This window comes from Sturnira hondurensis, unplaced genomic scaffold (assembly GCF_014824575.4).
Source record: "Sturnira hondurensis isolate 20B ecotype Veracruz unplaced genomic scaffold, ASM1482457v3 Scaffold0016960, whole genome shotgun sequence".
Taxonomy (NCBI): domain Eukaryota; kingdom Metazoa; phylum Chordata; class Mammalia; order Chiroptera; family Phyllostomidae; genus Sturnira; species Sturnira hondurensis.
The window spans coordinates 15,874-87,962 of NW_028089591.1; the positions used below are offsets into that span (position 1 = coordinate 15,874).

At 37.2% G+C, this 72,089-nt stretch overlaps 1 protein-coding gene across 1 annotated transcript; it reads left to right on the forward strand.

The window, feature by feature from the left end:
* Positions 1-6,109: 6,109 nt before the first annotated feature.
* On the forward strand, positions 6,110-33,096 carry LOC119001601 (cohesin subunit SA-2-like). The gene is made up of 7 exons (XM_037067013.1): positions 6,110-6,273; positions 9,827-9,905; positions 15,567-15,731; positions 21,433-21,529; positions 26,609-26,685; positions 28,636-28,840; positions 33,092-33,096. The coding sequence occupies exons 1-7, from the start codon at positions 6,230-6,232 to the stop codon at positions 33,094-33,096; spliced, it is 672 nt and encodes a 223-aa protein (XP_036922908.1). The 5' UTR covers positions 6,110-6,229.
* Positions 33,097-72,089: the final 38,993 nt, after the last annotated feature.

Genomic DNA, 72,089 nt, shown 5'->3' on the forward strand with positions numbered 1-72,089 from the left:
GTGGTTTTTTTTTCGGTTATTAAATTAGTTTAACTTGGAATCTTTGAGTATCAGGTTATGAACATATATTCATTATAGATAACTTGAAAAGTTATGGTGATGAAGTTTCAGCTTTTAGATCTCTATTCAAAAGCAGTACTTTTGAGAATGTTTGCTCAAATTTAATGTATAGAATTAATCTATTATGACTTATTACTTTTTAATCCAGTAATTATATATGAATTTATTTAACAAAACTTGAATGGCTTACACAGCCTAAGGAAGTGGTTTTACAGTATATTATGCAATTTATCTACAAATGTGTTCCTTTAGTTTTCAGTAAGGAGAAACAGAAGTTAGTTTTTATTGGATATATTTTTTCCCCAAAAGGAAAACAGTGATTGAGAGTTAAAGCAAATTCCATTTCTTTGCTTTATCATGCAAAGCTGTTGGAATGTTAACTCTTTTTATAGTAGTTATAGAGAATTGGTACATGTGATAAAAACCTCAGAAGTTTTTCCTTGACACTAGGTGAGAGCTCCACCTTGTGATCTTTTAGCATATTTAAAAAATATATTAATAACCTGCAGTAGGCCAGAAATGGTATGATAAGTTTGCTTATTTAACTCAGTTTTATTGAACATTACATATTCTTCCAGTTTTGAGTTACCCAACTTAGGTCAAATGGTCTGATCATTTAAAGATCTTACTTGTGAAATTTGTTTTTTAAATAAAGAGACTTTCTTTTTAAAAAGATTTTACTTGTTTATTTGTTCTTAGAGAGAGGGGAAGGGAGGGAGATACAGAGGGGAAAAAACATTGATGTTTGAGAGAAACACTTATTGCTGGGGACCAGCCTACAGTCCAGGCCTGTGCCCTGTTTGTGGGATGACACCCAACCAACTGAGCCATGCCTTGTGAAATTTTTCAAAATATTTATTTATTTATTTTTAGAGAGGGGGGAAGGTAGGGAGAAATAGGGAGAGAGAAACATCAATGTGTGATCATCTCTTGTGTGCCCCCCAAAGGGGACCTGGCCAGCAACGAAGGCATGTGCCCTGACTGGGAATCAAACTGACAACCCTTTGGTTCACAGCTGGTGCTTAATTCACTGAGCCACACCAGCCATGGCTACTTGTGAAATTTTTTAATGTAAGTTTTTGGAAGAAGCAAACTGTGTTTATATACAGATGTAGCCATTTAAAGTAAAAAGGGAAAAAATTTCAGCCTTTCCCTGCAGATGAAGTTTACATTGTTTTAAAAAAGCAAAAACCAAAAAACCACTAACTTACACATTATCCAAGGTCTTTAAGTTACAAAGCAACTTTAATGTATAATTTCTGAGCAGTGAAGAACTGTTTTTGGTGACTAATTGGTTACTTAGAGAATGATTAAAATATCAAAAATTCAGATCCATGGAATTTAGTATTCTTATGTTTAGCATTAGGTGGCTGTAGAGGTAGGTGCCTTGTAGAAATAAATATATTTTCACATTTATTATTGCAAGTGGTTCCATCAGGACACAGATGGTTGCTGTCCTCTTCCTCCAGTGTATGCCCAGTGTCTTGCACTGCCTTTGGCACAGGGTAGATGGTTTTAGTAGGTAGGATGGATTTTTTTAATGGTTAGACACTTTTAAAACAAGAATTTGACTGGGATAGGGAGTTGAGCAATATAATATTTTTTTCTAAGCCTGTCAGGTGGTATTCTTTTTCAAATATAGGCACCTTGTCTGGGAGACTTAAATCTTTATAAATTCCTTTTTTCTTTTGTTTGCTGTGGTTTCTAGTTTCCAGATATGTGTTGGTATAACCCTATATTGAGCAAAATAGTTTCACCTGATAGGACTTCTTGTACACAACAAATTAAATTTGTGGTATGCAGATGAAGGTAGTTTGTCACACTCTGTTTATTTAGTGTTCTCTGCTTTTCAGAGTTGGTACATTCTTTTTGTCCCTTAGGAGGTTTTTTTTTTTTTTTTTAGCTTCCCAAACTTATTTTATTTTACTTACTTTTAATATATTTTATTGATTATGCTATTACAGTTGTCCCAGTATTCCCCCCCTGCTCCTCCCCTCCTGGTATCCCCCATTCCCTTTAGCAACCCCCACACCACTGTTCATGTCCATGGGTTATAGTTATAAATACTTTGGCTACTCCATTTCTTATACTATACTTTATATCCCCATGGCTATTCAGTATCTACTAATTTGTTCTTAATCCCTGAACCTTTTCCCTCATTTTTCTCCTTCCCCTCCCAGTTGATAACTCTCTAAATGATCTCCATATCTATGATTCTGTTTCAGTTCTGCTTGTTTGCTTAATTTGTTTAGATTGAATCGTTGATGGTTGTGAATGTATTGCCATTTTAATGTTCATAGTTTTGATCTTTTTTTCTTAGATAAGTCCCTTTAACATTTCATCTAATAGTGGCTTGGTGATGATGAATTCTTAGCTTTACCTTGTCTAGGAAGCACTTTATCTGCCCTTTGATTCTAGATGATAGCTTTGCTGGATGGAGTAATCTATGTTGTAGGTTCTTGCTTTTCATGACTTTGAATATTTTTTGCCAGTCCCTTCTAACCTATGAAGTTTCTTTTGAGAAATCAGCTGACAGTCTTATGGGAACTCCCTTGTAGGTAATCAACTGCTTTTATCTTGCTGCTTTTATTATTCTCTCTTTATCTTCAACCTTTGGCATTTTAGTTATGATGTGCTTGGTGTGGTCCAATTTGTTTCCATCTTCTTTGGGACTCCCTGTGCTTCCTGAACTTGTATGTCTATTTCTTTCACTAAATTAGGGAAGTTTTCTTTCATTATTTTTTCAAATAAGTTTTCAATTTCTTGCTCTTTCTCTTCTCCTTCTGGCCCTTCTATGATTCTAATGTTGGTACATTTGAAGTTGTCCCAAAGGCTCCTTAGCCTATCTTTGGTTTGGGGTCTTTTTTATTTTTATGTTTATTCTTTTTTCTTTTTGCAGTTCTGATTGAATGCTGTTTTTTTTTTCCTTGTGTTTCAAATCATTTATTTGATTCTCGACTTCATCCACTCCACTGTTGTTTTGCTGTAAATTTTTCTTTACTTCACTGGCTCTTTTTTTATGCTGTTGCAGGACCCAACAAGTCCCTTGAACATCCTAATAACTAGTGTTTTGAACTCTGCATCTAATAGATTGCTTATCTCCATTTTTTTAATGTTCTTTTTCTGGAGTTTTGTTCTGTTCTTTCATTTTGGCTAATTTTTTTATCTCTTCATTTTGGCAGCCTCCCTGTGTTTGTTTCTGTGTATTAGGTAGAGCTGCTTTGACTCCCTGTCTTAGTGGTGTGGCCTGTTATAGAAAAGTGCAATGTTAAGTTGAATGCAGTAGAGCCTTAGGCAGTCACCAGGGCAGGAAACCTGTGTGAACCAGGTTGATGGCATCTCAGATATGGTATTGCTGCTCTCTGACTCTGTGTGGAGGAGGGCTCAAGAAAGGGCACAATGCCACTTTCTGGCATCTTGTTTTGTCTGGGAGGAAGCTGTCCCCTGGCACTTGCCTTGATGCCAGATGCTTCAGTTTTCCTCCATATGTCACTGGTGCCCTTCTAGCTACTGCCCTGGTGCTGGAGCTCAGAGGGAGTGAGTCTGTGTAAGTTCAAAGTTCATTTCAGGCCCTTTAAGAGGAAACTTTTGAGAATCCCAAGGTTTCTTCTACCACTCCAAACCCCACAGCTTTTTACAGCCAGAAGTTAATGGGGACTTAATGTATCTTACTGGCACTGGAACTCCGGCCTGGGTAGTCTGGTGTTGGCCTGGAATCCCTTGCTCCCCAAGGTATCCCACCTGTTTTTTTCCCCACCACACCTTGGTGTGGAACCACCCACCTAGTCTGGATCTCTGCCCTTCCTACCTGTCTGGACGAATAGGACTTCTTTAATTCCTTGGTAGTTGGACTTACATACAGCTCAATTTTCTGACAATTCTGGGTGATAGTACTCTTGTAGTCTAGTTGTAATTTTTGCTGTGGTTGTACAAGGAGGCAAGCTGTATTTACCTACACCTCTATCTTGACCAGACGTGCCCCAAACTTGTATTTGTATACACTAAACTTGAACATCCCAGGCAAAGCATTGGCTCCCAGTGGTGGTTGGCCTGGCAAAATTCCTATGCCTTAGGAGAATATATTTATAAACTCTTCAAAGCCTGTTTAAAAACTGTATACTTAAGGAATGCAGCAAGTTTGGTTTTATAAAGTGGTTGTAGAGAGTTGGGGGCAGTTATGCACAGTTAAAGCAAGCACTTGATTTCCATCTTGCCATCTAGATGACCTCATTGGGTAGAACTTACTTAGCTCTATACCTCTCCAGCTCTCTTTAAAAAACAATTTTTTTCTTAAAAAATACTTTCTTTTTTAAAATAAATTTCTTTTTAGGGGGTAGGTGCATCCTACATTAATGGCAAGCCTCAGAATTCTCGTGTACTATTTAGATAACTCCTTGGGTCACTGTAACAATACAACGAGATTAGCCCTGGCTGGTGTGGCTCCATGGATTCAGTGCCATCCTGCACACCAAAGGGTGTCAGGCTCAAATTCCAGTCAGGACACAAAACCTGGCTTGCGGCCTGATACCCAGTGGGGTGGCGGGTATGTATGAGAGGCAACCACACATAGATGTTTCTCTTTCTGTCTTTCTTCTTCCCTTCCCCACTGTCTAAAAACAAACAAACAAATAAAATCAATCTTTAATAAAAAAATACAACCAGATTAACAATTAGTGGTCTTGGAACAATCCTGTGATCATGCTAACAGTCATGTCTAAAGATTGTACAGTGTGAATATTCTTTAGGACTAAAAGGTTAAATTTAAAGTGGTCATGCAGACAACCCTTGATAATTCAGGACTTAATTTGCAGAATACCCACTCTTGTTTCTCTTAATGCCCCATTATTTTGCTTACTCATAGTAGCTTAGTTAGAGTGAGCTAGAAAATGCTGTGTTTTGACTATCCATTTATGATGTTTTTAAAGATTTAGAATTAATGGGAAACCTGAACTATCATTTTCTTTTCTACTCTATTGGGAAATATCATTAACAGTTTATCAGTGTGTGATATTTGAACATTTATTATTAATTGGGCATGTGTAGTCTTACCTGTTTTTCCTTTAAGTGGCCACCAAATACTAGATTCACTTGGAAATAAAAGAAAAACAAGAAAATTATTTTTAAAAAGTAACACAAAAGATTAAGTACTCTAGTTAGTCTCTCTATCACACAGACTTGTTATTTGCTTTTAGGTCATTCTTTCATTTGGAACTGCATCTTTGCTCTTAAAAGCTAGAAATGATACCTTCCTATGGCCAAACTTAGACTGTCGACCATATGACATTATTGGTATTTAAATTGATTATAAGTTTCTTTGGAGTAAGAGACTAGATCAGTGCCAGCATTTTTTCCCCTTCCCTATTCAACACAAGGCGGTATTATCATGAAGTGGTTATTTATTAATCAGCCATGCTTTGGACTGTGTTCTTCTACAGTAGAAGAACTTAACTTTTACAGTGTTTTAAAATTTTATCATAGCTTTTTTATTTGTTCCTTTTAACTGTACCATACACTATCAGCAAAAAGTCATAATGTAGAATTTTCAGACATGTGTTATGGTTTAAGCTTGTCGTAAGGATTTCAGGACCAGTAAAGAGTCACATCACCTTCCTAGTTAGGGTATATGTTTTTTTGAAATCAGGCTAGAGAATCAACACATTTTTAAATGTAATACGAGCTTTCTTCTTTGTGTCTGTTGTTACTGTTGTGGGGCTACAATAGTTGTAAGAAATCCTTATTTAATGAAATGCATTAGCAGGCACAGGGAAGTTAGTTTTTGAGTGTCGATACCCTTCCCAATGTTTTATTTTTAATTTTAATTAAAATATTTATTTATTTTTAGAGAGAGGTAAAGGAAGGGAGAAAGAAGTATTGGATGTGGGAGAGAGACATAGATTGGTTGCCTCTTGCACACCCTCCATTGGGGATCTGGCCTGCAGCTTAGGCATGTGCCCTGTCTCAGGAAATGGGTTCCCAGGCCAGTGCTCAATCTACTGAGCCACACCAGCTAAGGCTTTCCCAATGTTTTTGGTGTATTTATAATAGATATGGCATTCCTCCCCTTTAAAGGAATTGTCTGTCTTAGAAGAAAGAAGCAAACCATCGGTTTACCCACGTAAATATATGAATATATTTCTGACATTGGGGCGTTCCAGAAGATGATAAAGAAATGATAGCAGCTCCAGAAATACCAACTGATTTTAATCTACTTCAGTAAGTATATTACAATGATTTTAGATACTTGTTTTTTCCACAAAATAGAAAACATTAAAATTACTTCTGCTTGAGAAGATCGAATGCATAATACATAGCATAGTACGTACAGTTTGAAGCAGTTTATATTAGTGCTCATTGAACTCTGTATGTAGCAGTAATTATTTCATGCTTTTTTGTGCTGTTTTAAATTTATTTTTTAATTTAGATACTGCATAATTTATTATTTATGCTGTGTAGTTGAGTCCATACTTGGTTTTGTAATAGCAACTACTTTGAGGGAATGTAATGAAATTCTTAAAAAGTGTTCTTGTTAATAAGGAATATATATCATGCAGTGGTACTTAGGACGTAATGTCAGCTTTCTGTTATAAAATCAAATGATGATGTGCTAAAAAAAATTTGGTAAAAGGCGAAAAGATTTATGTGATCTGAAGAGAAACCAGAGTATTAAAAAAACAAAATTGGGAGAGTAGGACATGCTCTTCATATTTTTACAGGAATAATTATACACTTGTTGATCCATAAAGTGACTTAAGCATAGACATTTTGTTATCCTTAAAAGCTCCCTATATTCCTTATTCAGCTTTTATTCTATGTACTCCTTGGTGATGTTGGGAAGAATTTGAATTACTATATGTAATAGTTCTTTTCATAGTATATCCCAGTTTCATGAGGTGTCTCAGTAAAAAGCGAACCTTTAAACTGCCTGTGGATTTCTTTAACTTTACATACATATGTACCACACCGTATTTGCTACAAGGGTCTTTATAAGACTTGATTTGAAAACAGTCTGGTTGCTAAAAATTTTGAAAACAACATATATATCTTTGTACATAATGGTAGTCAGCCTTCTTTTGATGGTGTGTGGATTTTCATTTTTAACTAATTTTCAGTGGACACAAAGGATCTAGTAGGATATTGCCAACATTTCAAAGTATGATTTTTTTAAAGATTTTATTTATTTATTTTTAGACAGAGGTTAAGAGAGGGAGAAAAACATCAATATGTGGTTGCCTCTCATGCACCCCCCACTGGGGACCTGGCCTGAAACTCAGGCACGTGCCCTGACTGGAAATTGAACCAGTGACCCTTTGGTTTGCAGGGTGGTGCTCAATCTACTGAGCTACACCAGCCAGGGCTAATTTTTAATGTAATTTTAATCCCAGTATTTATTGATGTATATTGATTCCATTTTAGAGATTTTTGAGGAAAATTTTGTTTTTCTTTTGGTTTGAAGGAGGCTATGGGCTAGTCTGAGAAAATAATTTTTGTTTGACTATTGTAAAATTGTCTTACCAAATTTTTACGTATTAAGGGTTAGAGGTGATTAAAAAGGTTTGTATTATAAACTAGACCATTGAGCATTAGAATATTTTGAGTAAGTAGGGCCTGAAAAAGAAGATAATGTATGAGATAAAATTGACTCGTGGAGGTAAATAGTATTTGTGTGGGGGGGGGCAGGGTAAAGAGATAAGAGTGGAAGATTCAGTCATGTGGTAGCTAACTCATGAAGTTTCAAGCCACTCAAAGGTTAAGCCGGTATGCTCCTTAAACACATCTATTGTGTCTAGGATAGGTTGTTGTTGTTTTGATCTTGAAAGCATAGGAAAGCACTGGAGAAAGAGACTCAAGCGAATATTTCTTTGACTGAGGATATTTTAGACTCCCATACTGGTTACTCACTTCAGCTGTCTCAGAAGGTTTTCTGAGTTAGTAATCAAACCTCTAATGGCTTGTTCTTTTAGTTAGGTAGCTCGGAGATGTCGATTAAGAGTGTGATTTAGGCCCTGGCTGGTGTGGCTCAGTGGATTGAGTGCCAGACTGCGAACCAAAGGGTCACCAGTTCGATTCCTAGTCAGGGCATATGCGTGGGTTGCAGGCCAGGTCCCTGATGGTGGGCACATGAGAGGTAACCACAAATGGATGTTTCTCTCCCTCTCTGTCTCCTTCTCCCCTGTCTAAAAATAAATAAATAAAATCTTTAAAAAATAAAAAAGTATAATTTAGCTTTTGATTACTCTGGGGCCATTGGAATATTGTGAAGGCTAATGTTCGTTTACAGACTTATAATAGTTATTGAGCTAAAAGAGTTGGTGTCCCACAAATGTCTTGGGGAGAAAGAAGTATTACTCCAAGATACTTAAACACATTTTCAGTTTTTTTTTGCAAGGTCACATAGCTGTGTGAGAAGAATACTGATGACAGCAATCTTCTTAAGATGTTAACAGGCATGAGTTTCAGGGTTCATATTATAGTAGTCATTCAGTTTTTGGTGCGTTAACTCTTGGAAATGGTGTTTATTACAGGCCCTTTCCTCACAAACATTATAGGACGTAGTTAGGATTGCCACTATCTTCAATATATTGTTTAAATTACTGGTAAGTAAGTGCTATAAATAGTACATCTCCCCCAGGATCTTAACCATCACTTTAGATTTATAAAGTATTTCTCCTACCTTGCAGCCTCTGGACAACTGGTTATTGTAGCAATAAAAATGGAAATAGAAGAAATCTAGTTAGCGAAGACTAGCTTTAGAAAGATAGCCTTTCACTTTGATCCATATATTTTAAGCAAATCTGGTACTAGGTTTACACATTTATCTTTTATGGGTGTGGCTCCATTCTAAAATACATTGTGACCCAAATACCAAGTATACCGTGCCTTACAGCATTTAAATGATGGTATGTTACTATTATTTAGATAGGTGCTTGTTAACATATAGGAAGCATGACACATATTTATTTAAATTAGTCTGTTTCTGTATGTGGAAGAATATCCAGATTATACAAAACATTCCTCCTACTCCAACGTAAGGCACAGTTCATAGAACTATAGATTTATATTATGGAGATTGAAGAGACTTTAGAGATTTCATTCCTTCCTACATACACATTATTTATAGATGAGAAGATTGAAAGATTATCACTTGTCCAGGATCACGTACTTTCTTAGTACTAGAACCAGTCTCTGACTATTGCTCACCATCTCTTTAGTTTATAAAGGATTTTGGTCAATTTACATACTTTTCTGCTGTGTTTCATATGATTTACTTTGTAATAAGGTTTTATATATCCTTTCAGAAATACATGTTACACCTAGATTTATAAATGTTTTTGAGTGAGGTAGTAGAGGACAGAGGAAACTTAGTATTGCTAAATTTCTTTAGTAAAATTAATCTAGTGCCTGGTGTTTAAACACAGTTTCCCCTGAGCTCTGTGGTCTTGGAGTCAGAAAATGAAACCAGCTATTAGAGCAGAATACTTAGTTCCTATGGTTTTGCTTTTGTTTGGTCAAAAATTAACAAAGTATAGAAATGTTTAGACATTAGTGTTTCAGATTATTGTTTCTGTAATTGGTTATGTAATTTTATATGTTTGGTAATGAGCTATGGTATGATTTGGAAAATCACCTTAATTACATGTAATGCTAATAGGGAATTTTGTAATGACTTAACCAAACCTTTTTTCTTAAAGAAAACATGGCAAAAATTAGAAACTCCATCTACATTTCTAAGTGAGGTTTTAAATAATTGCTTATCTTTCTGTTACAGGGAGTCAGAAACACATTTTTCTTCTGACACAGATTTTGAAGACATTGAAGGAAAAACCCAAAAGCAAGGCAAAGGAAAAGTATGTATAGAATATGTGACTTTATTTTGATTTGTAAGGTCATTCATATACATATGTGCACATACATAATTATGTATATAATATATATAGTTGTTTTAGTTATAGGTCAGATGTTGTTATCTTTTAAAATGCCCTTTTTTCTGATTGGTATGGGAAGCCTTCTAAACACATGTGCTTTCTGGGATTCCAGGTCAAGTACCTTTTGATTATCTATTTCTACTACTATAAAGTTGAAATTAATAACACATCGTTGTTTCTAGTAGTTTATTTTGTAAAGCACAGTATGCTAAGCAAAATGTGATAATTCTGTTGGCGTTTTTATTTACATGTCAGTAGTCAAATACAAAGCAAAACAGTAAATACAATTAGCTATTCTTAAAACACCCTACACACATAACCTGCAACCTGTTTATGTCTAATGGCTTACTATGGACAATAGTTTTCCTCATTCTAAATAATGTCAAGTGAAGCTCTGAGTCAATAGAATCCAAGTTTAAAATATGAGTGGGTACCCTGAGGACTCTGAATAACTTGGCTAATGGTTAAATCATTTTGCTGTTTTCAGTACATTTAACTCTGTGCATGTGTGTAATATAGTGGGCAAAATATGACATGCTACTGTTCAGCATTTTGGATTTGTATTTCCTCATGACACATTTATTTTTAAAAAGTTTAATACAGAAATGTATAATGAACAAAGCAAAATTTTCCCATGAATCTAGCACCCAGAGGTAATGTATCCTTTAAACATTTTGGTGAACATACTTTCATACACACAGCTGTGTATAAACCCAAACATAGAATTTTACTTAAATGGAATCCTACTATACAAACTTGCTTTTAAAACTCAATCGTATGGTGTCAGCAGCTTTCCTATAGTGAATTTTTTCTGTGTGTAATTTTTAATGGTGTGGTAGGATCCCATTTTGTGTATGGAACATAATTTATTTAGCTCATGTAACACTATTTTAGAGTGCACATAATCCATGTTTATAATTTCATATGCATAATCCCTTAAAAAGTAGTTTTGAGAGAGAACAAGTGTGAATGAATAAAAATAATAACTCATGACTCTCCAAAGACATCCATAAGTTCTAGTGGATAGTGTGTTTATTCATTAGATAATAATTTTTCTTGTTTTGTAACCATCTTGCAAAACTGAAATTCTACTTTTGACTTTGAGTTTTGTCCCAGTTTGTAAATTAAATCACAGCGGCATCAGCATAGAGGACTCCCCAAAGTTTTTGTGCTACAGTTTGGTTAACTTCCTATAGCCACTGCTGTGAGTTGTTTGTAGGGAAGACCATGGATTATAATAACAATAACTGCCATGTTTGACACTATACTATGTATATTCCATGCACTGTGGCATGTTATCTAATTTAATATTTGAATAGCCTTATGGAATAGAAGTCTTCCTGGTTTTATAGATAGGAAACTTGAGGTCCACAGAACTCAGTGGTTAAAGAATTTCTGACAGTAACCAGCGGGGAGGGGAGACAGGGATCGCAGGGGAAAGAAGGGTCATCAGTGAATCTTTGTCCGTGTATAAAGGACACATGGACAAAGCCAAAGGGGGAAAGGATTGAGGGTGGAAGGTGGGCATGGGAAAGTGGTGATGGGAAAATGGAGACAACTGTACTTGAACAGCAATAAATTTTTTTTTTAAAAAGGAATTTGAGCCCACATCTGTTGAAAGATGGTGCTTTTAATCCACTATTGCAGCAATTTTCAACTGGTACGCCACAGCAATTTTTAAAACATGCAATACCTGACTTTATACTCAGGGTCTCTGATCTCTTTTCCCTTAGACTGTCAAATAAGATGACTGTCTCAACAATAACTTTTCAATGTCAATGCCCTGTCTTATACCATAAATATATAGATCTTATAATACTTGCATCACATCACGTAATAAAACTGTGTCTGATTGGTTAATTTTTGGTCCCAGAAATCCTTATATACACATATAGACACCTGATTTTTTAAAAAGTTACTGTGGAGCAAAAAGGATAGGTAATTACTATTTTTTTTAATCATTTAAAGTTATACCTATTATTTGTCAGATTGGCAGAAAATGTAATAGTTTTTGTTGTGCTGCGAAATTTTAGTAATTAGTTTTATGTGTGCCATGACATGGAAGAGGTTTAAACAACACTGCATTGTGTAGTATATTACCTCATAGGTTTTGTTTTCAGATTTTTGCCTCTACATGATTGAACTCAGGTTAGCATGTTTTCTTCTTGTACTTTTCTGTATTATCATAACTCTGCACATTGTATTTTTTATAGCACATCATATCCACTGAGCGATTTTAATTGTACTAATTAGTTTTTCATACCAACAGGGAATATTGAGGCATATGATAGATAGATTGCAAACATATAGCTCCATTTTTAATTAAATCATTTTATTGTTACTCTATTAAAGTTGTCCCAATTTTTCCCCCTTTGCCCTCTTCTGCCCATGCCCCCTCCTCACTCGCACAGTTAGTTCCTACACTGCTGTCCATGTCTGTGGGTCTTTCATACATGGTCTTTGTCTCATCCAGGGTGACCAACCCTTTGGAGTCTCTGGGCCACACTGGAACACTGGAAGAAGAGTTGTATTGGGCCACACATTAAATGCATTACAACATGTAATCGCAAAAATATCTCAGTGTTTTAAGTAAATTTACGATTTTGTGTTGGGCTGCATTCATAGCCATCCTGAGCCACATGCGGCCCAGAAGCCGCAGGTTGGACACCCCTGGTAGTACCTTCCCCCTTCTTTCCACCATTATCAACCTCCCCCCTCCCTTCTGGTTACTTTAAGTGTTTTCCATGTCTCCATGCCTTTGGTTCTATTTTGTTCATTCGTTTATTTTGTTCATTAGATTCCTCTTATAGGTGAAATCATATGGTATTTGTCTTTCACTGACTGGCTTATTTCACTTAGCAAAATATTCACAGTTCCATCCATGTTGTTGTGAAGGGTAGGAGTTCTTTCTTTCTGCTGTGTAGTATTCCATTGTGTAAATGTACCATAGTTTTTTGATTCACTCAATTACTGATTGGCACTTAAGTGGTTTCCAGCAATTGGCTATTGTAAATAGTGTCCCTATGAACGTGGGTGTGCATAAGTTCTTTTGAATTTGTGTTTCAGATCTTTTCTTTCACTGTTGTCTCTGAAAATCCTTTTATTCGGGACAAAAGCCTTTTCATTCTACAATGAAGAATTAATGGCTTAGCCCCCAGTGGTTTGGTTTAGTGGGTTGGGTCCTGCAAACTGAAGGTGGCAGGTTGAATTCCTGGTCAGGGCACATGCCTGGGATGCAGGCTGGGTCTGAGGGTATGTTCCCAGCAGTGGAATCACTGGGTCAAAAGGCAGTTCCGTTTTTATGTTTTTGAGGAAATTCCGTGCCAGTTTCCACAGTGGCTACACCAGTCTGCATTCCCACCCATAGTACACTAAGGTTCCCTTTTCTCCATATCCTCTCCAGCACTTGTTGTTTGTTGATTTATCAATGATGGCCATTCTAACATGTTTGAAATGATATCTCAGTGTGGTTTTAATTTGCATCTCTAATGGCTAGTGATGTTGAGAGCATCTTTTCGTATGTCTATGGGCCCTCTGTATGTATGTCCTCCTTGGAGAGGTATGTATTCAGATCCTTTGCCCATTTTTTAATTTGATTGTTTGTCTTCTTGGTGTTGAGTTGTATGAGTTCTTTATATATTTCAGAGATCAAACCCTTGTCTGATGCATCATTGGCAAATATGTTTTCCCATACAGTTAGTTCCCTTTTCATTTTGATGATGGTTTTTTTAGCCATACAGAAGCTTTTTAGTTTGATGTAGTCCCATTTTTCCCTTTATTTCCCTTACCCTGGGAGATATATTGGCAAAACTATAGCTCCATTTTAATTAACATTTCACACTTCTCTAGTGTACTCTTTGTAGTTGATCTTTTCTTTCACTGTTGTCTCTGAAAATCCTTTTATTCGGGACAAAAGCCTTTTCATTCTACAATGAAGAATTAATGGCTTAGCCCCCAGTGGTTTGGTTTAGTGGGTTGGGTCCTGCAAACTGAAGGTGGCAGGTTGAATTCCTGGTCAGGGCACATGCCTGGGATGCAGGCTGGGTCTCCAGTCGGGGGGTGTGCGAGAGGCAACTGACTGATGTTTCTTTCTCTTTCACACATTGATGTTTTTCTCCCCCCTCTCCTTCTTCCTTTCTCCTCTCTTTGCAAGTAAATAAATAAAATCTTTTTGAAAAGAATTAATGACTTAGCTTCACAAAGACTGAATATCATTAACAAAACAATGTAAATTAACACTAATATTTTTCAGTTGTTAGGAAGGGATTTGACATAGTTAAGAGTAGGATTGTTTTGGAGGAGGAAGAACCCCTTATGGGACAAAGTATAGAAGCATACAGGGTGTCAGTGGAAATAAATTTGTAGACCTAGCTATAGATAGGGGTCTGCAAACAAACTATGGTCTGTTTTTGTGTACTGCCCATGAGCTAAGAATTGTTTTTACACTCTTAAGGGTTTGTAAAAATAAACAAAGAATATGACAGAGCAGTTACATGGCCTGCAAAACCTAATTTTCTATCTGTACAGAAAGTTTGCCAACCTTTGCTCTAGGTCATAGAAATGTGTTGGTCTGAAGGAGACCACAGAAAATGATGTATTCTAATCTGTAAAGATTTTAGTACAAATCTGGCATTGTAGAAATGAGAACTCCGAGTTTAGGGAATGACTTATTTTTCTGTAACAAGGTATAAAAGCTGTGAGAGGTATTTTATAACTCAGACATACAGGTAACCGTTTCACTAATTTATGAATCTCCCCCTACCCCCAATATTGGCAACTTTCTTATAAAGGGGTTATATTTCCATAGTGTTCACATAAATTGAATTTTCATGATAAATAAGTATTGGAGGGAGGGCCCAGACAAGAATGAGGTCGATATACCTATTTGTATTATTGAGAATTCCTTTGTCAGTGCACTGCAATGATTTATAAGGCTAACAATAGGTATCAAGCTAAAATGTTAAACTAAGTATGACTTACCTATTTGATAAAGCAGCAGTCCTATAAAGTAGACAGAGTTTTATTTGTCCTTTATGGATTAGAAATCTCTCTGAAGCATAGCTTGGTTAAGTAACTTGCCTAAGATCACTCAGTTCATGGAAGCAGAAGTTTGGCCCCATGGAGTCTGTCAGTAGGCGGAGGCTGTGCTACCTAATCACAATGTTATGTGGTATACATGGTAGTATAAATGAAACAATACCACAAACAGCCTGTCACAACAGGCTGAAACAATACCACAAACAGACTGTCACAACAGCCTCTTTTTGCCATATCATTTTACCATATTTTGCTGTGTATAATAAGCACTTGTCCAAATTTTTAAGGGAAAAATAAGGATGCATATTATACATGGGTAGAACGATTACCTGATGTAAGCATAATAATCTCATGTATACTGTGCACAAAAAATTGGGGTTTCTATACATGGGAATGTATTATACATGGCAAACTACAGTATATGACATGTATAGCACTCCTCTTTAGGTTTGGGCATGATTATGTAACCAGTTCTTTGGTTTGTAGTTTTAATTTGAACTCTTCAAAGGTAATGATATAACCTAACCAACTTATGTTTTTATGCAGACTTGTAAAAAAGGCAAAAAGGGCCCAGGAGAAAAGGGCAAAGGTGGAAATGGAGGAGGAAAACCTCCTTCTGGTCCAAACCGAATGAATGGTCATCACCAACAGAATGGCGTGGAAAACATGATGTTGTTTGAAGTTGTTAAAATGGGCAAGAGTGCTATGCAGGTAATGTTTATCATGTTCTTCCCAGTTCATTTGTATATGCTAAACTTCAGTTGTAGAAAATATATCCCCAGTTTTTCTAATTGTTTTTACAATTTTTCTAATATTGCTTATTAGAAAAAAAAACAAGCAACTAGTCAGAAAACTAGGGGTATGTCTGTTTAGACATAAGACCTTTAAGCTGTGTGTGGAATCATTTTCTGCATTATTTTCTTTTAATGATATATAATAAAAATTATTTGATCAAAAATATACTGATGTGAACCCTGACTATGAGTTTTCAATTTCCTCTGAATTTATATAGACACCATTAAAATATGAAGTCCTTTGCCCATGTAGAATTCTTGGTTGACCTAATATTATCACTTTCCACTTTAGCAAATTGAATTATTTTGATTACTGTTGTTGATTACACATTTTATTATTTGTGTTTTTTCTTAGCAGAAGAGCAAAAGGTTATATATCCATGTCAGATCATCCTAATTTTGTTTCTTCTGTGTAATCAATTATATGACAATAGCATTTAGGTTTTATAATGGGGGCTTAAACCCATATGGTTTTAAAATATTGAATAAACACTATACTCAAAGAATAATGCTTCATAAAATTATTTAATTTATAAAATCTATAAACAGTGGTTTCTTTCCTTCGTAGAATCAAATTTAATCAATAAAAGGCACACATAGATGGGTTAGGGAGAACTAGCCATTTAAGCTTTCTGTTAATAAGTGAAAGGCAGGTCTTGTTTATAAATAATGGATTTATCTGAGTACATGGTGGTTTTGTAAATAAATTTTAAAATTATCAATTGGAACTAATAAAGATCATTTTTTACATGTAAGACAAAAAAGAATTGTTTGTTTTTGAGCTATCACCAGTTGTGCAGAACATTATATTTTCCTAAGTTTGAATTTGCCTTTGTTTATTCATACATGGTTTGCTTTCATATATTTGTGACTAAAGTGTGGTTTTATTTCTTGTTTAATGTTTTAAATGATTATGTTGTGGGTACATTAGATTAAAAAATAATATCTATGTTACTATGCTATAGTTTATTTAGTCATTCCTTAATTTAAAAAATTATTTTTCTTGTTCCCATTTTGGGTTAATTTTATCAAAGGGATAAATTGTCTTATTTTTATCATTTTAGATATTTTTATTTTTATATTATGCTTTTCTCTGTAATATTTGTTATATATAGTTAAATGTAATAATCTTTTTCCTGGTATCTTTCATTTTTGTTAATATAAGAAACCTTAATGTATATCCATGCTAATTAGGCTATTCTATTCTTGTCTAGTCTGTAGGGTTTTGTTTAGCTTTTTGGCTCATCAGAAATTTTTAGTATAAAATATGACGTTTTAGCCTTTTATATTTATTTTTTGTTAATGTTATTATCTCAGTATTTAAAGAATGAACATTTTTCTTATTTTTGTGTTACTTATGGTTTGTCATATATTAAGATTATACCTTTAAGCCATTTGTTTTTCAGTTTCTGAATGTGATTTCCCCCTTGAAAGTTGAATGCCCATAGTATCTCTGCATTCATTTTGGTAAATCCTCTGTCCACCTCCAGTTTATTTTGTGTACCTCTGCTTGCATTATCTAACACCAAATTTGATTAAGGAAGTCTTTTGTTTACAAACTTTAAGAGTTTTTCCTTATCTAAGCATTTCAGCTCAGATTTTGGGGGGGATACTCGCTATTCTCCACCACAGTTTGTATTCTGCCCCAGACCTGTTTTTCTCTGTCTGCAATAGCCTTTTTTCATCCTTTCTATATTACAAAGGCTTGACTGAATCAAACGTCACTCTTCTTTTGAGAAGCATTCTTGGGCTGTTTCCTTCTCCTATTGAATGTATTTCTTATTCTTGTCTTTCCATTATAGCACTCAGTGTAGTGTATTACAGTTATGCATATGTCTGAATTTGCTTTTAGGTTGTTAATTTCCTTGATCAGGTACTGTGTATTATTCATTTTTTCCGTCCCTGGGATCGATCTATTTCAGTAATTATAAGTGAGTGAATAAGTACAAGACTGGTTTTTCATTTTTAAATAGTTCTTACATTTTAAGAAAGGAAAAAGCATGCGTATGTCCCTACTTCTGTTGAGTTTTATTTATAGATACCGAATTTTATTGAGTAAGTTCTTAGCATACTATTTGATGATTAAAAATTTAAAATACATTTCAGTGGGATAGCTTGTACTTCGGTTATGGCAGGCTTGTATTCCTAGTATAAACCCTATTTGATCCTCATTAATAATTTTTAATGTGCTGTAATGACCTTTTTTGTTAGATTTCATTAAATATTTTTGTGTCTTTATTGATGAGAATAGCCCTCGTTCCATTTATTTATTGATGCCTAACAACTACCCCAAACTTAGTGTTATAAAAAAAACAACCATTTTATTATGTTTAATGATTCTGTGGGCCTAGAATGCCAGAACTAAATAGGGATGGCTATGTGTGCTCTCATCCATGATGGCTGGATCTTTAGCTGAGATAGCTTGATTGCATGTAGGTGACATAAACAGGAACTATAATCATCTGCAGGCTTCTTTATTCATGTTTGGTGCCTAGTTTGCAGTGATTTGAAGGCTAGGCTCAGCTGGAACTCTGTCTGGAAGACCTGCCTCAGGTCCTTCCATGTGGCATCTGGGTTTGGAGAGAGTATTCCTGGGCAGTAAGAAGTATCTAGTTCTCTAGTGCTTCCATAGCCCAATGCAGTTCAATGGCTGCCTGTGACCTAATCTTGAAAGCATCATTTCTACTACATTGTTTTGGAGAAGGGGACATAGACCCCACTTCTTGGGAAACGTCAGATGATTTGGATTCATGCTTTAAAACTCCCATAGTTGCATAATGCAGTCTCTTTATTTTCCCTGTCATATTTGGAATAATCTTAAACACACTTCTTTTATAAATTCACTTAGTTAACATACACAAGCTATTGTAAAATACAGTAAAGGATTGAAATTTAGAAACTAAGTCTAGTTTTATAGAATATCTTCAGTCAGTCTCTCTGAGTCAGATAAGTCTTAGATAATATTTTCTTCTTTTCTATATTGCATAATCACTTGTTTTGTACATCAAATTGTATGTATTTTATTTAATCATTTTGTACCCAGTTTTCATATGTATTGGCATATAACTGTAAAAATATTTTTTAAAGATTTCAGAGAGAGGGGAAGGGAGGGAAAAAGAGAGGGAGAGAAACATGGATGTGTTGCCTCTCGTACACCCCCAATTGGGGATCTGGCCTGCAACCCAGGCATGTGCCCTGACTGGGAATCAAACTAGTGACCCTTTGGTTCACAGGCCAGCACTCAATCCACTGAGCCATGCCAGCCAGGGCTGGTATATACTTTAAACATTTTCTGACTTTTTGTTCTTTATACCATCTTTATCATTCTAGTTTTTAAAATTTGTTTTATTTAAATTTTTTGTCTGTTTTGTGGTTTCCTTTTCTGTTCCCAAAGGAATAAAGTACTTTTTATTTTTTAGTTCTGCCCTAATGTTAAAAAATACTATATTGAGATATACTCATATACCATAAAACTCACCCTTGAAAGTATAAATTCAGTTGTTTTTAGTATATTCAGAGTTGTTCTGCTGTCACCACAATCTAATTTTAGAGTATTTTTTAATACTCCAGAAAGAAACCTTGCCCATTAGGTTTCTCCTCATCTTCCCCAGGTCTAAGCAACTCCTAGCCTCCTTTCAAATTTGCCTATTCTGGACAGTTCATGTAAATGAGATCATACAATATGTGGTCCTTTTTGATACTTACTTTGACTTAGCATAATGTTTTCAAGGTTCATCCATGTTGTGGCATGTATTATAAATTTGCCCTTTTTTTAATCATCAAATAATATTCCATTGTGTGAATATGTCTAACGTGTTGTCTATCCATTCATTGCTTGATGCATATTTGGTTTGTTTCCACTTTTTGGCTATTAAGACTGAATAATGCTCTTAAGAGTATTCTTGTACAGGTTTTTCTTTGGATATATATTTTCATTTTTCTTGGGTAATGTATACTCTAGGATGTGAGTTGCAGGGTAAATATGTTAGGTAGTTCATTAATTTTTTGAGGAGCTGCCAAACTGTTTTCCCAAAGTGGCAGCAGCATTTTATGTTTTTATCAGCTGTGCTTTAGTGTTCCATTTCTTCACATCCTTGTCAACATTTGTTACTGTCTTTATTTTCAAAATTTATTTATTAATTTTTAGAGCACAAAATATTAATTATGAAGAAGGTAGATTCACCTTTTCTTTGTTTCTTGTGCTGCTGGTGTAATATCTAAGAAGACTTTGCTTAATGCGCAGTTATGAAGATTTACTTATGTTTTAGCTCTTACAAATTATATCTTTGATCCATTTTGAGTTGTGTTGTATACAGTGTGAAAACAGGGTTGAGGTTCATTCTTTTGCCTACGTATATCCAGTTACACCAGCACCATTGTTAAAAAGACTAGGCTTTCTCCATTGATTTGTCTTGGTATCTTTGTCAAAAATCAAATGACCATCAATGTAAGGGTTTATTTCTGAACTCTCAATTTTACTGCATTGGATCTGCATGTTTATCCTTACATTAATACTGTACTGTCATTTTAAAAAAAAATTATTTATTTATCTTTAGAGGGGAAGGGAAGGAGAGAGGGAGAGAAATATCAATGTATGGTTGCCTCTGGTGTGTCCCCTGCTGGGAACTGGCCTGCAACCCAGGCATGTGCCCTGACTGGGAATTGAACCGTCATTCTCTGGTTCACAGGCCCGCACTCAGTCCACTGAGCCACACCATCCAGGGCAGTAATATACTGTTTTGATTAATGTAGCTTTGTAGTAAGTATTCAAGTCATGAAGTTGAGTTTTCTAATTTTGTTCTTCTTTTTCCAAAATTGTTTTGGCTGTTCTGGATCCTTTGCATTACCTTGAGAATTTTAGGGTCAGCTTTCCATTTGCTACTAAGAAACCAGCTGAGATTTTGATAGGGATTACATTGAGTCTTTAGATCAATTTGGAGAGTATTCTTATCTAGCAATATTAAGTCTGGATCCATGAAATGTCTGTCCTTCAGTCTGTTGCTTAGTCAGTCTTCAGTTTGCCTTTCTATTAATGTAGGGTTATCAGGGTTCATTGTTGAAAAACATTGTTATGCATCCACTTCTTTAAAATATTTTTATTCTGTTGTAGTGTTAATATTTAAACATCTAGTCTAGTATTTTAGTCAAAAAGAAATGTGTGTTACTTAATATTTTCTAGGATATTTTTAATAATATGAAATAAAAAGTGACTATGCTTTATCAGGTAATAATTTTACTGAATTTGAGCCTACTTTATGATTAAAATTTAAATTTTTTAAAAGATTTTATTTATTTATCTTTAGAGGGGAAGGGAAGGAGAGAGGGAGAGAAATATCAATGTATGGTTGCCTCTCTGAGTCCCCTGCTGGGAACTGGCCTGCAACCCAGGCTTGTGCCCTGACTGGGAATCAAACCGCAATCATCTGGTTCGCAGGCCCACGCTCAATCCACTCAGCTACACCAGCCAGGGCTAAAATTTAAATTTTTGTGTACAAGTATGTATATATTAATTTGAAGTAATGTGATACCATTTAATATTGAACTGTAGTGACTTTAATCAAATTTAATTTTTAGAACATTAGAAAAAGCTAACGAGTTTTTTTCTCCCTTTACTGTAGTCGGTGGTAGATGATTGGATAGAGTCATACAAGCATGACCGAGACATAGCACTTCTTGACCTCATCAACTTTTTTATTCAGTGTTCAGGCTGTAAAGGTAAGATATATTTATTTTGGGAGCAGGATGTTCTCAAATGGTCTGTTTTTCCTTGCACGTAAATAAATAAATAAATAAATATATACTTTACATGGAAAGTAATGCCAACATATTGAATTGTTTGCATTATAACCATGCAAAATGCATAAGGGAAAAGGAGCAAAGAACAAAGTGAGAAACTCTTTTGAGAGTTACATTCCTATGTGAAGTTAACTAAAAATTAGGCAATTTATAGTTATGTTACTTTTATTAGCTATATTTTCACTTTCAGCATCTGGTTTTAGGAACAAAGAAAGGGGTTAAGAAGGGAGGCAAAAGATAATTAAGAGATACCGGTTCAAATGGCAGGGAATTGTATAGTGTAGGGAATTAAAAGGTACCCTGAATGTAAGTGAGTAAGTAAGTTAAATAAGGTATTGGTGAAATTTAGTTTTTCTTCTCCAAGTTAGAGAAACTGGATTGGCGAGTGGGGTCTTGTTTAAAAATGTTTTTACTTTACTGTTTTTGGTCTATGTTTAGTGTTTCTGCAGTAGAAGTGTATAGGTACCCGTTTGTAGTGTTATGTAATCAAGAATGATGTCTTTTTTATTGTATTCTTTGAAAATGTAAGGTTGATTGCAGAACATCTGAACAGATGCCAGAAAGAATTTGATGAATTGCAATTCTTATTTTTTACCTTCAATCTTCCCTATAACACCACAGTATGGCCAGTCTTAGTTTCCTAAATAGGCTTCTGAATTGCAGGGTTTTTTTAAAAATTAATTTATTTAATTGTTGTTCAAGTACACTTTTCTGTCTTTTACTCCCATCCCAGTCCACCCCCCACTGCTCCCCACCTCCCTCCCATTTCCATCCCCATCCCCATTAGTTTTTGTCCATGTGTCCTTAATACTAGTTCCTGTAAACCCTTCCCTTTTCCCCCTGAAATTCCCTCCCCTCTCTTCTCTGGTCACTGTCAGCCTGTTCTCTATTTCAGTGTCTTTGGTTATATTTTGCTTGCTTGTTTGTGTTGTTGTTTAGCTTCCTGTTAAAGGTGAGATCATATGGTATTTGTCTTTCACTGCCTGGCTTATTTCACTCAAGAAGGCCACAGCCCATGCATGTTCCCTTTATCAGATTCATTTCTTTCCTGGCATCAGTGTAGTTATAAATAAAGAGCTTGCCAACTCAACATTTGGATATACTTTGTCACAAACCAGGTTGTCAAGATTTGTAAAAATTTAAAGTGTTGAAAACTTAAAATTATTGGGTAGATTTAAAATACTGCTATAATGTTTTTTTAGCATCAGCAAAGCTCCACTCAATGAAATTTACCATATAATCAAAGTTAAGGTTATTAAGTACTTTCAAAACACATTAAAATTAATTTGATAGACTTCTTTTATAAATGAATTAGGAACTGCTCTAAGTGTATACAATATACTTGTATCTTTTCCTGTGGCTTTGGGATTGTCATTATGAGCACCGGTTATTTTACTATAGTAGTGCCTTCTGTTACTGTTGAGGTTTGGAGGGAATTTGGCACTACTGAATGGCTCTAGACTGCTCTCTGTTTGATGATTCTGCCGTCGTTGTTGTTTCATCCCTCCCTTCCACCCCTTCTTCCCTCCCTTTCTCCTTTCTTTCTCTATCGTCAGCTGTCACTTTTCAATTTACCAGTTCCTAGCAGTCTCACTTCATGTCCCCCTCACTTTTGTGGCAGTGGGGTCTGACCTGATGTCCTAATTCACACCTGCCTCTGGAGTTAAATGCATGGGGTTTGTGATACCTATTATTTCCTTTTCTGCTTAATTTTGAGCTTTGGCCATCATATGGGCCTGTGAGATAAGAAGAGCTTTGGAAATGGACATTTGTCAAAATGTATGCAATATGTTTGCTTTGAGATTTATTTATATGTAACCCTTTATTTCATAGAAATTCTTTCAGAGATTGAGTTACTTGTGCTCTCTGTTTACAGCACCTGGGCATAAGTTATAGAAGGGGTCTGAAGACATATCCGTGACTCTAGATTAAAATTTTAGAAAAGCCTCCAAAAGATTTTTTAGAATGTTCTTTAGCCAAGGAAATGGTGGTATCTTCCAAATAAGTTAATATGTTTAAACAGTCATCGATGGTTCTTTGATGTTGTAGAAGCTCTTTCATAGCATCATTAGAAATTGATTTCATCTGTGGGAGTGCATCATGATGTAAATGGATAATGTCAGACAAATTGTTCAACCTCTTTTTTGCCTTAGCCTTATTTTCCTCATCCTTAAAGCCAGGATTATATAGTGCCTGCCTCATAGGCATGTTACCAGGCCTAATCCATATGTGAAGTGGCTGGTGCATAGTAAACTCAATGCGTGTTAGTTACTGGTCTACCCCTGCTGGTTCCTTTATTCTACTGGAAAGTTTAAAATGTGTGCCCATAGACAAGGAGTTCAAGTATCAATTGTTCTTTTCAGGTTTTGGGTTGAGAAGAGAGTATGATGTTTAATGGGTTTTATTTTTTAATATATATTTTATTGGTTATGCTATTATAGTTGTCCCATTTTTTTCTACCCTTTATTCCCTCTCTTCCCTGCACCATCCCTCCCTTCAGCATTTCTCCCTCTTAGTTCATGCCCATGGGTTGTACATACAAGTTCTTTGACTTCTACAATTCCTATACTATTCTTAACCTCCCCCTGTCTATTGTGGACCTACTATTTATGCTTCTTATTCCCTGTACCTTTTCCCTCACTCTTCCCCCTCCTCCTCGCTGCTGATAACTCTCCATGTGATGTCCATACCTATGATTCTGTTCCTGTTCTAGTTATTTGCTTAGTTTGTTTTTGTTTTAGGTTCTGTTGTTGATAGTTGTGAGTTTGTTGTCATTTTACTGTTCGTATTTTTTATCTTTTTCTAAGTCCCGTTATCATATCATATGATAAGGGCTTGGTGAAGATGAACTCTTTCAACTTGACTTTATCTGGGAAGCACTTTATCTGCCCTTCCATTCTAAATGATAGCTCTGCTGGATAGAGTCATTTTGGATGTAGGTCCTTGCCTTCCATGCCTTGGAATGCTTCTTTCCAGCCCCTTCTTACCTGTAGGTCTCTTTTGAGAGATCAGCTCATAGTCTTATGGGAACTCCTTTGTAGGTCATTGTCTCCTTTTGTCTTGCTGCTTTTAAGATTCTCTCCTTATCTTTAATCTTGGATAATGCAATTATGATGTACCTTGGTGTGTGTGCTTCCTTGTCCAACTTCTTTGGGGTCACCCTCTGAGCTTCCTGGACTTCCTGGAAGTCTATTTCCTTTGCCAGTTGGGAAAGTTCTCCTTTATTATTTTTTCAAATAAATTTTCAATTTCTTGCTGCTGTTGTTCTCCTTCTGGCCCCCTATGATTAGGAAGTTGGAACATTTAAAGATGTCCTTGAGGTTCCTAAAGCCTCTCTCTCTCCTTTTTTTTTTTTTTTGAATTCTTGTTTTTTCTTTCTGTTCTGGTCGGATGTTTATTTCTTCCTTCTGCTCTAAACTGTTCATTTGCGTCCTGGTTTCCTTCCTGTCACTGTTGGTTCCTTGTACATTTTCCTTTATTTCACTTTTCATAGCCTTCCCTTTTCCTCTATTTTGTGACCATATTTAACCACTTCTGTGAGCATCCTGAGTATCAGTGCCTTGAAATCTGCATGTGATAGGTTAGCTGTCTCTTCATCGCTTAGTTCTGTTTTTGGAGTTTTGGTCTGTTATTTCATTTGGGCCATATATTTTTGTCTCGGTGTACCTGTTACTACATTGTAGGGGGTGGGGTCTTAGATATTCACCAGGGTGAGGCAACCCATATCACTGCGTTGTGATGGTATATGTGGGGGAGGGGTCCAAGATGGAACAGTGCTACTTGCTGGGCTCTTGGCTGGCTTTAAGTCACTTCCCCCACTACCCACAAGCAAGGTGAGCCCTTCTGGTACTGATTCCCAGGTGAGGGGGTTGTGTACATTGTAGGACCCTGTGTGTCTCTCCAACTCCTGTGCAGTTGGGAGTTTCTCCCACTGCTGCAACCCCTAGAGGTGTATCACTCAGAAGTTTTGAGGCTTTATTTGCAAATGTGGGTCCCCCAGGTCCTCCAGCTGCTGCTTCCTCTGAGTCCTCTCCCCCGAGTCCTCCCCACGCCCGCTGCTTGTCTCCACCCCTCCTCCCAATCTGGATGAATGTTTCTTCTTTAACTCCTTGGTTCTTGAACTTCTGTACACTTCAGTTTTCTGGCAGTTCTGGGGTGCTTTTTGTTTTTAAGTTTTTTGTTGTTCTTTTTATTGTGTGAGGAGACAAAGTGTATCTACCGATGCCTCCATCTTGGCCAGAAGTACTCTTATTGTTTTAAAATTTAACATACATACAAGTACATGCATGTGCAAAAGGTAGCTTGGCCAATTGAAACAAATATTATATGTAATTGTTATAATAAATTTCATCTTCCTATGCTAAGAAATTCTTCTTTTAGATGTTACTGTATTTATGACATTTCTAGTGATAAAATTGGCAAGAAAAGTAATTCACCAATACAGATTAAGGTTTTGAAAATCCAGTTTTTTATTTAAACTTCCAACTATACATAGGCACCTGGATGGACAAGAACTATAACTTATATTTATTGAAACTCTTTTAGAGCAAGATGGGATGTAGTCACCTTACATGAAGTGTAGTGCTTAATGAACAATCCTGGCTGAAGTTAACTCTACCTACTATTACTCTTTCCCTGATTATCTTTAGTTTAGGTTCATCCTCAAGTTCTTAAATAATACTCTGAATGCTGCCTCATTCTTGATGACATGTGTTTTACATTAAAGAACTAAGCCAGTATACATATTACAGGCATGAGTAAAGTAAGTCAGGCAGAAATGGCCAAGGCAGACATCTGTCAGAAGTGTGGGGTTGCTTTCTTGTGCACATTGAGGTTGGGATTTGTACTTCATTCATAGGGTTGAGTATCACAGTAAAGGTCACTTACTGAAGAGTTAAACCTTATAATGTGACTGTAGACATCTTAATATTAGAGACTGACTTAAAAGTTCTCTTTTTCATATTTCCATGTATTAACTTTTCATACTTGCAATTTCAGGAGTTGTCACAGCAGAAATGTTTAGACATATGCAGAACTCTGAAATAATTCGAAAAATGACTGAAGAGTTTGATGAGGTAAATTACTCAATGTTTTGATAATTTTATGCGTGTTGATCTTGATTCACTCTTGAAAGTATTCTTAAATTTTGAGTGTTATGGATAAGAGCTCTGGCATCAGATTCAATCAGATGATGGCAATGTGATCTTGGGCAAGTTGTTGTCTCAGGATCATTTTCATCATCTGTAAAATGGTGCTAATAATACTTATAAGGCTGTTATGAAGGTTAAATTCAGTCGTGTTTGAAAAATTCCTCAGCATTTTATAATGCCTGGCACACAGTAAGAGCTTAATAAATGGTAGCTATTATTATTGTCAAAAATTGAAATATCAAGGAAGAATAAAGTTTAGAGACTAAGAACATATCTTGGAATGTTGTAAAAGGAAGATTTAGTGAATATCTGGAGGACCAGTAGTTTAGGGAAAAGACTATATGTACATGTACACACATAAATAATTTAGTTTAAAATCTCCTTTATGTTTCAAATATGAATAAGAACAATAAAAATAAATAGTAGCTTAGCCTTGAGTTGATCCTTTCATCAACGTGATGTCTTTGAAGTATTGTTACTGATAAAGATAATGTAAGCTGTTTCAGGGCAGGGGTTTTTATTTGTTCACAGCTGTATTTCAACACCAGTAGTTTTTACTTCAGAATTTTTCACTGTGGATTTTCTAGTAGAAACCCTTGTCTCATTTGAGTTTAATTTCATCATTTTTTCCTTGCTTACTCTGATGAAGGGGCTTTCAACTGTCATTCTAAAAGATAGACAAGAGTTGTTAAAATGGCTTTGTTGATCACTAAGTGCTATTAATCAGTCTCCAAGTAGTTAAGAGGTAATTATGAGTAATGGTATTATTTTAGCATTCTAATATTAAATGTTTTAGCAAGAACCTTCTAATTAAAAGGAAACAGCTGTTTGAGAGAAGAATCCTGAAATATGAGTTTAAAGTAATTAGCAAACCAAGTTGCTAACTACAATTAAGATGATATATTTTAATATAGTGAGTTAAATGAGTCAACAAGAAAATATGGGGGAAAAACCTTTTTGTGGAGTATTACCTTATTCTCAGAAGAGAAATAGTACCACTTATATATGGCATAGCTTAAAATTTAAAAAATACTGTTCTAATGAGAGCATTTGTTAAGAAATTTTACTGAATTGCTGAATACAATGATCTTTAGTCTCTAGGATACTCTTCTCAGAAGTTCTTTTTGAAGTTATATATGGTATTGGTCTCTGCTTTTATATTTAAGGACTTGTTTGTTTTTAATTAATTATGGAGATTCTCACTGTAGCCACATTGAAGAGTATTCCACCTTTGTATGGAAGAGTATTCGAGTACCAGTCTTTCTAGGCTATACTAGCTACATTTCATTTCTAGAAAAATTATCTGGTTGTCTGTGTCTGTTGACTGTTTGATGTCCTGAAGCTAATGAGAACATGCATTGCAATCTTTTGATTCTTTATAAATCATACATCAACCTATTAGATTGGCTGAGAATATTATTTCATAATTTTGAACTCATTTAAAAATATAACATTGGTTTGCTTTTGTTCTAAAGAAATTTCTAAAATACATCTTTGCTTATTAGAATAGTGTTTTACTCTGATGGGAGAGGGTTTTTATTTTTAAACTCTGAGTAATTGACATATTTTTATTGGTTAAAGTGAATTCAGAATAATTATTTTGATGTTAAATAAAAGCAGAAGTGCTCAAAGGTACTTCTGCCTCTGCATATTGTTTTCCTGTCTACTTTAAGGATTTTATTGAAAGAGAAATGTGAGATAAAAGGAGTCACTTCAACTTCTACCTGGGGTATTTCAAAAACAAGTAAAATTTACAACAATAAAACTTTTTTAAAATCACAAAACAAAAAAATATGAAAACCAAGAAAAAAACCCAAGTAAAATTTTATTGTCATGTCCTTTAAATCAAACAATTTTTTCAATTTTTTATTTTAGGATAGTGGAGATTATCCACTTACCATGGCCGGTCCTCAGTGGAAGAAGTTCAAATCCAGTTTTTGTGAATTCATTGGCGTATTAGTACGGCAGTGTCAATATAGTATCATATATGATGAATACATGATGGATACAGTCATTTCACTTCTTACAGGATTGTCCGATTCACAAGTCAGAGCATTTCGACATACAAGCACCCTGGCAGGTCAGTATTTAGAAATGTTTTCTGTGTATTTCCTAAGATTACTGATGAAAACAATTTCTATGAAAAGAAATGAAATAAATAATGACATAGTTAATTGATTTTATTTATAAAGTAACCATTAGGAGGGCACTCACCTCTCTTCTTTCAACTCACATGAATTCCTGGGCATGGGATGGTATTTTCAGTTTTGGTTCGTGAAGGCATACTTAAATTAGTATATAGTGACTTTTGTGGTAAACCTACTTGAATATTATGTTACAGAAAGGGAAGAGTTGGATAGGAATGTGTTGAGTTCTTGAAAGGTGAGGTGTTTTATCCAGGAGGATATGGACAGCAAATTTGGAAACAGCCAGTCATTTTGGATATGTAGTCCCAGTGACCCTTATTTTATTAAACTCTGGTATGTATAGTCCCTCCTGGTATGATGGTCCCTGTAGGATGATGCTTCCTCTGTAACCACATCACAAAAAGTTGATTTTTCTTCTGTTTCTGAGAAACTTTTAGGCAGATTCAAATTCTTTGATCTTTAAATTTTAATGATATGGATTGCATAATTGTGAAACAGTGATATTTGGTGTTGATGTTGATAAAATCTTTTGGTTTCTCCTTTATGCTAAAGATAAAATTATTGATACACTATTATAGGATATGTGCTTTTTGATTTGTGTTTGAATAAATCAAATGGGCATTGATTATTTCTTTAGTTACAGTATTTATGAATTATTTTTCATTCTCTTAAGTGTGGGGATATTTCTTTCCCTTTAGACTATTTTCCCAAATAATTAAAGATGTATTTCTGCTAAGTCCTATGCAGACAATCTTGTAAGTTTTTTGTTTTTAAATTCAAAGTCACAAAATATGAATGTGATCTTGTTTTATGAGTTTAGGTAGTATTTAATGTTAAGAACTTGATGGGTAAAGTACATTATAACAAGTGTGACAATGTAAGGTGAATAAATTTAGATTAGGAAAAACTGGTTTGCTGAGGATGTGAAATAGCTCAGAGCAGAAAATTGTGAATCTCTTTTAAAGAAAGACAACAGGAACAAATTGATTTAGTGTTATGTTCTGTCATGCAGTGAACTAGGTCTGAGAAATAGCCTCGAGTGAGCTAAAGAAAGCATGAAGTGGTCAGATATTTCCATTATTAAGTTTTAAATCACAGGCAGTGAGTATTGTCTCAGTAGTAAGAGTTCATCAACAGAGGGTAGTGAACTGAAGGAAGTCTCTCATTGGTTTATTATTAAAATATGACTTTTGAACTTTGGGCTTTTTATCTGTGTGGTCGTCATAATTTGACCATTGTCTTTGTGCTATGTAAAAGAGTAGAATTACAGGAAATACAATATTGCTAAAATTCCCCGAACATTTTTATACACTGTAGATTAACATAAAGCACCCAGGTTCCCTCTTTTTTTTTTTGGTTGCTGAGATAGGTAATTGCTAATTGCTGTATGAACCACAGTTTACTTGGAAGGTGAATCTTGATCTCTGAAAAAGATGATCAGGGAACATACAGTCTGGACACAGGTTAACAAGCTTTGAATCCTTCTTATATGAACTAATAATCTGAGGCAAATTTCTTACTCTTTCTGAGTTTCTGGTTCCTCATGAATGAAATGAGGATAATGTAGGGTTGGCCAAAATGTCTGTTTTTTTCCATAAAATAAAAGATACAGTTTTTGAACCTCTGGCCAAGATGGTAGCATAGATAGATACAGCTCACCTCCTTACACAACCATATCGAAATTACAACTAAAATACAGAATAGCCATCACTCAGAACTGCCAGAAATGGAGTTCAGTAGAAGTCTGACAAGTATGGAATTAAAGAAATGACCTCTATCCAGACTGGTAGGGAGTGTGGAGACACAGATCGGGCTAGTCCCACATCCACGTGTGTTGGGTAAAACTTCAGGAGGGATATCTCGAGAGTGAGGAGTCCCAGCTCCACAGCCCAGGGTTCCAGTGCCAGGAAGAGAAGTCCCCACAACTTCCAGCTGCAAAAGCCAACAAGGATTGAGTTGGTGGAAGAAACTGTTAAAGCTCCCAACAGTTCTTCTTAAAGAACCTACATACAAACTCCCCTACTCAGACTCACTCCCTCTGAGCTCCAGCACCAGGGTAGCAGCTTGAAAGGCAGGAAGAAACTGAAGTGCCTGGAATCAAGGTGAGCAGAGGCCATTGCCCCTTTTCTAAACCCTTCTACAACAAAGCCACAGAGCCAGAAAACTGCAGCCATATCTGAGATTCCATCAACCTGGCTAACACTGTATGACCTGCCTGGGAGGGATCCCCAGAGACTCCACCCCACCCAAATTACAGGCCCACCCTAGCTGCTTTTCCACAGGAATGGCCAGTTTGGGTTCTTGCTTTACAACTTCCTAAATCCTATTATTAAAGCAAGCCAACACCTGGACTCAATGAGCCCCAGGCCACAAAGTAGCAGTGGATAGATTAGTTTCACAGCTTGGCCTCACCTTGGAATGTCCAAGCCCAGCACAAGTAGCAGCCATCTGATAGTGCTTCCTATCTCAGGCATGGTGCCTCAGGCAAAACACAGGTGCAGGCTGACCTTGGCCCGCACCACCTGAAAACCAGAGACTCTGCACACCCAGTAGACATATAACAGACTACAATGAAGTACAGCCACCCTGCTCTGCACAGCTGATGCTCCAGAGGACAGAGGGTGGTGGTCAGTGGTCACAGCCAGTTCTTGCAGCTGACTGGCCTGGATAAATCCTTCCCACTGATCTGCCAACAGCAAGCAAGGCTCAACTACAAGAGGAGGGTGTATTCAACCCACATGAAGGGTACACCTTAAATACACAGCTTGGGTGATAGGGGAGGCTGTGCCACTGGACCCTACAGGACACCTACTACATTAGGCCACACTACCAAGACACGAAGTCATAGCAGCTCCACCTAATACATAGAAACAAACACAGGGAGGCAGCCAAAACAAGGAGACAAAGAAACGTGGCCCAAATGAAAGAACAGAACAAAACTCTAGAAAAGAATTAAGCAAAATGGAGACAAGCAATCTATCAGATGCAAAGCTCCAAACAAATGGTCTGGAACATAAGGAAGCAAAAAAACAACCAATCAGCAACAAGAAGAAAAAAGAATTTAAAAAAATGAGGATAGTATGAGAAGATGCTGTTACAAATTCAACTGGTCCAACATTTGCATCATAGAGGTACCAGAAAGAGAAGAGAAAGAGCAAGATATTGGAAATCTAGTTGAAAAAATAATGAAAGAAAACGTCCCTAATTTGGTGAAGGGAACAGTCATGCAAGTCCAGGAAGCAAAGACAGTAGTCCCAAACAAGTTGGATGCAAAGAGGCCCACTCCAAGACACACTATTATTAAAATGCCAAAGGTTAAAGATAAAGAGAAAATCGTAAATGTAGCAACAGAAAAGAAGTTAGTTACCTACAGGGAAGTTTCCATAAGACTGTCAATTGATTTCTCAAAAGAAACTCTGCAGGCTAAAAGGGATTGGCAAGATATATTCAAAGTCATGAAAAGCAGGGACCTACAGCCAAGATTGCTCTACCCAGAAAAGATATCACTGAGAATCAAAGGGGAGGTAAAGTGCTTCCCAGACAACAAAAAACTAGAGCTCATCATCACCAAACCATTATTATATGAAATGTGAGAGGGAATTATATAAGAAAAAGAAGATAAAAACTATGAACATTAAAAACGGCAGTAACTACGTATCTATCAACAAATCTAAAAAACAAACTAAGCAGACAAGAAGAACTGAGACAGAAATCACCAACATGGAGAGCATTTTGATGGTTGCCTGATGGGAGGGGGGAATGGGTGAAGAGGAGATTAAGAAGTACAAATAGTTACAAAATAGCCATGGGATGTAAAGTCTAGTACATGAAATGGAATAGACAAAGAACTTACAATCATGACCCATGGACATGAAAATGGTGGGGAGATTGGCTAAGGGTGTGGAGGGGTACTGGGTGGCGGGAGGGCAAAAGGGGAAAAATCGGGATAACTAATACCATAATCAATCAATAACTAAAAACTCATAAACCAAGATTTGGATAATGACTATTCATAACTATCTGAACTCTTGCTAATAAAAATCGGGAATCAAATAGGTGTGGCTAAGAAAGGATAGTTGTAGTTTTAATTTGCTCTTCTTTTATTTCCGTGTGTTTAAGGGCACTTCTTAGCATCTTTTCCATAAACTCTCTCTGCTCATGTCATTTGCCCTTTTTCCTAACAGGATGATATCCTCTTCTGCCTTGAAATGCTCTTTATGTATGAGGGCAGTCTTTCAAGCTTGATAAGCCAAAGATTCTCTACATTGCTTCCACCAAGAAGGATCACTTTCTGCTAATATGGCACCTTCGTGCAGTAGTTGTTACATTCAGCTCTACTATGTCTCCCAGTCAGATTAAACCTTGTCCACAAGGGCTTTCTCAACCTGCTCACCTTTTCATCTGCTCCCATTGCCACATACAAAGGATATTTATTAACTTTTAGAGCTGAGATTTCTGAGATCAGCTATCCCTGGGTTAGCTTACTACTCTCCATGTTTCTCTGATGTACTGCCTATTACCTCTTACACAGTCTTTGCAACCTGCACTTTTCATTTGTCTCCAAGAATGCTTTAAAAAAAAAAAAAAAAACGTTTAGCCCTGGCTGGTGGCTCAGTTGGATGGAGCACTGTGCCATATACCAAAAAGTTGTGGGTTCTATGCCCGGTTGTGCAGCACAGAGAGGAGGCAACCCATCAATATTTCTCATATTCTCACATCTTCCTTCCTTCCTTCCTTCCTTCCTTCCTTCCTTCCTTCCTTCCTTCCTTCCTTCCTTCCCTCCTTCCCTCCCTCCCTCCCTCCCTCCCTCCCCTCTTCCTCCCTCCCTCTTTTTCTTAAAAAAATCAGTAACATATCCTAGGGTGAGGATTTTTCTTTTTAAAAGATTCTCAGAGGGTTTTTTTCTGTTCACCTTGTTATTTCTGTATTACACCTGATAAGAAAAATGCCTCAACAACATCCTGGTAAGACCAAAAGCCTGATACTGCAAATACTTAAGTAAGTAATACCATCAAATGGTTTCAACAACACATCACCAACTTTCCCTAAACACTCATCAACAATGAATACTTTTTAAAAGGCTAAGAGTCATCTCACCTTTAACAGGAAGCTAAACAACAAAACAAACAAGCAAGCAAAATATAACAAAAGACACTGAAATAGATAACAGGCGGACAGTGACCAGAGGGGAGGGAATTTCAGGGGAAAAGGTGACAGATTTACAGGAACTAGTAAAAAGGACACATGGAAAACAACTAAGGGGGGTGGAAATGGGAGGGAGGTGGGGAACAGTGGGGGGGTGGGCTCGGATGGGAGTAAAAGACAGAAAACTGTACTTAATTAAATTAAAAAAAGAAAAAAAAGGCCCTGACTGGTGTAGCTCAGTGGATTGAGTGCAGGCCTGCAAACCACACAATCGCAGTTCGATCCCCAGACAGGGCACATGCCTGGGTTGCAGGCCAGTTCACAGCAGGGGGCTCAGGAGACGGCAACCACATATTGATACTTCTCACCTTCTCTCCTTCCCTTCCCCTCTAAAGATAAATAAATAAAATCTTAAAAAAAATAAAAATGAATTGGGAAAAAATAAAATAAAATCACTTATAATAAAGAAAAAATAAAATAAAATAAAAATGAAGCCATTTTAAGCTTGAGAGCAATTAAATACAGAGATATGAACAATGCATATTTTTAAAAAATAAAATAAAATAAATAAAAGGCTAAGAGTCTTGCCAAAGGTCATGCAAGCTAGTAAGAGGTAAGTATCTCAGCTTGAACCTATTTTAGGCATTATTTGATTCACAAATTGGTATTGTTAGGATAATCCACATCAGCTACTTCAGAACATAAATGATATGTACGCTTAAAGTCTTCTGAATCAGTCAAATTCAAATATACTAGAGGTGTTAGTTTCCCTCTTCTATAATTAAGTAAATGTCTAAAACAATCACATATAGCCCTGGCTGATGTGGCTCAGTCGATTGAGCATTGGCCTGTGAACTGAAAGATCACTGGTTCGAATCCCAGTCAGGGTACATGCCTGGGTTGCAAACCAGGTCTCCAGTTGGGGGCATCAAGAGGCAGCCAATCAATGTTTCTCTAGTTCTTTCTCCTGCCATTCCCATCTCTCTAAAAATTAACAACTAAAGCATTTTTAAAGAAAAAAATAAAATAATCACATATAAACCCCTGAAATATCATACATACCTTGTTCAATACATTAAAAAATATTGTTTCTTGCCCTGGCTGGTGTAGCTCAGTGGATTGAGCATGAACTGTGAACCAAAGGGTTGCTAGTTCAATTCCCAGTCAGGGCACACGCCTGGGTTGCAGGCCAGGTCCCTAGTGGGGGCCATGTGAGAGGCAACCACGCATTAATGTTTCTCTCCCTCTCTCTCCCTCCCTTCCCCTCTCTCTAAAAATGAATAAAATCCTTCAAAAAATAGTTTCCTTACAATTGGATACACAAAATTATCTCTAGCAGAATCTTGAGCAGCAGAAAATCCCCAACAGATGTACTTTACCAGCAATCTTAGAATAAAGCCAATAGGTATTTGTTGCCTGTAATTTTGCTTTCTTGAAGGGGAGCAGTAGTTCCACCATAATACATGTGGGGGATCACTTAATCAATTAATAATGAACACTTCTATCTATAAGAGTACCATGTTTTTTCGGACCGTTGGGTTTTAGAGGAAGAAAATAAGAAAAAGAAATTTAAGCCAAAAATGTGGTAAAATACTTAATAACATAATATTTCACCAATGTAAATATAAACAGAACTCAACGGCAGCTTTAACAACCATTATTCCTCCCAAATGGGTGGGGCGGTGGGGCGTCTTATAGTCCGAAAATATGGTAGTTCACCAGTGTGGTTAAGAATCATTTAAAATGCTTATTAAAATGCAGGGTTATAAAACACATACCTAGGGAGGACTTCCGAACAAGATGGAGGTGTAGGTGTAAACACTGTACCTCCTCGCACAACCAAGTTTAAAGACAACAAAGATCTAGTAACAAAAACACAATCAAAACAAACAGAAAATTGAACTGTACCTAAGTCCAACAACAATGAACCATTCATCCAGACGGGTAAGAGGGGCAGAGCCGGTGGCCGGCAGAGAGGGGTCACGGTAGGAAAAAGCAGTGGCTGCCGGACCAACCCAGGCACCCAGGAGGTAGTTGGGCAGATCCCAGGCACGGGGTAGCAACGAACAGACCTAGTGAGGGCACAAGGCGGCTGGCTGACCATGGTCACACATCCATGCGCAGATAAACCAGGCAAAGGAGCAAGCAGTGAGACAGACTGCACAACCCAGGACCCAGCGACGAGAATTAAAGCCTAAAGGCACTGACTGGAAAAACTTTCGGCGGTTGAGGTACAGGGAGAGGCTCTCAGCCTCACAGCAGAGTTTGCTGGAGAGACCCACGGGGTCCTAGAACGTACACAAGCCCACCCACCTGGGGACCAGCACCAGAAGGGCCCAATTTGCTTGTGGGAGGCAGCAGAAGGGACCGAAATCAGAGAGAGCAGAACAAATGCCATTGCTCCCTCTCTGACCCTGCCCCCACATACAGCGTCACAGCCCAGCTAGGAGGGTTGTCCTGCCCTGGTGAACACCCAAGGCGCCGCCTCTCATATGTAACCAGGGCGAACAGACCAAAATATTATGACTCAAGGAGAAGAATAGATCAAAGCCCCAGAGCCAATACTTCTAAGCAACCAAAAGATAGCCAACCTATAGGATGTGCAGTTCAAAACACTGGTAATCAGGATGCTCACAGAACTGGTTGATTTTAGTCGCAAATTAGATGAAAAAATGAAGGCTACACTAAGTGAAACAAAGCAAAATGCACAGGGAACCAATAATGATGGGAAGGAAAGTAGGACTCAAATCAAGGGAGTGGACCAGAAGGAAGGAAGGAAGAAACAACCAAGCAGAAAAGAAAAAACATGAATTTTAAAAAATGAGGATGCCCTGGCTGGTGTAGCTCAGTGGACTGAGCGCGGGCCTGCGACTGAACCACACAATCACGGTTCAATTCCCAGTCAGGGCACATACCTGGTTTGCAGGCCAGTTCCCAGCAGGGGACTCATGAGCAGCAACCATACACTGATCTCTCTCTCCTTCCCTTCCCCTCTAAAGATAAAAAAATAAAACCTTTTAAAAAATGGGGAGAGGCTTAGGGACCTCTGGAACATCTTTAAACATTCCAACATCCAAATTGTTGGGGTACCAGAGGGGAAAGAGCAAAAGCAAGTGGAAAACTTATTTAAACAAATAATAAAGGAGAACTTCCCCAATCTGGCAAAGGAAATAGACTTCCAGGAAGTCCAGGAAGCTCAGACAGTCCCAAATAAGTTGTACCCAAGGAGGAACACATCAAGGCACATCATAATTACATTACCCAAGATGAAAATGAAGGAGAGAATTCTAGAAGGAGCAAGAGATAAGGGGACATTCACCTACAAAGGAGTTCCCAACAGACTTGTCAGCTGATTTCTCAAAAGAGACCTTACAGGCAAGAAGGGGCCGAAAAGAAATATTCCAAGTCATGAAATGCAAGGACCTAGATCCAAAATTGCTCTATCTAGCAAAGCTCTCATTTAGAATGGAAGGGCAGATAAAGTGCTTCTCAGATAAGGTCAAGTTCAAAAAGTTCATCCTCACCAAGCCCTTATTATATGAAATGTTAAAGGGACTTATCTAAGAAAAACAATAAAAATATGAATAATATGGCCCTGGCTGGTATAGCTCAGTGGATTGAGCGCGGGCTGTGAACCAAAGGGTCGCCAGTTCAAATCCCAGTCAGGGCACATGCCAGGGTTGCAGGCCAGGTCCCCAGTGGGGGCCATGTAGGAGGCAACCACACATTGATGTTTCTCTAACTCTCTCCCTCCCTTTCCCTGTCTAAAAATAAATAAAATCTTTTTAAAAATATGAACAATATCAACAGTAAAAAGACAGCAAACTCACAGTTATTAACAACCTCACCTAAAACGAAAGCAAACAACTAAAACAGGAACAGAACCACAGAAATGGAGATCACATGGAGGGTTAGCAACAGGGGAGTGGGAAGAGGAGAGAGGGGAAAAAGGTACAGAGAGTAAGTAGCATAGATGGTAGGTAGAAAATAGACAGGGGGAGGACAGGAATAGTATGGGAAATATAGAATCTAAAGAACTTGTGACGCATGGACATAAACTAAAAGGGCGGAATGGTGAGGGAGGGATGTGCAGGGTAGAGGGGAATGAGAAAAGGGAAATGGGACAACTGTAATGGCATAATCAATAAAATATATTTTTTAAAAAACTATACCTAGGGAAGCATTCTACAAGTATCAGTATCTGTATTACTCACAAATCTCCTATACTGGTAGGTCCACATGCCACTTTAAGAAAAGCTGCTTGTAAGCCATGAAATCAGCAATCTTGGATATACAGGATGACCCAGTTTTAGAGACAGAGACAGAAAAGGCAAGAATAGTTAGGGAATAGAAGCAAACACATTTCCCCCTGACTGCCTTTGGCCACTTAATCATCTGAACCTTATTCTCTCAAATGCCAGAAACCCACAGTTCAATGACGTATTTCCCCAGAATGTCCTTAAGAAGCTCCCCGGAGTGTAAGCCACCATGACTGTTCTTTCCACAAGAAACTGTCTTTTTCCTAAAAGATATTGCCCAAGTTTAAACTAACCAAGATTGAAAATCTCCAGAAAGTTTATTCCAATATAGGCTTCAACTCACTACTGGGAACCTTCCTTCTAATTTCTATCTTCTACAGAAACACCAAGACCTGAAAATTTCTTGAAAGTCTGAATAAACCAAGACAAAAGTTTACTCAATTGGAAAAAAGTGTCAGATAACAATAATTTATTTTTAAAACTGAGCTTTAGAAAAATACATGATAACCTTTGGGGGCACTTTTTATGTTTTAACAGCACCTTGCTCCTTTGCATTCCCAATGAGATCCTCCAGAGACCAAAACCAACATTTTTTTAAGTTGATTTGTTTGTTATTGGAGAGGTGGGAAGGGAGAAAGAGAGAAAGAGAGAAAGAGAGAGAGAGAAACATTGATGTGTGACAGATTGATCAGTAGCCTCTCACACAGCCTCAACCAGGCACCTGGCCCACAACCCAGGCATGTGCCCTGACTGGGAATCCAACTGGCAACCTTTCAGTTCACAGGCCAGCACTCAATCCACTGAGCCACACTAGCCATGGCCAGTGCTTTTTAATTAATGAAATTATACCTACTGCTCCAAAGTACAAAGCTTGTCCATGAAAGGTGCTCATTCCCATCTCTGTTTCCCCAGTCTGTAACCATAACCACCCTCTTTTACTCAACCTAGAATCATTCTTTAAGGCCTGATTAAAACACTAGCTTCTAAGATCAGCTCCTGGTATCCTCCCAAGCCAGCTATCCCCTCTCTACCCTATCTCTCAATTAACTGCCTGACCGCCCTTTCCTGTTTACCCAGCATTTATTTTAGCCTTTAAACAACATATTCTAATAATCATCATAATTATCACTGTTCCAAGAAATTCTCTCTACCCCAGCCCTTAATGAATTGCTTCTTTCAAGTGCACAAAATTAAGGATTTCCATTGAAATACTAAGCACCTCTATACTAGCACTGTGATAGCCCTGATGGTAAAGATAACAGGTACAACTTTCAAAATATTAAAAAAAAGATAAAAATGAGTAAAACATTACCTCCATTTAATGACCTTAATGCTTTAGTCTTTAGGGGTGAAAGGTACTAGTCTACAACTTACTTTGAAATGCATCCAAAAAAGTGGACGATTGATGGACACAAAGGAGTGATGGCTAAATGGATGGCTATTTGACCAAGCAAATATAGCAAAATGTTTAAAGGTTGAACTAGCTGATGGGTATATGGGTGATCATAGCATAATATTATATGTACTGTAAACTTTTCATAATAAAATGTTGAGGGAAATGAATAGAAGAGTTATGTGCCTCCCTTAAGGGAGCTTATAGTACAGTGAAGGTGTCACACAAGCAATTATAACTGAGTACCATGAAAGTATACTAGCATAAATATGCATAGAAGTGTCAGAGCACAGAGAAGTGGCTCTTAACAGAGAAAGGGGAGCTCAGATATGGTTTCCAGGTGACCCTAATCTATATCTGGAAGGATATGAACAGTTACACCAGCAAGTGGGGTCATGAATGTTTTAGACATTAGAAACAGCTCAAAAAAAGAAAAACGTGGGCTTTAAACAGCAAGGTATGTTAAGGTAACTAAAGGTAGTTGGATGCTACAGCAATATATAAGGGAAGGGAGGGAAGGAGGTTGGTTGGTTTGGAATGCCCTGATAAACTCCTTCTGAACCTCAATCATCATCTCCCCTCTGGAAGGCACACTCCCTGAACTCTCCCAGCTAATCACTACCTCTCTGTTGCTATACACAAGCTTCCATCATTTACAATAATGATCCTGTTTCCTTAGGTACCTTCTGTGTTAAGACTCTGGACTCTTTGAGGATAAAAACTGCACCTCATAAACAATTCACTCTGAAAAGACACTAGTATAAGTAGTCTATTCTTTTGACATAAAGTATGCCCTAAATAACATCCCCATGAACTTCCCACACAACAAAAAAGTGTCTAGGCAAATTTAATGTAGATAATTATAATATCACTTTTTTCTGTAAGAAAAAAAGATTAAATGACATGTATGACCAGAAAAAGTATGCAGTTTTAAAAGCAGTAGGAATGATTAGATTCATAAATACAAAGTACATACCGCTAAAAATGTTCTGATATTATAAAATATAAGATAGCATCAAGTGAAAAGAACAAGATACAGACCACATAAATTGGATCTGGCCCTGGATGGTGTGGTTCAGTGGACTCAGCACTGGCCTGCAAACCAAAAGGTCTCTGGTTTGATTCCCAGTCAGAGCATATGCCTGGGTTGTGAGCCAGGTCCCCAGTTGGGGGCGTGCAAGAAGCAACCACACATTGATGTTTCTCTCCCTCTCTCTTTCTCCTTCCCTTCCCCTCTCTCTAAAAAATAAATAAAATCTTTTTTTGAAAAATGTGATCCAATCTGTTTATGCTTAGTGATTTTCTAGAAGGATACAAAAAACTATCAGCAGAAACTACTTTCGGTAAGCTGGGAACGGGTGGGATTGGAATTTTTCACTTTATACCCCCCTTTTGAATTCAATTTTTAACATCGGCAGAAATCATTATTTTTATACAATAATAAAGTTCTTCCTTCTTTTGAAGCAGCTTGCACGAAACATTTTTAAAAATTCTTTGAAGACATGAGGACCATGCTACAGAACGCACAGTTTTCTAGAAACTGCTTCTGTAAAATATACAATCACCAAGAAAAGCAAACATCCCAAAGAATTATAGTACAGGGAACTCTGGTTTCACTTGCAGACATACTCCCTTGAAGATTAACTTTAAACAAATTAGATAGATAGATAGATAGATAGATAATATAAATGGAATGAAAATGAATCAATTTAACAATGCCCTTATAACTAAAACATAACTACAAACTGAAAAAGCACTCTGGTAAGTTTTCAAACCACCTAAACCATCATACCATTTCCCCAGGCAAATTCTAACAAGCTTCTTTTAAAACCAGAATATAAATGAGAAATGCAAGAATCAACTGGTGCACTGTGCCTTGTAGTACTCACAGATGAATGGAAAAAGAGAAGGAATCAAACTAACACCTCAACCAGTCTTTTTTTAGGGAAGCAATGAAACAGAAAAGAACACACATACCATAAAATATATCAACCATAAAATACATGAAGTAATTCAGAAAGCAGAGAGCAGTAAATTATTTGCTTTACTGATTGACAAGACAAGCTACACAAAAAGCAATGGGCATAGAAGATTACAATGGCTGGCTTAAAGCAGCGATTTTGAACCTTTTCCACCTCGTGGCACACATAAGCTAATTACTTAAAGTCTGTGGCATACCAAAAAAAATGTATTTTTTGCCGATCTGAAAAAAAATAGGTCTACTTTTGATTCATTCACACATGACAGCTATTGTTGCGGCTGTTGTCATTTTTTTTTATTTGACAGTCTAAGGGAAAAGAGGTCAGAGACCCTAACTGAATAGTCAGGTGTTGCATGTTTTAAAAATTCTTGTGGCACACCCATTGAAAATCACTGGCTTAAAGCATATTTCATGGCACTAAAAAGTGAAAGATTCTCAAGTAAGCCCATTAAGGTCCAAAAATAGTTATATAAGCTATAGGTCTACTTATAGTAGCTATAATTCTCAAAAAGAAAAAGGATAACACTAAAATTCCATGGTAAAATGCAAAAGGTTGAATGATAATGTATGCTGAGAGTTTACTAGAACAACAAAGTAAAAGACCAATAGTTGAGACTATTCAAGTTCCCTCAGCGTTAAAGAAACAATATATTAGCCCTGGATAGGGTGGCTCAGTGGACTGAGTATCCGCCCACGAACCAAGAGGTTGCCGGTTTGATTTCCAGTCAGGGCACATGCCTGGGTTGTGGGCCAGGTCCCCCATGGGGAAGGCGTGCGAGAGGCAACCACACATTGATGTTTCTCTCCCTCTCTCAAAATAAATAAATAAAATCTTAAAAAAAAAAGAAAGCAACACTATATTGGACCATGTCCTCTAGTCCACACACTGGGCATTTTTAAAACAAATGTCCTTCAGTGCTTACTACAAAGGGAAGAGTATGACCTTGGTACCCACCAAATACTTATAAAATTACCTTTAAAGAACTCAGAACAATCACATAGCATCCATCACCCTGATAAATTACTTATTTTTTTCTCCCCAGGCTTTATGCATATGCGCATGCGTGGATTGTGTGTGCATGGATCCCATGGTGTCAATTTTTCAAAAATATAACCACAGAATGGATATTTATTGTACATAATTTTAATCTCTATATGTATTTCAACCATTTTTGTAATTGTCATAATAAAAACTAATAGTTCCATGAAATTCTACCAGATATGTTGTCTCATAACCTACTTATTTCTTGTTAGACATTAAAATTGACCCCAATATTTCATTATAATAACATTGCTTTCTGTTTATTGACTTTATGTGGACTCATTTCCTATTTTCTCATTATTAGATTCAAGTAGATTAACATTTATTTTAGGGCTCTTGATTTAGGGACAAGGTACATGTCTATGATTTTTTGCTATTTGTAAAATTGGGGAGATTTTGCACCTGTTCTTCACATATTTGATGCCTAAGGATTAAAAATGACAGTTTAGTGCCTGGACCTTAATAAGGCTCAATAAATGGTAGCAATATTAAAAACTTCACATCCACTAACATTTAAAGTCAGAAATAGTTGTTCACATCAATTTGTATGAAAGCTAAGTAATATTAAACCTTTGGTCATATTTGCTACAAATGCTTTCCCAAATTTGTTTTCATCTTAGTTGTTCCCTTCTGCAAAGACATGAGTTTCATCTCCCTGACATTTTGCCAAATAAGCTTAACATTATTGAACACATTCCATGTTTCACAAATTTAACATTATACACTACCTTTAATTATTTCTAGATGATATCCTGCCCATTCTACAAATGAGAAAACAAAATAAATTTCCAGAAGGCCATACAATTAACAGGGAAAGAAGTCACAGGATTCCAACTTTAATCTGCTTCACTCTAACTAATCTGCTTGACTCTAACTTACTGTCTTAAAATACATTCAAACGTTTTTTAGAAGCTATTCATCATTACAAGCATAGACATGAACCACAAAACTATTATGAAACCCTAATACCTTTGTTATTGGGTTGGCCAAAAAGTCCATATGTTTTTTTTCCATAAAAGAAAAGACACATTTTTTCATTTTCACCAATAACTTTATTGATCTGGATATTTTGAGTATGTCGGCTATCTCCTGCATGGTATAATGTTGATTGTTCTCAGTTAATGTCTCAATTTGATCGTTATTAACTTCAACTTGTCTACTCGACCACGAAGCATCATCCAGCAAAAAATATCTAGCACAAAACTTTGCAAACCACTTGACACATTCAATCAGTCACATCGCCTTCTTCATATACTGCACAAATCTTTTCTTGTGTTTCAGTTGTACTTTTACCTTTCTTGAAATCATAAAGCATAATATGTTGAAGATGTTGCATAGTTTCTTCCATCTTCAGTATTAAAATGGCTACATAAAAATTCACCTATTTTGGTTTTTTAAATGCACGCTGATAGGACAGCTGTCACAATAGAATTTAACAAAATTGTTTCAAATGAAGTTAAGACAACATAGTACAGAAAAAACCAAATGAACTTTTTGGCCAACCCAGTATCTGCCAGCCTATTCATCCTAGAGTATGCACACCTCCAAGATGAAACACATGGAAGACTAGAAACAATACAGAATCAATCTGAGGAGAGCTGGGTTAGAATTCTGACACATTAGCTTTGCAATGTTAAATTACTTCCTATACATATAGGAGGTTAGAGTTAAGACTTCTTCCTGATCTACAAATCTATGGCTCTAAAGAACACAGAACCACAATCAGGAAACAGGTATATGTTCTAGTGTTTCTGTTAGCGATTCTAGTTGTGTGGACTTAGACTATGTTGTTTGGCTCCTCTGAATGGCTGATTCATTTGTAAAATAGCATGAATACCACAAGACATCCTTTCCCAAAGGAGTATTATGAGGACAAAGTGAAAATGCTATGTAAACTCTACAATGCACTGAAAGTATGGCAGGATCATCACTACTATTACATTTGATTAACAAACATAATGAGTGGCACACTCAGAATTTGACATTAAGTAATACATTCTACGACGGAGAATACAGTACAAACTTACTCCCTCCCCAATCTTCCCAAAGATGGTGGCAAAAAGCAATTTACAGCAGACCCATAAACAACGCAAGTCTGAACTGCACAGGTCCACTTTACATGCAGATTTTTTTCAATAAATACTGTAAATGTATTTTGCTTATGATTTTCTTAATAACATTTTCTTTTCTCTAGCTTACTTTATTGTATGAATGCAATATAATACATATAACATACAAAATAAGTGTTAATTGTGCTATCAGTAAGGCTTCCAGTCAATAGTAGGCTATTAATAGTTTAAGTTTTGGGGGGAGTCAAAAGTTATACTCAGATTTTCTACTATGCATGTGTGTGGTGGGGTATGAGCACCCCCACCCCCTGCATTGTGCAAGGATTAACTATAGAGTTTGACTAACTGTTCTCTTTTTCATCTGCTTCGGATTTCTTACCTTCTGCAACTTGCAAAAGAAATTTGTCTTCGTTTGGAAACACAGCAGGTCCTCAACATCATTTCATTCGATATCATTTTGTTATAATGTTGATAAGATGCCATAAGAACTTAACTCATTTCTATCAATTGGCCTGTGGTAAAATTGGTTTCATTACACATTGTTATGCTTAAAGTCACAGAACCTATCAAAGACGTTAAATGAGGGCTTAGTGTACACCAAATCAGAAGCTTAGGAATGAAAACTTGTCCTAACTTGTGAAGATAAAACTAATCAGAAGAAAACCTGCTAGTTGTCATAAGTCAGATAATGAGCCCAGACATAGTTATATACAGCAAAAGATTTACTTAATGAACCTTTGGAGACTGGTGTCTTTTTTGAGCTTTACCTCTTTCTTTATCTACAGCAATACTAATAAGCTCCTCAAATGAGGGGCTTGTCACTCAAAACTTATTCTACCTTCCCAAACTGATTTTTTAAGAAAACGTGAGCAATTTCTAATAGTTTAGATATTTAGTTCTATTCACAACTCGGGTTAATTTATTTCTAAATATTTTAATGAATATCCAGTTAAATTGTTAAATAATTCATTCAACAAATGTTTCTTGAGTACCTACTATACCAGGCACTGTTAAACACTGAGGTTACAGAATTAAACAGCAAAGCCCTTGTTCCCATGGTACTTTTACAATTTTAGTAGGAGGAAGGGAGGCCACAAAGAAACAAGAAAATACCAAGCAGTGATAAAAGCTCATGAAAATAAAACAAGGTGATTGTATTGAGAGGGGACTGTATTGCAGCCAGGGCTCCACTCACTATATTTAAACATAATATAATGTGCACATTTTAACTAAAGTTATTAATAATACATTTATGTTCCTAACTAAAATAAGTCAATCTATAAAATGTTTAAAAATTAACTATTCTATATTTTCGATTTACCCCAAACTTCTCTTCCCAGACCTGAAATTTTTTTCACTACAAAGTTGCTAGTGTATCTTTAATCACTCTAAAGTTAAACAGCCCAGAACATTCAAATATCCTAAAGAAGGTTATCCTTTCCCACAGGTTTTGATTCTCAATAGAGGAAGTCTATGTACTACTACCTGACATAATCATGAATACGATTGTTTCATATAATTAATTTTTTTAAGAATGTGCCCTGGCTGGTGTGGCTCAGTGGATTGAGTGTCCACCTGCAAAACGAAAGCTCACGGGGTTTGATGGTTGCCCACCAGGTCCCCAGTTGGGGGCATGTGAAAGACAACCAATCAATGTGTCTCTCATACATTGTTGTTTCCCTCTCTTTCTCCCTCCCTTCCCCTCTCTCTAAAAATAAATAAATAAAATCTTTTTTTAAAAAGTGATGTCTAACAGCCAATTTTACTTTCTCTACCCTACTCATGACTAAGAATTATCATTACTATCAAGAAATAGGCTGAACAACTAATAAAATTTTAATCTCACTCTAGTCTTCATTGCTAAAAAGATTACACCACTGTGAGAAAAAATGTGAGCTTTTCCCACTGGCTCGCTCAAAGTATTTATAATTTACAGAACAATTGAGCACAGCTTAGCCACAAACTGTCCACTGAATGCAACCTAGCACTACTGGGCTAGACAAGAGGATGCATAGATTATTGCTGGTTTCCTAAGCAACTGCTGTTTGTAAATTAAAATGAACTAAAACCATGAATAAGGTGAACAGACGTTACAAAATACACAGATCCAATTTAAACTAATTAGATACATCTACTTAATACTAAAAACCATCACTACCAGTAATTAACCAGAAAACTACTACTGTATACTTGTAATTAAAAGGCCCTCAGGTTAATCTGAAGTGTTGTCTGTCACTTCAAAAAAAGTGTTGTCTGTCTATTCAAAATACCTTGCTCAAAAATAAGGAGAAATATTCATTCTAGCTAGTAATCAAAGAAACGCAAATTAAAGAACCTGAAATACTACTGGCTAACCGCTTAAAATAACATCTCCAAAGCAAGGATAATGTGGTTGCCATATATCACAGCAATGTAAGCTCTGTAAGCTAAGCACAACCCTATTGGAAAACAATGTATCTTCATTTACAAAGAGCTTTAAAAGTTCATACTAACTGACAGCGTGTTTCCACTGCTGGACATAATTAGATAGAAAAGAAAAAACAACGCTGCACATAGACACAGTGCCATCAAAATCAGAGCGGAAAAAAAAATGTATTACAAGGAAAATAATTAGGTAGTTCATGGGATGGCACACAGAAAAAGACGAGAGTGTGTATGGCTACATTGGTTCTGGGAACCGATTCCTATGTGTGTTGGGGGATTTCCCACACAACACCAAGTAATTCTCCAGACACCAGCTGAGTGTCCTACAATTCAACTCATTTCTGACACTAACTGCCCAGATACAGCACCAGATTCCCCATTTCAGAGGCCAGTGACAAGTCTAGGTTTATTACCTGTGCCTCTCTGACAGACTGGTAAGGGTCCAACAATCCAACGACCCCTTCCTCAGGTTAATTGGTTAGCTCCGCTCACAGAACTCAAGAGAAACATTACTTACCAGATCACCAGTTTATTATAAAAAGATAAGTTAGAAACATCCAGATGGAAGAGGTGCATATGCCAAGGTATGGGGCTTGGCACTTTCATCCCTCTCCGAGGGCACCACTCTCCCCAAACCTCCACTTGTTCACCAACAGGGAAGCTAGCTCCCTGAACACTGTCCTTTTCAATTCTTATGGAGGTTTCATTAAATAGACATGGTTGATTAAAACATTGGCCACTGGTGACTGAGCTCCATCTCCAGCCCTTCTCTCCTCCCTGGAAGTCAGAGGATGAGACTAAAAGTTCCAACCCTCTAATCACAGAGTTGGCTCCACCGGCAACCAACCAACCAACCTTCATCTTTAGGTACATTCCAAAAACCACTTCATTAACATAAGACACCTTTTCACTCTCAGCACTTAGGCAGCTCTGTACCAAAAACTGGAAGACCAAATATATATTTCTTATAAATCACAGTACTGCAATAGCCCTACCTCACATCAGAGTCAAAAATAAATTACGTAGACACTAAAATTTTAAAAGTGGAAAAAAAGGCGGAAGAGATTTTCATGTGGTAGTTAGGGAAGTGGGGTGCTGCTGCAGGGGATTACAATGGAATATGGAAAAGCATTCAATGTTTTGTATTTTTTTCCTTTAATAATACATTATTATAACCATACAAAACATATACATGGCACTCTGCACTTGCCCTTTTGGAAAAGTTAACATACTTAATTATAACTGCTTATTTAATTCTTTGCACCCCTACTAGACTACAAATTCTATGAGGGCAGGGCCCAGGCTTCTCTTGTCCATTACTAAATCCCCAGTGCTTACTTATCACAGTGCCTGCTACATACTAGACACTCATTTGTGAACCAATTCTTCTCCTGGGTAATACACAAAAGAATTTAAAATAGGGACTTGAACAGGTATTTGTACACCGCACAGCATTGGCACAGCAAAAAGGTGAAAGGAACCCAAGTGTCCATCATGGATGAATGAACAAAATGTCCTGAAGAATTGAGGAACCAAGCCAGGCAGAGGGACCAGCAACAGAAAGGCTCCGAGGTAGGAACCTATTTCACCAAATTATTTATTTCCTTTAGGCCTCAGTTTTCTCACCTGTAAAATGTATATAATATCCTCAGACATCTGACACATGAAATGTACTCAATAAAGGAGATTACGGTTATTTAGGGGGCCTATCATGCCAGCAAAATCCTGAGCATATTGTCTGGTACACAGAAACTACTCAGAAAAGGTACTGTTATCTAATTCCCATAATAACATATAAGGCAGCTGGTATTATTCTATGCTTGAGAAACCTGAGGATCAGAAATTTACATAATCCTCTGCTAACTTTTAAAATTCCTGTAAGGATAAACAAACATAATTCCACAATTAAAGGGAGGGCTTAAATAAATACATTGCCAGGATGAGGAAACCATTCATGTTAATGTCAACTAATCAGCAGCATGGTGCTGTAGCACTAAGAACATGGACTCTATCTACAGCCAGACAGCCTGGGTTCACTTCAAGGCTCTCCACCTCTTCCTAGGTACAGCAGGTGCTAAAATAATGTTATTTCATTCAACATCATTTCAATTTGATGAAAAATTCAATTCCCAGCCAGAACTCCTGGGTGGAGTTTGCATGTTCTCTCCCCACGTCTGTGTGGGTTTTCTCCAGGGACTCCGCTTTCATCCCACATTGCAAAGATGTGCATGTGAGGTGAACTGGCATGTCTACACTGTCCCAGTCCCAGTGGGTGTGGGTGACTGCCTCTCCCTGTGTGGGAGGGCGTCCTGGCCAGGGGGGTCCCACCTTGTACCCTGGACAGACAGAAGTGGGTTCGAAAATAATTCTCTTGTGTTTCTTAATCTTCCTTAAATGTATGTATAGCTCAAACCCATTTCAATGGTTAATATTTAAAATGGTTTGAGTCTTTATTTAGAAGTTTGGTTGACTTTGTGACCAGAAATATGCTACAGGAACTTGACTCTTGTTTATATCAATTAGCCTACAGTAAAACTGGTTTTGTTACTTGTCATTTTGATTAAAGTCAGTTTCCAAAAACCTATGGATGGTGTTAAGTGAGGACTCACTGTACATGTCCTGAGGCAATTTTACATTTTCACTCTGCACCTGTCTTCTCACCTATAAATAAGTGCCCACTTCACAGACTTATTGAGGATTAAATGGGTTAATTTTTGAAATCACTTCTATTTTAGTGCCCAGCATGCAGAAGTGCCTAGCATATATAATTTTCTAGCATTAGAATAGCATAAAAATTTAAAAACAGGAAATTACCATCACGTTTCTACTTTCCATGGAGAATTTTAGAAAGTGTAAAAACACTGGAGGTGGGAAAGCAGCAGAAAAAGAAGGCTGAAGAAAATGAAAAACAGAACAATGCAAAGTGGCATAATGTTGCCTGCATTTAGGCCAATCTACCTGAACAGACTGTTCCTATAAATATTATTGCCCTTTAGTAAGAACACTACTCGTGAGACAAATGCTGACAATGCTTTGGCTAACATTTTGTTTCATAATTTATAACAAGTTTAATTCCTTAAAATTAATTCAGGTGTTACTTTACTGATTAAAACAAGTACAATACCACAAACTTCATCATCTTCCCCCAATCCAACCTTCTTCTAATTGTTACTTGATGTTTATTATAAAAGATGAAACATATTCACATTCAGACTGAGAATGACTTATCCTCCATCAGCTCTTGGAATAAAATAAGCCATTCTCCTACCTGATTTTCAAAAATGTTCTGACTACTTTGAGAAGTTTAACTTCTGCCTCAGTCTCTTCAACTTAGGATTCTTGTCTCCTTTAATTCGCTGCCTCCACAAAAGTTACTACAAAATCTGTGAATCACCCCACTGGGAGGCAGTGTGTCCCCACGTAAAGTAGTGTAGCTGGAATTAGGCAGAACTGAATTAAAAGGAAGTTTTGCCACCGACTAGCTGAGTTATCTTGGGCGAGTCATTTAACCAATTCTGAAACTTAGTAAATGAAAATACCATCAGCTACCTCATGCGGTTGTTGTAAAAAATAAATTAAATGTTAGGGAGTCTAGTCCAACTACTATATAATATCCTATACAGCCCTGGCTGGTATAGCTCAGTGGATTCAGCACGGCCTGCAAACCACACGATCGCGGTTTGATTCCCAGTCAAGGGCACATGCCTGGGTTGCAGGCCATTTCCCGGTTCCCGGCAGGGGACGCACGAGAGGCAACCATACATTGATATTTCTCTCCCTCTCTCCTTCCCTTCCCCTCTAAAGATAAATAAATAAAATCTTAAAAACAAAATATCCTGTACATACAAACTTCAAGTTTATCATTAATGCAAAGCCGACTAAAGGAAACTAATTGACTATTTCTCTTCCAACATACAGTTCCTTATTAATTATGTAATTATAATGCAGGGTTACATTTCTAGAAAACCTAGTTTCATTTCAATTATTTAAGAATCTGTGTAATATGTACTATATGAGACAAGGACTCAAACAAAATTAGATAATGTAATTCCTGGTCTGAAAAAGTAAACAATTTAGTTATGAAAAATCTGGATATTCACCAATATTGTACATTTAAACACTATGTATTTATGCACACGTGTGCGTGCACACACACACACACACACACACACAAATAACTACCTCTCAAGAAGCTGGGTTTCCTATTTTTCTTCGGCAACCTGGATGACTATTTCAGGCTACTTCAAAGGTTTAGGAATTAATTCCCTACTAACAGATCTTTTCTAATATACTGCCCAAATAATCCGTCTGAAGATTTTCAAGTATATCTAAAACAACCAAATATGAATACAACTACTTAAGAGTCTTCAATGAATAGCAGCACATTATGCAATGTATTTAATCAAAACTCAAAAACATACATAATACACTCACAGTGCTGGAAAAATCCATTTGTCATTGACAATTTTGCTTTTCAAAACATACCTTCATGCTTCTGCTTCCCTGCCAGCCATAGCTACCACCACTTCCTCAATTCTCCTGCCAGGGATAAAGTCTGAGGAATGCCTTTTGGCCTGAATTGAGTGGTGGAAACAGGGAGGGACACTCCCAAAGGGAAAATATTAATGGCTTTGCTAATATTTCCTATATTTTCTCTACTTCTTCAGTATAGAAGGGAAATTCTCAAAGGTTCATGTTCCTATCTTTAATACTACTTCTTAAACCACAAAAAAGGCCTTTTTAAGTAAGAGGATATTAAATGTGTTCTTTGTAATAACATTCTCATCACCATAAAGTTTGCAAATTAAGTACAAGGCAGTAGACACATTGGTGAGTACAGAAAATTTCTCTTCGCTTTTCGAGAGAAAAGGTTAGAAATCCAAGAAGAGAGAATACCATACGTCCCAAGCCTGAAATGAGAATACTTCAAATGCCCTGGCTGGTGTAGCTCAGCGGATTGAGCGCGGGCCTGCGAACCACACGATCGCGGTTCAATTCCCAGTCAGGGCACATGCCTGGGTTGCAGGCCAGTTCCCAGAGCAGGGGACTCACAAGAGGCAAGCATACATTGATACCTCTCTCCTTCTCTCTTTCCCTTCCCCTCTAAAGATGAATAAATAAAACATTTTTTTAAAAAACTTTGTGTTTAAAAAAGAAAAGAATTTGAAATAAAGACAGACTCACAAGTCCCATAACAGAGTGATTGCTGATTGCCTCTTTTGCTTTTACACAGAACCAGTATATCACTTAGAAGGTTTTGACCTTTGGTAACATTAATTCATTATAGGGGATGGTCATGGGCTCTTTTAACTTAGTTTATTAACAACTACCAAAGACTGAAGCATTCTAAGGCTACATTAACAGTCCTCAGTTGTTATTTATTCCCCTAAAGCTTTCCAGAATAGTCCTCTAGTGTTAAATACTTGTCATTAATCTCAAATTGAGGACCCTATAAAACTATACTGATGACTATTGGTTTTAGCCTGATACCCTTTAATACACGGGTGTCCAACCTTTTGACATCTCTGGACCACATTTGAAGTAGAGTTGTCTTGGGCCACACATTAAGTACACAAACACTAATGAAAACTGATGAGCAAAAACAAAGGTCCGTGCATAATTTTCGGGATATCCACCACCAGAGGTAAGCAAAAACATCCTCACATAAACTCTAATTATGCAGTGGCCCTTTTGATAATCTTTTAAAATTGTCAAGCAGATCAGTTCCAAGTCTGTGATCACTAACAGAGAAAATGAATATATCTAGGTAATAAAACTTAGTAATAAAACTAAGAAATGTTTTAAGTAAATTTAAAATTTAGTGTTGGGCCACATTCATAGCCATCCTAGGCTATGGGTTGGACACCCCTGCTTTAATATATAGTAATCCCAGTGCACAATGGTTTTTAAAAGGATTATTTATCACTCTTTTCAGTGATAAAGCCCAACCAACAATGTTACCTAAATATACGCCTCCATCTCTGTAGGCACTTTTCAGTATGAGCTGATATAACAATGAATGAATGTTTTTGAGAAACTGGGGGGAAAAAGCACTTACACATTTTCCAAGTAATTTCGGAGGGTTCTCACACCTCCATCCTATCCATGGGCTCCAGATTAAAAACCAGTAATTGCTTTATAAAAAACCAACTGCATTAATTTAATACATAGATCAAATCCACAAAATATAAACTTTTGTGTATCAATCACTCAAATTCCTTCATCTGGTCACAAACGTGGTTTCCCATACCACTTCCACCTTCATGATGGCTTTAATGAACTTAAATAAGACTTTTTAAAAACTGAAGACCTACATACTAACCTCTCAGTTGTCAATAAAATAGTGACACCAACAAAACCTCCTAAAGTAAACTAGCTAGAAGAGAAAATCACAACAAACTCCTCAATAAGATATTAAAATACCCAAGTATGAAAACAAAACTCAAAGTTCTCTTAAGATCAGAACTCTACCACTCACCCCCACTGAAAAAAATGGGGGGGATCTTAGTTTACAATACAGTACATCTACGATTATACTCAAATCATTTCTCCAAATGTTTGAATTCGCCTACAGGAATCACTTTTGGGGGATGGGAGGTACCACAAACATAAATAGGCCAGAAATACAAGGCAACAAGAAGTCACCCAAAATAAAATAGCACTATTAATTTTATGAAATGAGACATCAACCTCTGTAAGACTTAGCGCTCACCCTGGCTGGTGTGGCTCAGTGAATTAAGTACTGGTTGCAAAGCAAAGGGTCGCCATTTCAATTCCCGGTCAAGGCACATGCATGGGTTATGGGCCAGGTCCCCAGTGGGGGGTGTGCAAGAGGCAACCATACAATGATGTTTCTCTCCTTCTTTCTCCCTCCCTTCCCCTCTCTCTAAAAGTAAATAAATAAAATCGTCTAAAAAAAAAACAATTTAAGTCTCAAATTATGTTACCAAATCAGTTTAACTTCAGGTTAAGTCTCTAAACTGGACCTTTTTCTTTCTTTTCTAATACCACTTCTCCCTAGTCACAAAATTATCTCTTTCAAGTTTTCTTCTCAGAAGAAATTCTCCACATAAGAATCCCCATGACATATCATACAATTCACATTTCCTTCTAAGAAAATGGCAAAGGAGTTTGAATAATATGTAAGGAAAACACACAGCTATAAACTGTAAAAGTAATTTTCCTGAATATTCTTTTATTAAGGCAGATCTCAGAGAAGTTATTAGTTTTCAACATTAACACATATAATCACTGAAATCTTAAGCCACTTTAAAAAATCCAACTAGAAATTCTACTGGTTTTTAAAAAAACACTGTATCTTATATTTTTCTATCTACCCCACACCTGTAAATACTCCTCTGAAAGAATAAAAACAAACAAACTCTCAGAATGTGGCAGTTTATGGAAATTTAAATCACTTTCATGCCTAGAGAAATCTCTGTAGGGGTTTTGAATCCCTTCCTACCACTTACTAATTGGGCAAGTTACTTGGCCTCCCTATAGTCTGGTTTCTTCTGAAAAAGTGGGTATTAATTAGGGTCATCATACATCCTAGTTTCTCTGAGACAGTCCTAGTTTATACTATTATCCCAGCATGCCATTTGGCTAGTGCCCCCTTTCACTCTCAAAAGTATCCTGATTTGAACAATAAATCACATGGTCATCTTACTTCATAAGGTTATAAATACGAAGTAAGCTAATACACATATGACACTTCTAACCTGTCTGGAATATGGTAAGAGTTCAGTCAGTGTTAGCTATTGTTAATGTTAAAGTCCCTGTCAAAACCTTTTTATAAGAAATTCTGAATTGTATAATGAACAGTGCCCCTACAATATTCATTTTTACAAAAATCATGCATTTATTAAAAACAAATAAATAAAATAAAATAAAAAATTATGCGTTTAACTTCCCACATTCTTTAAAACAACTAGTAGCACTAACTGCTTGACATCAACACTAATCGATTTATCCCACAGACATGGCAGTATTGTCAGTTGCATTCACATTTTATTTTACATAAGTTTTAGCAGAGACTACATTAGGGTTACTGAAGGGAAAGTAACTGTGCAAAGTAAAACTCCAGTTAGTCTAAACCAAGTCCCTGAATATCCTAGCAGCAGCCTTTCTCAACCAGTGTTCCTCATACTAACCACAGCACTCAGAAAATGACTTGAGTGACAATTTCCTAAATTCTCCCAAGAATGGTACATAACTTGTATCATTGTAAGATGGAGAGGAAGAAACCACTGCATACAACAGATGCCTTGAGGCAGAATTCTGTTGTAGAACACCAAGGTCTTGATATTCTTGGAATACAAAGGTGGAAATATGGATGAAAAGACTCAATACTGAACAAAGACTATGGGTAAAAGACTGTATCATATAGAAAAATTATTTCCTACAGAATAAAGCTTAAGGGAATGATTAACATAAAATATATAAATTTGACTCATGGCTATGAAAAGCACTAATATATTCAATTTTACTTCATCTCCACTAATTTATCTTAGCCAGATATCCAACATCTAACATCCCTTCACATAAGAAAAATTCTAGTTATAGTTTATGAAATGCAGGGGGAAAAAGAGGAAAGCAAAGAAAGCTAAGATCAAGATTCTGATCACTAATGAATCTAATAATCCAAGGCACCAATATTACCTATTGCATGATAAAAATAAGAACAAAATTTAATAAATTAAAAAAATGAACTAGAATAGGAAGTTTAAACAGAGGAAATACTAACACTTAGAACATTTTTAAAGTACCATTAAATAACAAAAAACATCCCCCTACACAACCAATCAGAGCAGTGGATTACAAAAAGCATCACCTAAATTTTTATTTCAAATCCAATCACTCAATAAACAAACTGAACAAGTGGGGAACTATTCTATTCAGTACAGAGCATAAGTGACAGGAAAAAAACCACAGTGAAACCATTCTACCTACCACAGTATGACCAAAAAACCCCTACAATTCAACATACTATGCCACAAACTTTTGTGTAATGAGCATACTCAAAAACAAAGCTCAGACTTATTCAACTGTTTCGACTGTTAGTATAAAACAATTTAGACTGTTCACTAGGCTGCAACTCATCTAACCCTTGTAAAAATTTTCATTTATCTTGCACTACACATGAAAAACCAACTGTCATTTTGTACAATAAATGATACGCACTTTCTGGTTATAGATAACTGGAGACCTAAACCAGTAAGGGAAACTACTGAGCTTAACAAAAAAGGCCGTTTTTGAGGCCAGAGTAATTTGGGTGTGAATTCAGGCTGTCAACTATCATCATGTAACAAGCCATTTATTCTGAGAGCCCCAATTTCCCCATCTGTAAAATGATAATAACCACCTATCCTGCAAGGTATCTGAGAAGATTAAACGATACATTAAAAAGCACACACCACAGTTATTGGCATTCAAGAGGAACTCAAATGGCAACTAAATTAAGACTTTCTTAGAATATCTCAGTCAACAAGTTATAGGTCAAATCCCATTACAACAAATGTTCATCAGGCAAAAGTGTAAATGGGACTTAACTTTCCCTCCCTCTAGCAACATGCAACAGAATCTAAACTATTTTTTATAAAGGAGTTTTACCTTTGAGTTGTACATTAGATCATACAATTTATAGAAATCTCCCTAGTTTCTCTCATCAAGCCTAGTCATGTATTTTCCAATTAAAATAATAAAATAAAACAAACCACGGACCTTATTAACCCTCCCTTCCTTTGAGGGAGGAGGATTTCAAAAATTCAATAATCTCTTGACTAAACTAACTGTGTATAAAAACTTCTTGCTTTCTTCTGGTTACTATCAAATATAGAACTACAGCAAGCATACGTTAAAAACACAGTTCAGGCAACAGATTGCCACAGCCTCTAAAGAGATGCGGCTTTTTTAATGCACACATACAAAAAATAAGACTCCATCAAGCAATACCGTTCACACTGGTAATATATAAAATTTGGTTAAATTAAATGCTAAATGGGTAACTCAAGAAGACTGAAAAAAAAAATAAAACTGACAATTCTGTTTTCTCACATATCTTTGCCAAACAGAACATGCCATAACCACAGCTCAAGATATCCGGAGATACAGAAAATTACCAGGACAGTATTGAAGCACAAATTAAAAGTCCTAAACATATATCAAAAGTAGATTACAAAAGAAAATGTAAAGAATATGTAAAATAACCTGTATCTTTAAAGTCTTCTTTACTCTCCAATGATTAATCACATTTCCATATATATTGATACCCATAGCTAACTGGGATTTATTGATTCCTTTGCTATGCTCCCCAACTCCCAAAATAGGTATACCACAATGTTCCACTGTACAGTAAGCTGCCATATTCAAGTCTCAGAATAACCTACTAATAGGGATTTCAAAGTGCTAATACAAGTCCACGCTTTTTTTAATGTGAGACGCAAAAAGTCACATTTAAGAAATATGAATGTTATCCCAATGAGATATGAGACAGATCACTGCGCCCATTTAATGTAAATTTAAAGCTCAAAACTTAACTTGCAGCATCAAAAACTGAAGTTTTCCATCTATTATAAAGAACCCAAAGCAAAAAGAATAAGCTATTCACTGTTTACTCCCTTCCCACATATGACTGTGGGTGGCATCAGTTAAACACTCAGAATATTAAACATTACTAAACTGTCACAGGCATATTTCCACATCTAACCCTATATTCCCAAAGGATAATTTGAGCCTAAGCCTGCTCTTCTCCCAACCCCACCAATTTTAATTCACCCATCCTACGGCAACCAACAAAGTCATTACAGTCAAAAAAGAAAACAATGAAAAAGGAATGTACAATTTAATTTCATTAAAATCTTGCATTTGGGCTTTAAAAAAACCCTAACAAAATAGACTTCAAAGTTACCAAACTCATAATTTGTTGGTTTAGTAGTTTAGCTGTTGCCTCACCACAATAAAATAAACCTGAAGCCACAATCCTCATCATCTACTTAAGATTATTTGCATACGAATAGGAATTCAAGATATGCAATTTGTCTTAACATCCTTCTAAAGCTAACATGCCGAATATGAAATATACAAACAGACTAATATTAAGAGTTATAAAACGTCTCTATCCAGATGAGAGTGAATTGTTGTCACAATGATTAGGGAACACACTTTACCAAACATAAAATTAAATATCCATTATTTTGGATTCCCTTTAGAACTCTGACATATATTCAAAAATACATGTTATAGATGGGGGGGAACCTGACCCTCAACACCACAAAACTGCAAAAAATAAGGCACTTACCTTCCAAGAATGTAGGAGCAATTCACAAATACACTAAGGAGGCAGGATTTTAACTGCATTAATCTTTTATTTACAGGTGATGGGTAATGGTCAGAATTTTTGTAAGACAGTATTACAATATTTTACATATCAACTTTAACTATAGCACCAGATCCTTGGGGGCTAACTTATTTACATTCACACACAATTTTCATATCAGCTAAAAAAAAGGTACGCACCCATCCCCACTGCCAGTCTCTGATACTAGAATGCTAGTTATTTCACTGTGGGAAAGAATAGCTAGTAAGTACATTTCTTTTCCAACCTTCTAGTCTACCCATTCATTAAACACCTAACACTGACTGAATTGAACCAATACCTCCATTCTCCTACCAGGAATGCTCCCTTCCACTGTCACTTATTCCAACTGCCAAAGCCCCTCCTATTAATAGTAAATCCTTTCATAGTGACTCACTTTAACTCCAACTTAATGAAATAGACACCAAGCAAAATTTACAAAATTTGGCAATGGAATTTTCCTGTTTTCAAAAAAATTTTAAAAAACTAAAAGTAGAGCACATTCAAACTAAGTTACAACCATTTAAAGGTCAGCCAATTTATAAGCATTTGTGTCACTCATTCTACACTGGTTCAATTAAAGTATTTTTGAAAGTTGGTATATTAGGCATTCTATAATTACTCATACACAAGGCCAAGTTTCCCATGCAAATAACCTGATACGTAAATATAAGTTTATTATTACACCAAAATTGCAAGACAACTTGAAATCTCTTCTTCAAATTTGCTTAATTATGGAAGTTTAAGTACATACAAAAGTAAAGAGAATAATAGTGCAATGAGCTCTCCTGTACTCACTCATCCCACTACAATCATCAACTCAAGGCCACTTTTGTCTGATCTCTACCTTCACCTGTTCCCTCCCCCAATTATCTTCAGAAAAGAATGAAGAGGAAAACAATGACCTCAGTAAGTACACTGCATAGAGCAAGAAACAAGAGTCTAACCATGCAGCTAAAGCCACCCTACACAACTCTTTGTTAGGTGGTAAATTTAAGAATTCAGCTAAAAAACAAAGAGTCATCTTTAATATTTTAATGAAGTCCATAAAATCCAAAGGACATATTTAAAATTATACCTAAAAGGAGAAACAGGAATATGTGATGAAAATTAACTTAAGCATGTGTAACTAGGTTGCATTCATGTAGCTCAAAATGGAAAAAAAGAGACTATTTAACATAATGTATCATAAAATTACAATTTAACCACTTGAAAAACCGCTGAACACTTATGGCTTAGCTGGTCCTTCTGATCCCTAATTATAGATTCATATCGATGTAGAAAGAAAACCAGGCATTGTAACGTAAGTGGTTGAAAATATTCAAAATTAACCCCAACGTTCATCGGAAAATATATGAAAGCAAGTCTAAACTACCTGAATTGTATGTCATTAAATGGAAAGGTATCCAGTTTCCAGGACCCGTTTTTTTTTTTTTTTAAATAAGTTCACATATACCCTTAAACGCAACGCGCTAGGCTACAGATAGAATTAGGAGACCGCCTCCTGATTTTGCTCCTAACCAATACGCACAAGATAGAAGGTTGGCAGGAAAGTGCTGCGAGGACAGTAACAAACACCAGCAGCTCCCGAGCAGGCCCAGCTAGAGCCAGGAATGACGCACTTCGGTAACCCGACTCTTTCTCCCCTCCACCCCCGCCCCCAGCAGCGGTGCTGACACCGCCAACAGCCCGGAGTAGGAAAAAGACAACAGAAAAAAAAAGGCAGAGGTTGGACTGCACCAGGTTTCATCAAGAAACCTCGATTATTCCTCTTTCGACACTAACCACTAGGACTAAACAGGAAAAGAAGCTTGTGCTTAAGCAAGTCCCATCATGGTGGTTTAAGTCACTAAATTAACCTGATAATGAGTGCAATCTACAGAGACAAATACAGGGTGTGGCTGCTGTGAAATACGGCGGTCCAGGGAGAAAGGGGGTCGGAATTTGCACCGGTGTGAGGGGAAGACGGGGCAACACGGGGCGCTGGGGGTGGGGGGGGCGGCCCGCGCATTTTAAGGAACCATTTCAAACCAGCAAGCTTTTCGTTTACTTATGCCTAATCCTACAGATCAAAAGTTTCTAATAGGTATATCATGTAAACTGTAAATAACCATTTAATCAAACACCATAACCCTTTATTTAAAAACTACATCCAAGAGAAGGGAGGGGTGGTAAGTCAACAACATAAAACATTTCTAGGCCACGGAGAAAGTCGCAAACTGGGTGAAACTAATGCAATATTAAAAATTAAAGCACAACACTGCAGCACACACGAAAAAACACGATAAAAACCATTACATTCAAGGATTAAAAATAAAATGATATATATATACAAGGAGAGCGAAAACCGTCGAAAGTACAGCGGTTTATTAAAAAAAACTAAAAGCAAGGCAAGACATTCTCGCGACAAAATAATAATAATAATAATAATAATAATGAGGACAGATTTCAACAATACGTTTACGAATGTAGGCCAGAAGAAAATAGGAACGGGGCTCAAAGTTTTGCGGAACTACTTGATGCTGTTTCCCACACCTTCTCTCTCCCATCGCCTGTCCGACCCTTTTCGTCCCCAGGATCGCCGTGCACAGATCAGCGGGTACGGGAAAGAAGGAAAAAGAAAGTCAATCCCCAGCCAGAATAAAAGTGTGAAGGGAAAAAGGAGAAGCTGCCTACCTGGGGCAATGATCGGCTCACTCCGTATCTTGAGAAAGACAGCGCGGGTGGGGGTGGGAACGAAAAGCAGCACTAAAACTAAAACAAAAGTGGCGCCAAAACCCCCCAACAAACAGCCTTCCACTCCCGCCCTTCCCCCCTCCTCCCATGCCAACCAAGCAGGGCCCCCTTCGGGGCAAGGGCTGCACGAGGGGGCCAACACCGCCAGATCCCAACCTAATTTATAAAATTGTTGCCCAAACAAAACTGACCGAAGTCGGCCTCGGAAGGGATGGAGAGATCGATGCCAATCGCTTTCCCCGGCAGTTTCTCCACCACGCGCCGGAGATGATGGGGCGGGGGAGAAGCCGAGGGGCCCGTCACATGAATGTTGTTCCCTCTCTAGGAAGGGAGGAAGAGAGAGAGGGAGGGGAGGGAGGGAGCAAAGGAAGGAGGGGAAGAGAGAAGGGAGGGGGCACGAGGGAGGGGTGTGATCAGAGTAGATTTTCCCTCGCCTCCCTCGGTCCGAGGCCCAAATATACACAACTGAGCCTCCTCTTCTCCCCTCCCCCCAGGTTCCCAGCACCACCATTTTGCTCTCTTCCTTCCCCTCACCATCATACCCCGCTCCCCCCACCCACTCATAACCTCCCCGGCTAGCCTACCCCGACTAGGCTTGCACTACACCCCACCCCACCTCCAGTTTTGGCTCTCCCAGCCTTAAGAGCCTGCCGGAGAAAAGGCACCTAAATCTAATGCTACACAGACAAGCGGAGCCTCCATCTTGCGCTGCTCCGCGTTCTCCATTTTGGGCCACCAATTGGGGGGGTCCTCCGTAGAGGCCCCGAGGGAGAGTGGGGCGAGGGAAGAGAAAATCTTCTGCGAGGGTAAACCAAAAGAAGAGTCCTGCGGTAGAAAGCCACTCTAAGAGTAGGAGGTAGGAAGAGGGTTGGAAGTTCCTTGGTACTGTGGAGGTAGGGACTTGGGGGGACCAGCAGAGAAAGAAGGGCTGGGGGTTATGCGGGGACGAAGAGGAGTACCCCCGCCTTGACTTTGCTACCGGCTCCGGGCCGGCCCCGCTGGGGGCAAAGGAAGAAGACGGGAAATTAAATGGCAACGGAGCGCCCAGTCGCTTTCCCTCCCAACTCCTCTCCCGCGCCCTATTTCAACCATACACACCTCACGGTGGGCCCCGCGCCCTCCGGGTGCCCCTCCAAACTTCTAGAAGCTTCGCCTCCGCCATTTTATAACTTACCTCCCCCCTCAGCGTACACAGAGGCAGCAACCAGACTGTTCGCCTCCCCCACTTCTCCTTCCTTCTTTCTCAGGCCGGGGGCTTCTTCACCCCTGGGCTGGTACAAGATATTTTCCCCTTCCTCTTCTTTACACCCTCGAATTCTACTCAGGGACGGAAGCTCCCGCGGTTCTAGAGCGGTGGGGGGTTTTGAAAGTGGCGGTCGGATCCGGCGGGGTTTTTTTTTTTCTTTTTCTTTCTTTTTTTTTTCTTTTTTTTTTTCTTTTTCTTTTTTTTTTTTTTGGTAGCGCTTCGGGATTGTTTGGGGTGTTCGCTCTTCGGCGACTTAGAGGCGAATGGAACGCGCAGGCGCCATCTGTCGGCCACGAACCCGCGCCCGCTTCCCGTTGGGAGGGAGCGGCATCTAGCGGCAGCGCGCTGGTACTGCAGGGCCGGGCTCCCAATCCTCCCACCGGGCGTCTTCCTCCCAGTCACCAGCCAATCGCGGCCGGCTGCCTCGGGTGCAGCGTCTCGGACACCGCCTCCAAACGGGCGCCCGCAGGGGCGCGCCGCCGAGTGGGGTAAACAAGGTGCCGTGCCCGCGCCTGACTTACTCATGCGTTTGTCAGCGCTTCCGCCGCGGACCCAATGGGGCCGCGTTTCCTATTTCTTTTTGCGGGGGTCGACACGAGGGCCGCAGGGTTGTCCGGCGGAGCCTGGGGCCGTGGGAAATCAGAAAGCGGACTCGCTCGGGACTAGTTCCCCGCGCCCCACTGCCCCCCGCCCAGCCCGCGGTAGCCTCTCAGTCGGGCATCACCCTGCGACGTTCCCTCCTCTGACTCGCCCCAGTAAGGGGCCATGGCCCGAGTTCCCGAACCCTCGCTTCACTGCCTTCCCTTAGTCCTTCCCACCGAAACAACTTAACTTGCCCAGCTTTAGCACCTGATCCCAAGTGAGTTAGGGGTTTTGCTTCTTAAGTTTTTGTTTTGAGTGTGGCGAGAAAGCGAGCTAATTTTCTATCAAAAGACCTAGCACTAGGGGAAAAATTTTTTTTCTTTACAACTCACTCTTCTCGTCTCCCAGAAAATGTGGTCTCGTTCGATCTCTCCGGGGTTTGGGAGACCAGGGAACTGGGCTACTGTTAGGCTAGGCCAGGCGCCCGACCAGTTTATTCTCGACTCTTGGGGCTGTGGGGTGGGAGGACGGGACGGAGCGAAGTGGAGGGAAATCGAAATTTGGGTAAAAGAAATCGAGGGGGCTCTACATGATCTTCATCGTCTCCCTCGCTTGTCCACCGTCTTCCTGGAAACGTGGGCGGGGGGCGGCCTCGCGACTTTAAGAATTTTGGTTCCTTATTCTGCGTCCTTACCCCTCCCCCAAGATGTTTGAAGTGCAAAAGGATCGCTTCCGCTCCTTCAACGCCAGTTAACTTAAGCATTTATCACTTTTCGTATGTGTTTATTTGTTTCAGTCCAGCTTCCTGGCCCTTAGACTGCCAAGAACTTTGTAGGCGGAGAAGATAAACTCAGGGAGGGCCTGTCGCCTCCGAAGCGCAGCTTTTCCTAGGACAGGAAGAGTGACCTATTACAGTGACTCCATTGCTGTTACAGAAGTTCCCAGATTCATACAATCTTTGTTTACTTAGCCCTTCGTTTCTGTGTTTTGTTGTTGTTGTTAAATTTTTCCTTTAATATTAAATTTCTTTCGATTAGAACAAAAGGAATAAATGTAATTAATAACAAGACAGATTTTTCAAATGAGAAATAATGCAAACCCCCTGTGAATCATGAAGATTTCATCCTATATCATGTCTGAAGCATTCCTAATGCAATATAATGATTATTTTCAGCCCTTAAATTATATTCCTTCCATGCTTGGGTCTTAGTTTCTCTCCTATCCTCTGTACTTACTGGGGGTTGTCCTGCAACTTAAAAAAAGTTATGGTATATTTAATAAACCAAATAATATAAGTTAAACAGAAACGTCTAAATATCAATAACAAGAACTAAAATCAGACATTTTTACTTACCTCTAAAGCTTTGGGCAGTGCAATACCATTCAAAATAAATTTCCATCTCTTTTATGGATCATCTTTGGTAGAGTGTTATACAGTTTTTAATAGATTCAAGTTACAGAATGATGCGGCTAGAACATTAGAGACTAGAGGAAAATTTACAGTTATGTAAGTTAATGCAAAATTCCACTTAAAGTAATAGAAAAATTGGGCTCTGTACCAAATCATTTCACATTAATTTAGTTCAATTGTGCCAATTTAATATCAATTGATATTAAATGATTTCCTGTTTTAGTTTTTGCTAAAAACTACTGATTTTCTTCTCTAAACATCACATTTATACTACATGGTGCAGTTTTTCATCTATTTTATAAATTCACGTTCTCTGCTGATTAGCATCTGATACTTTAAAACAAGTTCATACTTTGAAAAAAATTGAAAAGTTCCTCTGCTTAGTAAACATACTATCATTTTGTGAAAAATACCACTTAAGAATAGTAACTAGTATAACAAGAAAAATTTTGTAACAAATTTATACTGATATTAAACAATGTTTCACAGTACCCCGTCTTTTTTTCCCTAGAACTTATTAAAAACTACTGAGTCTTCAGTATGTGCAGAGCACAGTGCTGTGTGCTCCAGTCCTATCCTAAGAAGTGGAATTTATTTCATACTGTACTGAAAGACAAGCGTACACCCCAATAATTTGAGGACGATGTGAGAAAATGCCATCAAATGAAATATGTAACTGATACAAAATAACTTTTAGCCGTGGCTGGTGTGGCTCAGTGGCTTGAGTGCCAGCCTGCAAACCAAAGGGTCACTGGTTCGATTCCCAGTCAGGGCACATGCCTGGGTTGCAGGCCAGGTCCCCAGTAGGGGGCACTCGAGAGGCAACCACACCTTGATGTTTCCCTCTCTGCCTTCCTTCCCCTCTCTCTAAAAATAAATAAATAAAATCTTGTAAAAAATAAGTTTTAATCTTACGTATTTGTAGGGTGTTCTTCATGAAATAATATTGTAATGGCAGAAGCTTTTGGTGCCTGATAAATACTGAAAGAGGAAAGTTGAATAGTTAAGACTTTAGATACTGTCTAAGGGGCAAGACACTATTGAATACAAAAATATTCTGCTCACTGGAAGTGCATATCCCACAGTGTAGCAGAGATAATCCTCCAGCCTTACCATAGTCTGAGAAAAGCATCCCAAATTTTCTTTGCTCTAACTCCATACAAATGGGGCAAGCTCCTGATTAAAATTAGGTTTTCCAGATAGTCTTCTATTCTAGACCACATATGTATATATTTTGTATTTTCTAACACCATTCTGAACATGACAGAAAATTCAGAAGCCTAAAGGTGGATAAATCTGAGTTCACAGAAATGTTAAATTATATCAAAATAACAAAGTATAAATTATAAGCTGAGAGAAAATATTTGGTACATGAATGAAAAAGCTAATTTCCTTCATATGTGAAGAACTGTCACAAATCAATAATATAAAAATACTCCAATATAAAAACAGATAAAGGATATAAAGTCAACTAACTTTTTGGACAAGATATGCAGATGGCAAATAAATGTATAAAACTGCTCAATTTCATTCACCACTAACACATGCAAATTAAATTCCACTTTTACAAGATTGGCAGAAGTTAAAAATTTTGACAATACTCTCCCTGGCTGGTGTAGCTCAGTGGATTGAGCGCGGGCCTGTGAACCAGAAGATCGCAGTTCGATTCCCAGTCAGGGCACATGCCTGGGTTGCAGGCCAGTTCCCGGTTCCTGGCAGGGGATGCATGAGAGGCAACCATACATTGATATTTCTCTCCCTCTCTCCTTCCCTTCCCCTCTAAAGATAAATAAATAAAAAATCTTTAAAAAAAATTGACAATACTCAATGTTGATGAGGAACTAAGAATTCTCATACATCATTGGTGGGAGTGTAAACTGTTTCAAAAAGTATCTCAACATGTAAAATTAAGCTAGCATTTTCATTTCTATCATACAGATATGCTCGTGCAAATTACACAAAGATGGACTGTATGTAGAGAGATTTTCATTATGGCTTTCCAATAAAGAGAAACACACAATAGAAAAGGTAGCATTAAGGGATTGATTAAAGAAATCATGATATATCCATGCAATGGAGTTCTATGACCACCATTAAAATAGGCATACATGTATCAACTGATATGCAAATAGGTCTAAGAGATGTTAAGTAAAAAAAATCAAGTTACATATAGTTTGTATAGTGTGATCCCATTTGCAAATATATATATTTACATACATATATATGTGATTGCATATGCACAAGATATTCTTGAAGAATATACAGGAAATGTAACAGTTACTTCTCAAGGAAAGGGTCAATGCAGGGTTTCAGGGCTTGTAATTTTGCTTTTTAGTATATATATATATTGTTACATTATGTTAATTTTTTATTGTTATCATGAAATTTTTATATATGTTACTTATGTAATTTTTAAGGGCTTGTACTGGTTACTCTGGAAAATAATGTGCCACTTTCTTATGAAGTTAAACATACATACCATATGACCCAGCAATCATTCCTGAGCATTTATCCTAGAGAAATGAAAACTTACATTTATACAAAAACCTGTACACAAATGCTCATAGCAGATCTACCTGTGATAGCCCAGAATAGGAAACAACCCAAAGGTCCATCAGCTGGTAAAATGGTTAAACACACTGTGTCACATTCTTACAAGGGAATACTACTGAGCAATAAAAAGGAACTATTGATACATGTGACAACTTGGATGGACCTCAAGGGCATTCTGCTTAGTGGAAAAAATGTCAGTCTCAAAGAGTTACGCACACTCTGACTCCACTATATAATAATCTCAAGATGATAAAATTATAGTGGTGAAGAACAAATCAACAGTTGGCAAGGGTTAGGGTGGAGGAAAGGGTGTAACTATTAGTGAGGAATGGGAGGGAGCATCTTTGCGGTCAAGGAGCAGCTGTGTTTCCTGATTGTGATATTTACTTAAATATACTCATGTGATAAAATTTCATAGAACTACACACACACACAGGAGTACAAAAAAAGGTGAAATCCAAATAAGGTTTGTACTTGAATTAATAGTATTATATCAATGTTGATATCCTGGGTTTGGCAAGTACTGTGGTTATGTAAGCTATTATCATTGGGGAAAGCTGCATGAAGAGTACATAGAATTGTCTGTATTATTTTTTTTTAATTTTATTTATTTATGTATCTTTAGAGGGGAAGGAGAGAGGGAGAGAAACATCAATGTATGGTTGCCTTTTGTGCATCCCCTGCTGGGAGTTGGCCTGCAGGGAACCAGCCTGCAACCCAGGCATGTGCCCTGACTGGGAATCAAACCGCGATCCTCTGGTTCGCAGGCCTGTGCTCAATCCACTGAGCTACACCAGCCACGGCTAGAATTGTCTGTATTATTTTTGTAACTTCTTGTGAGTCTTAAACTATTTCAAAATTAAAAGTTGTAAAAAAATTTTAATGCTAGTATTAAAAGAAAAATATCTGGTTAGTAGAAAAGTAATTACTCCACTGTAATTAATAAATTGAATTTCTAGTTCACAAATCAGCTCTTTGTTAACTTTGATATAATGACTTAATTTCCGGGATCTTTATCATTACCCCTATATGAACTTACACAATTAAGGGCCTGATACTTCAACACTCAGGAGTAGACCATGGACCTGTGGTGTCAACAGGAAATGGACATACAAATAAGCCTCATCTAAAACAAATAGCTGGCAACTTTTTAGGACATCTCAAGTACCATATTACAGAATCTGCTAATTTTTTTACTCTGAATAACATACATTTCCAGTATGGGTTAATGAAACTGAAGCTATATCTATGAACAAGAGATTCACAAGAGATTCGATGTCTCTCCCATACAACCCTTCCCATTTCTCGTCTGAGCTACAGTAATAGTCCTATGACTAGTTTCTTTTGCATCCAACCCAGTACTGATTTGAGTACTACTTTCCTTACTCACTTTTATGCTTGCTTACTTGCCACATTCATAATGCCTTACTTACTCTTAACTTGCTTACATACTATGTATTTGGCCCAGTTGGCCTACCACAGTAACTTTCAACCTTTTTCATCTCATGGCACATATAAATTAGTAAAATTAGTAAAATTCTTCAGTAGACCAAAAAATATAATTTTTGCCATTCTGACAAAAATAGGTATAATTTTTATTCATTCAGACTGGACGGCTATTGTTGTGATGGCTGTTGTCATTTTTTTATTTGACAGTCTAAGGGAAAAGAGATCAGTGATACTGACTAAATAGTTTTAATTCTTGCAGCACACCAGTTGAAAATTGTCGACCTACCACAATTCCCCTCAAATGTTACTATGCTTAGGAATAACTTAGGGATCTTGCTAAAATGCAAATTCTGATTCAGTAAGTCTGAGTTTAGAGTGGAACCTGAAAGTCTGCATTTCTAACAAACACCCAGGTCATGCCTGGCCCACATTACTGTTCTAAAGTCCACACTTTGAAAATAAAAAATAAATAAATAAAGTCCACACTTTCACTGTGAGGGCCCGAGGAACAAAGTACAAACTCTGTAGTGTAGCTTCCATTGCCTTCCACAGTCTTATCTGAATCTCATCACTCATAACTGTGAACTCTGCTGAGCCAATGTCTGTATAGGTCACTGTTGTATCCCCAATGCTTAGTATAAAGCCTTAAACGGGACAGGTGCTCCAAAATTATTTATTCAACGATTGAAGGACTGAATAAATTAAACAATTACTCCCTGCTCATGTACTGTACGTTCTAAGCAAACTAAATTACTTCTCATTTTCCTAGTACTTTCCCACTTTCCTAGTACATTTGCTCACACTGTTTTCTCTCAGTTTCCAAGATTTGCCCCATTCAAATTCTCTCCATTCTTAAATGCCCAGTTTAAATGAAAAAAAAACCTCTTCATAAAAATCTTCCCCAATGTCTCAATATGGAAATAATTTCTCTCATTTTGCAAGGTTTTTCCCTAACAGATTTTGAATGCCTTGCAAATAATAATAATAATAATAATAGTAATAATAATAATAATAATTTATTACAATTTGCTATAACCACCATGCCTAGCACAAATGTTAGCATATAATAGAAATAATGTTTATTAATTTGAAATGAAAAAATAAATTACCTTGGTCAACACTATGTAATAGAAATGTGGCCACGATGGCAGCTTCTATAATCTGTGTTGTTCAATATGGTAACCACAAGTGGCCACTGAGCACTTGAAATGTGGCTAGTGTGACTGAGGAACTGAATTTTTTTATTTTAATTAAAATTTAAATGAAATAGCCACATGTGGCTAGTGGCTATGTATTGGACAGCAGCTATCTAGATAATTCAAGTTACAATTGTTCATTCTACAGTATTTACTGAGTGCCTTCTTTATTTTACTTTATTGTGTTTTATTGACTTTTTGGGTGACACTGGTTAATAAAAACTGAGTGCCTTTTATGTGCTAGACACAGGATAGGCTAGGGGCTGGTGATGGATGAATAATTTATGGGCCACGACCTCAAAGAGTTTGCAACTTATTAAGAGAAGATAGTCAGGATCGGACAAATCCAATCAAGTGCTATCAGTGCTATTGCAGAAGTTTGACCAAATAGAATGTGTGTACAAAGGTGAATGTGGGCCGGAGTGAAAAAAGGGTTTATAAGGAAGGTAAGAGTTGAAATAACATAGTATTCATTAGGCAAACAAAAGATAAAGAGCTTTGCTCAGGGAGGAGTGTAAGTAACAAAGGCATGGAAAGTCAAAACAGAGAGCCCTCTCCTCCTGGAACTACAAGTAGTTCCTTTGGGTACCACCTAGGAAGGGGAAGGCAGAGAGCTCTACCAAAAGGAGAACTGGAGATGTTTATACTGGAGATATAGGCAGGAGCCCAGCAGGAGCCCAGTCACAGAGGGCCCTTGGAATGCCATGCTAAGGAAGGAACTTGGTATCCTGGCAGTGGGAAGCCGTGGAAGCCACATGCTTGGTTTGACATTTTAGAAAGATGGCTCTGTGTGATGGAGTTCAAAGGGACACACAGTCTGAGAGGCGATGGGGCCATGAAAATGTAGTCAGGAGTTAGGGCATATGTGCTTTGTAGTCTGAAATGAGATAATAATTTCAGTGAACATCTTTGATTTGTCTTTATTTCAAAATCCATTTGATTTTCCTGCCTTTTTTCTTTTGCATGTACAAGCACAGCCTTCATTGAATGGCCAGGTCTCCATGGAAGCAAAGTCGAAACTTGGTATGAATATCTGGAAATTTCAAGGAAAATACTACCCTCTGCCTTCTGCTTAAATCATTTGAGAAATATTAGCCAAAATAAATCATTCCTATCAGCAGCTAATTCTTTCATCCGTTAGTGCTGGCACTGGCCCTAGTTATTTGTATTAAGTAGTTAAACATGTCACAGGATTTGTTTGTGTAGACAGATGACATTTGCATTATTTTTTGAGTGCCAACATTCAATAAACAACAAAAAAGACTGATCAAGGCACAAGCAGACCTATCAACTCAGAATTATGGATCACTTTAAAGGTTCTATTGTGATGCACGATTTTTCAATATGTTCAGGAGACATTTATCATTTTAAACCCATACACATTTAATGATTACATTATTCATTTTGTCGCTGTTGTGGCATTGTTGCTGGGTATTAGTTTTTATAGAAATAGCAATAGCTTTTGGAAGCAGAAACATTATTGTTAGCAGAATAAGAGACACAAACATGCCCCCCCCAAATAAACATATTTAAGTTATTTCTCTATGTTGCTGAAAGTGATTTCGTTAAAATTAGCATTGCCTAGCTGGAGCATTTAAGATCTTGTTCCCCAGCATATGTCGTCAGTTTGGCTCAAATAAAATCATAAAAATTCTTTAAAAAAATAAATAAAATTAGCATTGCCCAGAACATCCAATAAAACTCTCCTTTATTGGCATGCATGCAAACTTATAAAGCAAAGCTTTATTACTAACTAAGAAAGACAGTAATAGTATTGACAACAAAGACTAGTCCCTGAATTTAAGTGCAGTATTTGTGACTAGTAACTACAAACATTAAGTAAAATTGAGACATTTGAACCACTGTCAGCATTTGAAGTCTATCATTGGTAGCACGTTTGCTGTTATATGCTGATAGCACTTCTAATGTTAGACACTAGAAATTAATGCTAGAAGTGCTTTGTAGGAAGATAAAAAGGTGTGAAGAGAGGATGAAGGAGGATTTGCAAGATGGAAGAGGGCTAGAGAAAGAAATTTCTGAGAAAACACATTTTATCAGAAATGCTAAGGAAGGAACTTGGTATCCTGGCAGTGGGAAGCCGTGGAAGCAACATGCTTGGTTGCTTCTATAGACGATAGAAGAATAAATTTTTAAGAATAAATTTATTCTACTATAGACAGTACTAGATTAAATTTTTTCTTTGAGCTTTAAAGGGCATTATTGGCACAATTGGCAAAATTTGAATAAGGTTAGTAGATTATATAATAGTACTGTATTAATGTTAATTTCCTGATTTTGATCATCATATTGCGGTTATTAGGAGGATGTCTTCATTTTTAA

What these genes read in the sequence shown, in the direction of transcription:
- LOC119001601 (XM_037067013.1), top strand. Translation starts at nt 6,230, where the DNA reads ATGATAGCAGCTCCAGAAATACCAACTGATTTTAATCTACTTCA. An exon ending in AAAAGCAAGGCAAAGGAAAA is followed by an intron (nt 9,906 to 15,566) that starts GTATGTATAGAA and finishes GTTTTTATGCAG; the next exon opens with ACTTGTAAAAAAGGCAAAAA. An exon ending in TGACTGAAGAGTTTGATGAG is followed by an intron (nt 26,686 to 28,635) that starts GTAAATTACTCA and finishes TTTTTATTTTAG; the next exon opens with GATAGTGGAGATTATCCACT.